The 72,089-nt window shown below is 41.1% G+C and overlaps 5 protein-coding genes and 2 long non-coding RNA genes across 8 annotated transcripts; 4 read left to right on the forward strand and 3 right to left on the reverse strand.

Moving 5' to 3' along the window:
- Positions 1-8,717: 8,717 nt before the first annotated feature.
- LOC134186231 (uncharacterized) lies at positions 8,718-11,738 on the reverse strand. The gene is made up of 3 exons (XR_009970933.1): positions 11,681-11,738; positions 11,519-11,619; positions 8,718-8,776 (listed from the first exon to the last, which is right to left on the reverse strand). It is a non-coding gene; the product is annotated as an uncharacterized LOC134186231 (long non-coding RNA).
- Positions 11,739-24,029: 12,291 nt separating this feature from the next.
- Positions 24,030-24,662, forward strand: LOC134186169 (uncharacterized). Its single transcript, XM_062654088.1, has one exon. The coding sequence runs from the start codon at positions 24,030-24,032 to the stop codon at positions 24,660-24,662; it is 633 nt and encodes a 210-aa protein (XP_062510072.1).
- A 3,059-nt stretch (positions 24,663-27,721) lies between these two features.
- On the forward strand, positions 27,722-29,716 carry LOC134185964 (uncharacterized). Its single transcript, XM_062653857.1, has 6 exons — positions 27,722-27,941; positions 28,080-28,403; positions 28,463-28,738; positions 28,813-28,954; positions 29,238-29,362; positions 29,544-29,716. The coding sequence occupies exons 1-6, from the start codon at positions 27,722-27,724 to the stop codon at positions 29,714-29,716; spliced, it is 1,260 nt and encodes a 419-aa protein (XP_062509841.1).
- Positions 29,717-33,310: 3,594 nt separating this feature from the next.
- LOC134186089 (uncharacterized) lies at positions 33,311-39,326 on the reverse strand. Of its 2 annotated transcripts, none has more exons than XR_009970898.1 (6): positions 39,188-39,326; positions 39,049-39,120; positions 38,901-38,989; positions 38,749-38,836; positions 38,518-38,679; positions 33,311-33,407 (listed from the first exon to the last, which is right to left on the reverse strand). It is a non-coding gene; the product is annotated as an uncharacterized LOC134186089 (long non-coding RNA). The 2 variants fall into 2 exon arrangements; XR_009970897.1 differs by having other exon boundaries at positions 38,761-38,836; positions 39,188-39,309.
- A 1,807-nt stretch (positions 39,327-41,133) lies between these two features.
- Positions 41,134-43,281, forward strand: LOC134185967 (uncharacterized). Its single transcript, XM_062653860.1, has one exon. It carries the CDS (start codon positions 41,134-41,136, stop codon positions 43,279-43,281), a length of 2,148 nt encoding a protein of 715 aa, XP_062509844.1.
- Positions 43,282-49,955: 6,674 nt separating this feature from the next.
- On the reverse strand, positions 49,956-60,961 carry LOC134185968 (N-acetylgalactosamine kinase-like). The gene is made up of 9 exons (XM_062653862.1): positions 60,884-60,961; positions 60,624-60,712; positions 60,429-60,555; positions 60,288-60,366; positions 60,157-60,228; positions 60,014-60,097; positions 52,135-52,193; positions 51,959-52,075; positions 49,956-50,079 (listed from the first exon to the last, which is right to left on the reverse strand). Exons 1-9 carry the CDS (start codon positions 60,940-60,942, stop codon positions 49,956-49,958), a joined length of 810 nt encoding a protein of 269 aa, XP_062509846.1. The 5' UTR covers positions 60,943-60,961.
- Positions 60,962-60,976: 15 nt separating this feature from the next.
- On the forward strand, positions 60,977-63,391 carry LOC134185880 (F-box only protein 9-like). Its single transcript, XM_062653764.1, has 5 exons — positions 60,977-61,038; positions 61,103-61,189; positions 61,273-61,330; positions 62,989-63,084; positions 63,152-63,391. The coding sequence occupies exons 1-5, from the start codon at positions 61,033-61,035 to the stop codon at positions 63,184-63,186; spliced, it is 282 nt and encodes a 93-aa protein (XP_062509748.1). The 5' UTR covers positions 60,977-61,032; the 3' UTR covers positions 63,187-63,391.
- Positions 63,392-72,089: the final 8,698 nt, after the last annotated feature.

The following is a 72,089-nucleotide window of genomic DNA, read 5'->3' on the forward strand; positions in this document are numbered from 1 at the left end:
CATATTCAACAGCCCACCATTGGATTCTGGTACAGCAATCACGTGAGAACATATTTTGTAAGCAGTCCAAGAGTCACATGAAAGTTTATATGAGAATTGAGCACACATTTTCCCTGATGTTACTAAATGTGGCCTCCCGGGTTTGGTGCTGCTGATGACAAAGCGTGATTGTTTGTTTGGACCTGGAACAGCAGTCATGTCTGTTTGTGCTTGGAGCAGTTTTTGGCCTTGTCAACCATAGCAGCAATTGTTGCACTGGGCACTCCAGGACAAGCTTTCATGATAGTCTCTAGAAATTGTGAAAGATCGGTGATGTTTGTAGTCAGATTGTTGACTTGCTTACTGCTGGCTTTCGGTTGGCTCTTGTCCTTGTTACCATTACCATCTCGTTGTTGAGGACAAGCTAATTACTTTTTTAATGTGTTCTTTCATTTGCTCAAGATTTAGATCATTCCACTCTCGTTCTCGTAAGTACAGATGCTCAAAGCCAGTTGCAAATGTGTATTCACCAATTCCTCAAATGGCCTTTTCTACTTCTTCAAATTGTTGTTTAATAAGGTCTTTCGTGTGCATACAGAATTCCGCAATATCTTTTTCTTTGTATTTAAGTGATTTCTTGATGGTGTTGTTCATTGCTTCATTTCTGTTTGTGCTGTAACGTGTAGGCAGTTTTCCAAGTCCAGCTTGTGTACGGACTGCTGCAATCATGGTGGTTTTCATACTATTTGCTTTGTACTTTAGGAACCATGAATAAGAATTGGGTTGTATGCTGTTTCACTTTGTCTGATCGATTTTGCATTGACTCTTCCATCATCATAACATCAAGGAGCATATCGTTGTTGACAGCTATGGTAGTGCGTCCAACTCCAGGTATGTATCGTCTGCTGTCCTTGACTTAATTGCTGTCGCGATCTTGTCAGTTGACTAACTGATTCGGTGCTGATTCCACCTCTCTGCTGGTAAATGTGTGAGGCTACTTGCTTGGGCTGTATTGTTTCTGAAGTTGTTCGAATGTCTGTTAGGGTTCTTGTCTTAGTGCGAACATACGGCAGGTTTCCAATCTTTTGATTTCTGTGCTTTTGTACATTCAGCTTGTGTTCTCCATGGAGAAAGCAGTATGCTGTCATGGAGATACCAAGCTGTATTTCAAATCCCGTGTTGTCTGCATAAGATAAACAAATAAAATTTTGGATTTTTTGTGTAAAGTTTTGTAGCTGCCTTACCAATAGAAAACACAGTGTAGATGATTTTTCTAAAGTCTGCAGAAGACCTGTTCTCAGCATAGTTTTTGTGAACTCTGTGTGTTGCTTTCTTTGGAATCATTCCTTTTTTCCACATGGACAAATTTTGCACTTCTCTTTAAAGGTTGTGTTTCACTTGATAGAAGAGTAAAGGGCATCCTTGACAATTCCAATCTCCCAGATCATCTGCAAAATTGTCGTTTGTGATGGAAAGTGATGTCATATCAACGAGGAAAACAGTTATGTTCAACACATTTGGGTGTAGAAACACATAACTGTTGAGCTGAAGCAGGGAAGATGCTTGCTAAGGCATCTTCAGCTCTAGGAGATGTACCATCATGTCAGCTCCATGCAGGCCAACTTTTGTTGTTGTTATAAAATGGGGAGCCATGAACATCTCTGAAATGCAGTGTTATGCTATTGAACTTTATTTGATAACTTACTTAACAAGATGAAGCTTACCTTGTAGACGAGTCTCTATTCGGTGTGGCGAGATTGGTGAAGTGGGCGGAATTGTTTTCTTCTGTTTGTTTTGCTGAGAGTGATGGTATTTCTGCTGAGAGTGATGGCAAAAATTCTAAATCAGACTCTGTGCTCGATACAGTAAAAACACTTTCTAACCCTTCCAAGTCATGATGATGGGATTGTGTTTCCTGTATACACCATACTTATTATTATGCACTGTATATATAATGACAGAAATGAATGCATACATCTAAATACTGCATTTGTGATGTGAAACTCATCATTGACTGCTGTATTCCAGTTTGATATGCAGCTTCATCATCAATGTGAGGTGATTGAAATTTCTCAAACCACAGTTTATTCACTGTAACGTCTTCACAGGGTGATAAGAACTTTTCAGTAAGGCCAGCAGCATTTCTACTTGTGTTGTCCCATGGGTCAAACAGGTCATCTTGGTCCACTTGCCACATATTTGGCTTTGATCGCTTCTGACGACTCATTCTGATACTCTTACTTGCAAGTATGGCTTGTTCTAGTGAGATGTGCTTATTTATACCATCAATACCATGCCACAAAACGGAAGGCTCAAAAGATTTTTGCAGTATCTGACATACCTTCTCGTCTGGCTATTTTGCAGTCAGAGAAACAGGTCAACTTTGACACTACTTTGCCAGCTGTTTTGGATAATGTTTCATAGTTGGTTAGCAATTATAAGGTGCCATAATACTATTGTCATACTTTCTCTAGTGTGTAATGCACTCAGCACTGTCTCCTAGGAGGCTGTTTGGAAAGTCTACAATAGTTTTGCAGTAGTTGACATAGAACGCGTTTCTTTAGCCTCCGCCGTCTAATCCGAATTAGGTGGTGGAGTTCTTTTAGCTCCACCGGTGGATATGGTGGAGGTCAGGTGGAAGTAGATCACTGCGCATGCTCACTGCTACACAGAATGACGGAAAGAAGACGGACGTTCAATGTAGAGTCTCTTGCAGACTGTAATGCATTATAAAATCATCAAGATGATTTAGGGGAATAACACTTTCAGTAAAGCCAGAGACTCGAACACGCTGTCGACGGTGCATCAACGCCTCCAAAAGGGGAGCCACACAATCAAACTAGCAGTTAGAAGCAAAAGCAACATCTCGGTGTCGTCCAATAAGTCAGTGAACATGGAAGCTGCTAGCTTTGCCTCTTAGAAATGGCAGTTCATTATTCTTCTCATTTGGTAATTGCACAATGCACAGAGACATCGTGTGCTTAGTGGTTGGTTACTAGTTAGAAAGTGCATGGTATAGCACAACGATATACTTTTTCACGTGAAGAATGTACTGAGATTTGATTGAGTATTTTAGTGCAATGCACTGGCATATTGGCAGCTACTATTTTGTCAGCTTTATAGTGAAATCAGCACAAGTACACTATGGAGTTATTGGATTGCTCTTGGTTTACTAGCTGATTCTTTTAACTTAATATTACAATATATTACATTGTGTTATCAGAAATATTACATTAGTTGTTTAGGGTTTTATTACTGATTGGCTACTGGTTTGTAAAGGTAATATACACGTGTAATAGATACGTGTAAAAAGGAAATTTATTGAATTGTAATTGTGTAAGTGTATAATCGATAATTATAATATAGTCTCAGTAAGATTTGTCGTCTTTCCAAGAATGCTGTTTACTGTTGTTTGGGTTTATTGTTGTAACTTATGATTTGGTTGTCATGTTGTTGTTGTTGTTTGGTTACTGTTGGTAGATGAGGTGCAACTTATTTTATTTATTATTTTATTTTATTCTTATAATAATAGGTTGATTGTTTCTCTGCATCAACATGTCAGAGTTATGAATGTGGCAGCGCAAGCCCACGTAGTTTCATCTTTGATTTGTTCATTGAAATTAAATTACATTCTAATACATGAGCTTACAAGTAGTTTACTTACTACAACTAGCTAAAATTGTAGGGGCTTGATGAATTTCATGTAAATTGAGCATCTGTTGGACATGCTTTATATTGTTATATTGTTATGTAATATAGTTACCTGTTTGCAAAGGCATTAGTGGCAGCATGTGTTGACAATTCCACCAATTGCTCTGACATTCAAATCTTTGTCATGCCCAAAAAACCAAATAAACACTAGCAGCTTGTTATAGTGCATCGACTGACTTCTGGCTCATTGAAATTTTGCGCCATGATTGGCACATATTTTAATTGTTCATGCAAAAAGAATAACTTCCTACACTTAGTTAATTAAACTTTGTTCCGATGGAACTGTTTGATATCTAGAATAACCTAATAATGCTGTGCTTGCTTGATAACTTTGAGAATGTTAGGTCGTAGACTTGATATGTGCCTTGTGCCAGTCATCATTGGTTCATGTCATGTGCTTGATTGATATAAAATGGGTGGAAACTCTAGCTTATCTGTTACAATATTTATCACCTTTATTTATTATTATCAATTTATTAATTAACTTAATTAATTAAAACAGGATGGTGGATAGGATACAGTTTGCAAAGAGTGTTATTGTTCATGTTACTAATATATGCATATCCATGCAAAGTGTATGTCATTCTTACTATTGATGCTGTCTGTACCTAAGGTCCTTGCTAACTGTCCTGAAGCACAAGGATTACATCATAAAATTGTCAGTTGCAGGTCCTGATGTACTAATCACCATTACACAGATACAATCAGAATCTTGACAGCAGTCTTCAAATCATGGTTTCGATTGCTAAACCTGTATAGTCGTTGCCCACACCGATTATTTTTTCATTATCTTCATTTTGACACCAAATATTTCTAACACCATTGCTAATAATAGTTAGAGCCTCTGAGGCAAACTATACTACAGCAGTCTGATTGAGCGGTGTACACAAGACAAGAGAAGATTCGTGTACGTAATCGTATTCAATTCTTAGATTTAAAAATTGAAAGATACACCTCGGTTGATATGCAGTTTCTACGAAAATCTAACATTTTTACCTGTTTACTGGCCTGTACAGTACAGTAATTCCTAAATAGTTTCTAAGTGAATCGACTGAGTCTGACATTGTAGGCAAACTTTGAAGCTCTGCTCTTTCTCACTGTCACAAACGTTACGCTAAAGCTACAGAACCTGTAAAATTTACGTTAAAAGCAAGATTGGCACCTTAGCTTAATACTGTGACGGTCAAACAAGGTGAAGAACGAGCATAGAAGACAATCAGATCCGACAGATAGCTCATCGTAGAAGGTATCTCATGCAAGTAGTTACATCCTAGACGCCGTTTCCGTCTACAGCTTTCTGTTTGCCGCTGCGAGAGGATACGGACTGACGCAGTACTGTACAGACGATATGGCTACGAAACGTGAGAAACTCGATCAGACGTTTGTAGACGCATGCTCAATTTTACTTGTACGTATTAATTGACAAGCTCCAATGACCGGCTTCGCAAAGAGGACAACACATGCCAGGAGCCTCTCCTTTCCACTTGATAGCGCCGCATTTGAGACAAACGTTTGTCATAGAGCCAATACAAAACGGAAGTGGAGAAGAGACGGGTCGCATTTAGAGGTAGAGATTAGAGCAGAAAGTATCTAAAAATGCGTTTGATGGTAGCCTAGGTGATGTTGGGCATGAATAATTGCAGTCAATAAAAATGTTGAGTATGCACTTGCAATCATTCAGCACTCCCTGATATTGCGCTGTCCCGTTAAATGAAATAAAGTCACGTGCAGTTAGAAGAATAGTATAGCGCTCCCGGATAAGTCACGTGCAGTTAGACGAATTCATCAGAGCAGAACTAAAAGTCACATGCAGTACTCACCCGGATAATCCGTTCCCCGTATGTAGCGAAGTCACGACTCGTACCGACTCTCGTCATTTCGACAGTCCCGCTAAACGTCGCCTTTTCGAAGACGCTGCTGGCGTTTCGGGAAACAGGTGCATCAATCATGGCAGCTCTTCGACCTTCGTAGAGTAGCAAACGACCGTGTGCGTATTTTGTCAAGACCCGGATATCAGCAAAAACATGTTCCGTTTCTCGTCGTCGCCCGCAATAATTTTAATACATTAATTAATGATTCAGCGGGCAAAATCTCTTGTATTCGACTGCGATGCGCTGCAAGTGTAACAATTAATTAAACGTTGGTCAAAAGCAAGTATATCTGCCTATCTTCTCTATAGAGATTCTAGAACCGAAAGACGGGAGACACAAAGCTAAAAAGATATAAGAGAGACAACACGTCACCGCCTTTCCCTCAAGTAGATCGCTATCTTTTTTTCAACTCGCGCTTCCAGCACATGCACAATATCAATAGAAACATTTTACAAACAAACTCTGATTGTGAAACATAAACTGTCTAGTCGCCTAGTCTCGAATTCACTTTAGTTGTCGCATGCGATTGAGATCGAGATAGAAGCAACTCCGAAGAGGCTTTGCCGTATTGTTATATTGAACATGAAATTCTCACTTCCAACACAGTTGAAGTGCAAGTCCGGAAACGTCTACACGTGTGTATAAGTATGTGAGCATTCGTTTGAGACCGCCAAAGTCATCATTCCGTAGTCTGCGGTCTGCAGTCTGCGTTTTACAGCAACCCTTAATTAGCCGTGATGTAAGTGATTTTACCGTTTAGTAGCAGCCAGACAGAATTTTCATTCATAGCTAGATCCCGTTCTATTGCCGTATCCAAATTCCCGTTGATTGGATTAGCGATTGGGTTAAACCATTTCAACTTGGACGTTGCTGCCGTTGCGAGAAACAGGTGTAGCGAACTTAGCATCTATTCGACACGTGTCCAGTTTCAAAAAATCCAGTTGATTGGATTATTGATTCTGTTGAAGCCATTTCGACAGACCCGTTGCGAAAAACAGATTTATCGAACCTGGCATCTATAATTTCGACGTGAATCTCGTAACGTGCAAGTCATGTGCAATACTCACCCGGATGATCCGTCCCCGCATATAACGAATACCGACTCTCGTCATTTCGACAGTCCCGCTAAACGTCGTCTCTTTGAAGACGTTGCTAGCGTTTCAGGGAACAGGTGCATCAAACACGGCAGCTCTTCGACGTTCGTAGACTGGCAAACGACTGTGGGCGTATTTTTTCAAGAACTGGATATCAGCGAAAATATCATTCGTTTGCCAGCGTCGCCCGCAATAAACGACACGCTCGGTGCGTACCGTCCGACGTCGGGAACAGGCAGTTTGAATTCGGCGGAAATACGATTCGGCGTTTCAGAGATATTCGTGCGCGAGCGAAATCGAGTGCGATCGGCGAGAAATGTCGTCGTCGTTGAAGAAGTCAAAAAGACGACCACGGTCTCACTTTCGATATTAATGAATTCGGCGTGGGCGATCTAAATTCGGCCGAGATCGGACTCGCCGTCTTTGAGAAACGCTCGTACGGACGGACACACAAACAGACAGACAGACAGACAGACACCTCTTCTTTATATATATAGACAAGCTCCAACGCTCGGCTTCGCCCGGGGGACAACACATGCCAGGTGCTTCTCCTTTCCACTTCATAGTGCTGCAGTTGACACACAGGTTTGTCATAGAGGCAATACAACACGGAAGTGGAGAAGAGACAAGTCGCCTTTATAGGTAGAGATTATAGCATTAATGACCGACAGAAAGGCAGACAGACAGACAGACAGATGTGATGTTTTCCTCTACACATATTGTCTACTTCTCTGTACCAACATTGTCATCATAGATGTACGCATCTTTACGTCGCATCAAGTTAAGCGTCTTCTATGGTGGCCATGTACGTTGTGATGTCCATCCATGTAATCGAGAGACAGACAGACAGTGTTCAGTTTTTTTAGTTGTCATTTTAATGTAGTGTATCGTGCTTTGCTTAATTTGATTTAGCCTGTAATAGTTCTGATTTATAAAAATATAATAACATTGACAGTCAGACAGACAGACAGATAGACAGAAAAACAGGTCGCCTTTATAAGTAGAGATTATAGCAGAAAGTATCTAAAAATGCGTTTGATGCTTGAAAAGACAAAGGGGGTGTAAACAGGTCACGTACAGTTTGTATAGACAACCGTTTACTGTTACTAATTAGCCGTTGTGTAAGTGCTTTTACTGTTTAGTAGCAGCCAGACAGAATTCTCATTCATAGTTATATACCGTACAATTGCCGTGTCTAGAGCCCGTTGATTTTTGGATTAGCGATAAGGTGAAACCATTTCGACTTAGACGTTGCTGCCGTTGCGAGGAACAGGTGTATCGAACTTGTCATCTATTCGACGCGTATTCAGTTTCAAAAATTCCAATTTATTGGATTATTGATCCCGTTGAAGTCATTTCGACAATCCCGTGGCTGAGAACAGGTGTATCAAATTTTGCATCTATAATTTCGACGTGAATCCCGTAACGTGCGAGTCATGTACAATACTTACCCGGATAATCCGTTCCTCATATATAACGACCGCCGACTCTCATCATTTCGACAGGCCCGCTGAACGTCGTCTGTTCGAAGACGTTGCTGGAGTTTCGGGGAACAGTTGCATCAAACACGACAGCTCCGTATCTAACAAAGTGACGACTCGTACCGACTCTCGTCATTTCCACAGTCCCGCTGAACGTCGTCTCTTCGAAGAAGTTGCTGACGTTAGATGCATACAACAGTGCAAAACAATGTACGCTTACTCTCTGTCATACTCACGCCGTTTTATTCTCTCTCTTATGTCTCCCATAACCTGGGCAAGACCTACTCTAGAGTAGACTTTGACAACCTGTTTCCACAGACATATGCATATTAGCTATAGATCACCGATCGAGATCACGCGAAGAGATCATACTGACATCTGAATCGAAGCTTACCTTCTTAGAAGCCTTTTGTAAGTCTGCTCTAGAGCAGGTCTTGCCAAGGCAATCCGCCGCCAATCTAATTTCTGCCTAGAGAAACTAGACCTATTAGTATGCACGATGCAGTTATTTTTTGTATGCACGATCACGTATGCACGAACATCGATTTTTTGTTAATCATGCACATACCGAACTAGCTTACCCTGTATCGTAAGCGTTCTCTCGTTCCTTTCATCAACTCAGGTGGTCCATCCATGATTCCTGGCAGAAAGCGTATAATGACAGCTCTACGCCTATCAACTCGATTGTATACTGCGTAGCCCCTCCCACGGGCGGTACCTGATCATGATTGACGGGTTTATCAAACCGTTGGTCTCTAGAGCCTTTGTCTACTGCTTACATTTGCATGAACTGAACGGGGGCATCAATCTTAATTAATGAAGATACATGTTCAAGAGCTTCTCCTAGTACCAAATGATTCCACTGCCAATGGATAGAAGACAACTCCAGTTGCGATGACATTGGTTTCATAGCGATGGTCCTTGATTATTTCCCCAGATTCAGCATCAGCTCCCGCATGGAATGACTTGCTATTTCACATAAGCGTCTCCAAAAGAATTCTTGACTGTGACTTAATTGAAAAAGCAGGTTTCCCCTGATTGAAGTCATGATGCTATACATCTCTTGGACGGTCTCCGCAATTAGCGGAGCAACGTTGTTTACGACGAACTCCCTGGGTACTATTAGATTTCATTATTATTATTATTATCATTATTGTTATTATATATGTATATCTTGTTTTCTTGTGACATTAGCACAGTGACTCACCGCCATCACCTATACACCCGTTACAAATCAACATGTAATGATATAAATAGCAGGATCTTCTAATATTCTCATACTGATGCCAGCTGCTGATGGCGTATTGCATTATATGTTAATTTAGATGTAAACGTTTTCACCTTGCAGGCGTCCGGAATGAGGTTGCAAGCTAGAATGAATATGATTATTCTCACAAATAGCTTAGACAGTCGTCTATTATGACTATGAGGCAAGTACTGGCTCGTAAATCGACGTAAGTAGCACGTAAATAAACGTAAATTACGAAGACACGTAATTTACCGTAATTTACGATCCTCGTAATTTACGATCCTCGTAATTTAGCGTAATTTACGATCCTCGTAATTTACGATACTCGTAATTTAGCGTAATTTACTATCCTCGTAATTTACGCCTCAAAGTGCATGCGCAAAACTACACTTCAAACGTAAAATACGACCTAGGATCGTAAATTACGCAAGATTTACGTGTCTTCGTATTTTACGTCTATTTACGCCCTATCTAGATACGCTGATTTACGCAACATCGCTAGGTCATAATGACACGTGCACTGTGCATGATTACACAGTGTAATCGCACAGTGCACGTGTCATTATGACCTAGCGATGTTGCGTAAATCAGTGTATCTAGATAGGGCGTAAATAGACGTAAAATACGAAGACACGTAAATCTTGCGTAATTTACGATCTTCGTAATTTACGTGGCAAAGTGCATGCGCAAAGGTCACTACAGACGTAAAATACGACCCAGGATCGTAAATTACGAAAATATTACGTGTCTTCGTATTTTACGTCGATTTACGTGCTATTTACGTCGATTTACGAGCGTGCGGGCCAGTAGTGCGAATACCTGAGTCGGATAATTGAATGCCTGAATGGGATAACTGAACACCCAATTCGAATAACTGATTACCTGAATCGGATAATTGAACGCAAAATACTCTAGTTGTCTTCAATTTTTCGTTCACGCTTCAATTGTCTCACTCGTTTATTAGCTGATATAGGCGCGTAACAATGGTCGCGTAGTCATGTGATAATGGTTGCGTCACAATAATTTCTGTCAAAGTAACGCGTGGAAACTCAAAAAACAGACTTTTCTCTTCTTTTAGCTTTTCCTTTCCATCCCGTTTGTCACGTATCAGTCTCCTTTGCTCTTTAGTCGCGTAAGGGTGTAAAATCGAGAGTCGTTTCACTCTTCTCGCCAAGAAATTACAATTAAGTCGACCCCTCGAAAAGGGCCCTTACTTCAATTTTCGCGCATATGTTACGGAGTCAAAATTGCATTCATCTGGCATCGTCGTTTTGTTGATCCGTCTTTCCGTTTTGCCGTAAATCCATATGACAAGTGCTGACGTACGCATATAAATATATAAATATATAAATATATAAATATATAAATATATAAATATATAAATATATAAATAAAATATATCTCGAGCTCAATTGACATGACAAGAGAGAGGCTCGCTTCGTTCGCCAATAATATATCTCGAGCTCAATTGACATGACAAGAGAGAGGCTCGCTTCGCTCACCAAATATACAAGTAAATGCTCGGTTAGCATTGTGTTTGGCGAGCGATGGTGTTCTATCTTTACCTATTGAGTGATAATTTGTGTAACAATGGTTGCTTTATGTGGCAATAGTTTCTGTCAAACAAACGCGGGAACTAAGGAAACAGACTTTCAGTTGCTCTTCTATAGTATTTGGCGTTCAATTATCCGAATTGGGCGTTCAATTATCCAAATTGGGCGTTCAATTATCCGTTCCTTACGGCTGTTGTGCAATATCATGGAAAACTGAATAACTTACATAGTCTGCGGTTGGGCAGCTGCTCAAATATCATCATTCATCAGCTGTCTAGACGCAATAATTTGTAATTAATCTTGACTTTAGCGTGAATTTTTAGCTTGTGTTGTACGATATTTTTCTTTGCACTAATCTTGGTGTCCCACGTTTCCGCGGAGGTCTAACTAGACTGTTGTGAGCGAACTAAATCTACATATCTAGGAAACCTACAACAACGGTTTTATCCCGTCAATCGTGGTTTAATTCGCATATTTTGTAAACCGAGCGTCCTGCGTGATACCATGCAACAGTCCATCATGCGTCTTAGCAGGTTTTTAGCTAATCATGAGCTCGAATTTCACTACTTCGCCTTCTCACCTTTCTTGAATCAATCATTTATTGGTCAGCTGAAACGTGAGTGAGCATCATAGAAAGACGTCATGAAAGAAATGTGCGCCGTTTTGACTTTACGTATCAGACTGAAACAATTATTTCTATAAATTTAGTACTTCTAGGACAGAACATCGGATAATTGAATACCTGAGTCGGATAATTGAATGCCCGAATCGGATAATTGATTGCCTGAATCGGATAATTGAACGCAAAATACTATAATCGTCTTCAATTTTTCGTTCACGCTTCAATCGTCTCACTCGTTTACTAAGATAGTCGCGTAACAATGGTCACGTAGTCACGTGATAATGGTTGCGTCACAATAATTTCTGTCAAAGTAACGCGCGGAAACTCAAAAAACAGACTTTTCTCTTCTTTTAGCTTTTCCTTTCCATCCCGTTTGTCACGAATCAGTCTCCTTTGCTCTTTAGTCGCGTAAGGGAGCAAAATCGAGAGTCGTTTTACTCTTCCCGCCAAAAAATTACAATTAAGTCGACCCCTCGAAAAGGGTCCCTTGCTTCAATTTTAGCGCATATGTTACGGAGTCAAAATTGCATTCATCTGGCATCGTCGTTTTGTCGATCCGCCTTTCTGTTTTGCCGTAAATCCATATGACAAGTGCTGACGTACGCATATAAATATATAAATATATAAATATATAAATATATATAAAAAATATATCTCGAGCTCAATTGACATGACAAGAGAGAGGCTCGCTTTGCTCGCCAACTAGTAAATGCTCGGTTAGCATTGTGTTTGGCGAGCGATGGTGTTCGGTCTTTACCTATTCGCGTAACAATGTTTGCGTTACGTATAGCAATAGTTTATGTCAAACAAACGCGTTGACTCAGGAAACAGACTTTCAGTTGCTCTTCTCTAGTATTTTGCGTTCAATTATCCGAATTCGATGTTCAATTATCCAATTCAGACGTTCAATTATCCGTTGCTTACGGCTGTTGTGCAATATCATGGAAACTGAATAACTTCCATAGTCTGCGGTTGGGCAGACGCTCAAATATCATCATTCATCAGCTGTCTAGACGCAATAATTTGTAATTAAACTTGACTTTAGCGTGAATATTTAGTGTGTGTTGTACGATAATTTCCTTTGCACTAATCTTGGTGTCCCACGTTCCGCAGAAGTCTAGCTAAGCTGTTGTGAGCGAACTAAATTTACATATCTAGGAAGCCTACAACAACGTCTTGATCCGTCAATCGTGGTGTAATCCGCATACTTTGTAAACCGCGCGTCATACATGATACCATGCAACAGTCCATCATGCGTCTTAGCAGGATTTAGCTATATATCAAGAGCTCGAATTTTACTACTTCGCCTTCCCACCTTTCTTGAATCAATTATTTATTGTTCAGCTGAAACGTGACTGAGCATCATAGAAAAACGTCATGAAAGAAATGTGCGCGGTTTCGACTTTACGTATCAGACTAAAACAATTATTTCTATAAATTTGGTACTTACAAGACAGAACATCGGATAATTGAATGCCCGAATCGGATAACTGAACGCCCAATTCGGATAATTGTTGCCTGAATCAGATAATTGAACGCAAATACTATAGTTGTCTTTAATTCTTCGTTTACGCTTCAATCGTCTCACTCGTTTACTAAGATAGTCGCGTAACAAAGGTCGCATAGTCACGTGATAATGGTTGCGTCGCAATAATTTCTGTCAAAGTAACGCGCGGAAACTCAAAAAACAGACTTTTCTTTTCTTTTAGCTTTTTCTTTTCATTCAGTTTGTCACGTATCAGTCTCTTTTGCTCTTTAGTCGCGTAAGGGAGCAAAATCGAGAGTCGTTTGACTCTTATCGCCAACAAATTACAATTGAGTCGACCCTCAAAAAGGGTCCCTTGTTTCAATTTTTAGCGCATATGTTACGGAGTCAAAATTGCATTCATCTGACATCGTCGTTTTGTCGATCCATCTATCCGTTTTGCCGTAAATCCATATGACAAGTGCTGACGTACGTATATAAATATATAAATATACTAGTAAATGATCGGTTAGCATTGTGTTTGGCGAGAGATGATGTTCTGTCTTTACCTATTCGCGTAAAAATGGTAACGTTACGTATAGCAATAGCTTTTGTCAAACAAACGCGAAGACTCAGGAAACAGTCTTTCAGATGCTCTTCTATAGTATTTGGCGTTCAATTATCCGAATCCGGTATTCAATTATCCGAACTCGGCGTTCAATTAACCGATTCAGGCGTTCAATTATCCGTTGCTTATGGCTGTTGTGCAATATCATGAAAAACTGAATAACTTACAAGTCTGCGGTTGTGCAGCTGCTCAAATATCATCATTCAGCAGCTGTCTAGACGCAATAATTTGTAATTAATCTTGACTTTAGCGTGAATTTTTAGCGTGTGTTGTAGGATAATTTCCTTTGCACTAATCTTGGTGTCCCACGTTTCCACGAAGGTCCAGCTGAGCTGTTGTGAGCGAAATAAATCTACATATCTAGGAAGCCTACAACAACGCCTTGATCCATCAATCGTGTAATCCGCATACTTTGTAAATCGCGCGTCTTGCGTGATAACATGCATGCAACAGTCCATCATGCGTCGCAGCGGGTATTTAGCTAATCAAGAGCTCGAATTTCACTACTTTGCCTTTCCACCTTTCTTGAATCAATCATTTATTGTTCAGCTGAAATGTGTGTGAGCATCAAAAGACGTCATGAAAGAAATGTGCGACTAAAATAATTATTTCTATATTTCTTACTTCTAATTAGGACAGAACATCGGATAATTGAATGCCCAAATCGGATAACTGAACGCTCAATTCGGATAATTGCTTGCCTGAATCGGGTAACTAAATGCCGAGTTCGAATATTTGAACGCAGAATACTATAGTTGTCTTCAATTCTTCGTTCACGCTTCAATCGTCTCACTCGTTTATTAGCTGAGATGGTTACGTAACAATGATCGCATAGTCACGTGACGATGGTTGCGTAGCAATAATTTCTATCAAAGTAACGCGCGGAAACTCAAAAAACAGACTTTTCTCTTCTTTTAGCTTTTCCTTTTCATTCCGTTTGTCACGCATCAGTCTCCTTTGCTCTTTAGTCGCGCAGGGGAGCAAAATCGACAGTCGTTTGACTCTTCTCGCCAACAAATTACAATTGAGTCGATCCCTCGAAAGGAGTCCCTTGCTTCAATTTTTAGCGCCTATGTTACGGAGTCAAAAGTGCATTCATCTGGCATCGTCGTTTTGTCGATTTGTCTTTCTGTTTTGCCGTAAATCCATATGACAAGTGGTGACGTACGCATATAAATATATAAATATATAAATATAATATATCTCAAGCTCAATTGACATGACAAGAGAGAGGCTCGCTTCGCTCGCCAATTACACTAGTAAATGCTCGGTTAGCATTGTGTTTGGCGAGCGATGGTGTTCTATCTTTACCTATTGAGTGATAATTCGTGTAACAATGGTTGCGTTACGTGGCAATAGTTTCTGTCAAACAAACGCGGGAACTAAGGAAACAAACTTTCAGTTGCTCTTCTATAGTATTTGGCGTTCAATTATCCGAATTGGGCGTTCAATTATCCAAATTGGGCGTTCAATTATCCGTTCCTTACGGCTGTTGTGCAATATCATGGAAAACTGAATAACTTACATAGTCTGCGGTTGGGCAGCTGCTCAAATATCATCATTCATCAGCTGTCTAGACGCAATAATTTGTAATTAATCTTGACTTTAGCGTGAATTTTTAGCTTGTGTTGTACGATATTTTTCTTTGCACTAATCTTGGTGTCCCACGTTTCCGCGGAGGTCTAACTAGACTGTTGTGAGCGAACTAAATCTACATATCTAGGAAACCTACAACAACGGTTTTATCCCGTCAATCGTGGTGTAATTCGCATATTTTGTAAACCGAGCGTCCTGCGTGATACCATGCAACAGTCCATCATGCGTCTTAGCAGGTTTTTAGCTAATCAAGAGCTCGAATTTCACTACTTCGCCTTCTCACCTTTCTTGAATCAATCATTTATTGGTCAGCTGAAACGTGAGTGAGCATCATAGAAAGACGTCATGAAAGAAATGTGCGCCGTTTTGACTTTACGTATCAGACTGAAACAATTATTTCTATAAATTTAGTACTTCTAAGACAGAACATCGGATAATTGAATACCTGAGTCGGATAATTGAATGCCCGAATCGAATAACTGAACGCCCAAATCGGATAATTGATTGCCTGAATCGGATAATTGAACGCAAAATACTATAATCGTCTTCAATTTTTCGTTCACTCGTTTATTAGCTGAGATAGTTACGTAACAATGATCGCATAGTCACGTGACAATGGTTGCGTAGCAATAATTTCTATCAAAGTAACGCGCGGAAACTCAAAAAACAGACTTTTCTCTTCTTTTAGCTTTTCCTTTCCATCCCGTTTGTCACGAATCAGTCTCCTTTGCTCTTTAGTCGCGTAAGGGAGCAAAATCGAGAGTCGTTTTACTCTTCTCGCCAAGAAATTACAATTAAGTCGACCCCTCGAAAAGGGTCCCTTGTTTCAATTTTAGCGCATATGTTACGGAGTCAAAATTGCATTCATCTGGCATCGTCGTTTTGTCGATCCGCCTTTCCGTTTTGCCGTAAATCCATATGACAAGTGCTGACGTACGCATATAAATATATAAATATGTAAATATATAAATATACTAGTAAATGCTCGGTTAGCATTGTGTTTGGCGAGCCATGGTGTTCTGTCTTTACCTATTCGCGTAACAATGGTTGCGTTATGAAGCAGTAGTTTCTGTCAAACAAACGCGGGAACTCAGGAAACAGACTTTCAGTTGCTCTTCTATAGTATTTCTCCTTCAATTATTCGAATACGGTGTTCAATTATCTGAACTCGGAGTTCAATTATCCGTTGCTTACGGCTGTTGTGCAATATCATGAAAACTGAATAACTTACATAGTCTGCGGTTGGGCAGCTGCTCAAATATCATCATTCATCAGCTGTCTAGACGCAATAATTTGTAATTAATCTTGACGTTAGCGTGAATTTTTAGCGTGTGTTGTACGATAATTTCCTTTGCACTAATCTTGGTGTCCCACGTTTTCGCGGAGGTCTAACTGTTGTGAGCGAACTAAATCTACATATCTAGGAAGCCTACAACAACGCCTTGCTCCGTCAATCGTAGTGTAATCCGCATACTTTGTAAACTGCGCGTCCTGCGTGCATAATACCATGCAACAGTTCATCATGCATCGTAGCGGGTTTTAGCTAATCAAGAGCTCGAATTTCACTACTTCGCCTTCCCACCTTTCTTGAATCAATCATCTAGTGTTCAGCTGAAACGTGAGTGAGCATCTTATAAAGACGTCATGAAAGAAATGTGCGACTAAAATAATTATTTCTATATTTGGTACTTCTAATTAAAACAGAACATCGGATAATTGAATGTCAGATAATTGAATGCCTGAATCTGATAACTGAACGCCCAATTCGGATAATTGCTGGCCTGAATCCGTTAACTGAACGCTGAGTTCGGATAATTGAACGCCAAATACTCTAGTTGTCTTCAATTCTTCGTTCACGCTTCAATCGTCTCACTCGTTTACTGAGATAGTCGCGTAACAATGATCGCATAGTCACGTGACAATGGTTGCGAAGCAATAATTTCTATCAAAGTAACGCGCGGAAACTCAAAAAACAGACTTTTCTCTTCTTTTAGCTTTATCTTTCCATTCCATTTGTCACGTATCAGTCTCTTTTTCTCTTTAGTCGCGTAAGGGAGCAAAATCGAGAGTCGTTTCACTCGTCTCGCCACGAAATTACAATTGAGTCGACCCCTCGAAAGGGGACACGTTATTCAATTTTTAGCGCATATGTTACGGAGTCAAAATTGCATTCATCTGGCATCGTCGCTTTGTCGATCCGTCTTTCCGTTTAGCCGTAAATCTATATGACAAGTGCTGACGTACGCATATAAATATATAAATATATAAATAAAATATATCTCGAGCTCAATTGACATGACAAGAGAGAGGCTCGCTTCGCTCGCCAATAAACTAGTAAATGCTCGGTTAGCATTGTGTTTGGCGAGCGATGGTGTTCCGTCTTTACCTATTCGCGTAACAATGGTTGCGTTACGTAGCAATAGTTTCTGTCAAACAAACGCGTTGACTCAGGAAACAGACTTTCATTTGCTCTTCTATAGTATTTTGCGTTCGATTATCCGAATCTGGTGTTCAATTATCCAAATCCGGTGTTCAGTTATCCTATTCATGCGTTCAATTATCCGATTCATGCGTTCAATTATCCGTTGCTTACCGCTGTTGTGCAATATCATGGAAAACTGAATAACTTACATAGTCTGCGGTTGGGCAGCTGCTCAAATATCATCATTCATCAGCTGTATAGACGCAATAATTTGTAGACTTTTAGTTGCTCTTTTATAGTATTTTGCGTTCAGTTATACGAATCCGTAGGTCAATTATCCGAATTGGGCGTTCATTTACCCTTTGCCAGGGGCTGCTGTGCAATATCATGTAAAGCTGAATAACTTACACAGTCTGCGGTTGGGCAGCTGCTTAGACATCATCATTCATCAGCTGTCTAGTCGCAATAATTTTGTAATTAATCTTGACTTTAGTGTAAATATTTAGTATATGTTGTACGATAATTTCTTTTGCACTAATCTTGGTGTCCCACGTTTCCGCGGATGTCTAACTAAGCTGTTGTGAGTGAACTAAATCTACATATCTAGGAAGCCTACAACAACGCCTTGCTCCGTCAATCGTGGTGTAATCCGCACACTTTGTAAACAGCGCGTCCTGCGTGATACCATGCAACAGTCCATCATGCGTTGTAGCAGGTTCCTAGCTAATCAAGAGCTCGAATTTTACTGCTTCGCCTTCTCACCTTTCTTGAATCAATCATTTATTGTTCAGCTGAAACGTGAGTGAGCATCATAGAAAGACGTCATGAAAGAAATGTGCGCGGTTTTGACTTTACGTATCAGACTGAAACAATTATTTCTATAAATTTAGTACTTATAAGACAGAACATCGGATAATTGAATACCTGAGTCGGATAATTGAATGCCTGAATGGGATAACTGAACGCCCAATTCGGATAACTGATTGCCTGAATCGGATAATTGAACGCAAAATACTCTAGTTGTCTTCAATTTTTCGTTCACGCTTCAATTGTCTCACTCGTTTATTAGCTGAGATAGGCGCGTAACAATGGTCGCGTAGTCACGTGATAATGGTTGCGTCACAATAATTTCTGTCAAAGTAACGCGCGGAAACTCAAAAAACAGACTTTTCCCTTCTTTTAGCTTTTTTCTTTCCATTCCGTTTGTCACGTATCAGTCTCCTTTGCTCTTTAGTCGCATAAGGGAGCAAAATCGAGAGTCGTTTTACTCTTATCGCCACGAAATTACAATCGAGTTGACCCCTCGAAAGGGGACACGTTATTCAATTTTCGCGCATATGTTACGGAGTCAAAATTGCATTCATCTGGCATCGTCGTTTTGTCGATCCGCCTTTCCGTTTTGCCGTAAATCTATATGACAAGTGCTGACGTACGCATATAAATATATAAATATATAAATATATAAATATATAAATATATAAATAAAATATATCTCGAGCTCAATTGACATGACAAGAGAGAGGCTCGCTTCGCTCGCCAATAAACTAGTAAATGCTCGGTTAGCATTGTGTTGGCGAGCGATGGTGTTCTGTCTTTACCAATTCGCGTACCAATGGTTGCGTTACTTAGCAATAGTTTTTGTCAAACAATCCCGGGAACTCAGGAAACAGACTTTCAGTTGCTCTTCTAAAGTATTTTGCGTTCAATTAACCGATTCAGGCGTTCAATTATCCGTTGCTTACGGCTGTTGTGCAACTAAATAACTTACATAGTCTGCGGTTGGGCAGCTGCTCAAATATCATCATTCATCAGCTGTATAGACTCAATAATTTGTAATTAATCTCTACTTTAGCGTGAATTTTTAGCGTGTGTTGTAGGATAATTTCCTTTGCACTAATCTTGGTGTCCCACGTTTCCGCGGAGGTCTAACTAAGCTGTTGTGAGCGAACTAAATCTACATATCTAGGAAGCCTACAACAACGCCTTGCTCCGTCAATCTTGGTGTAATCCGCATACTTTGTAAATCGCGCGTCTTGCGTGATACCATGCAACAGTCCATCATGCGTCGCAGCTGGTTTTTAGCTAATCAAGAGCTCGAATTTCACTACTTCGCCTTCCCACCTTTCTTGAATTACAAATTATTGAGATTAATCAATCATTTATTGTTCAGCTGAAACGTGAGTGAGCATCATAGAAAGACGTCATGAATGAAATGTGCGACTAAAATAATTATTTCTATATTTGGTACTTCTATTTAGGACAGAACATCGGATAATTGAAAGCCGGAATCGGATAACTGAACGCCCAATTCGGATAATTGCTTGCCTGAATCGGGTAACTGAACGACGAGTTCGGATAATCGAACGCAAAATACTATAGTTGTCTTCAATTCTTCGTTCACGCTTCAATCGTCTCACTTGATTACTGAGATAGTCGCGTAACAATGGTCGTGTAGTCACGTGATAATAGTTGCGTAGCAATAATTTCTATCAAAGTAACGCGCGGAAACTCAAGAAAAACAGACTTTTCTCTTTTTTTAGCTTTTCCTTTTTATTACGTTTGTCACGAATCAGTCTCCTTTGCTCTTTAGTCGAGTAAGGGAGCAAAATCGAGAGTCGTTTGTCTCTTTTCGCCAACAAATTACAATTGAGTCGACCCCTCGAAAGGAGTCCCTTGCTTCAATTCTTAGCGCAAATGTTATGGAATCAAAATTGCATTCATCTGGCATCGTCGTTTTGTCGATTTGTCTTTCTGCTTTGCCGTAAATCCATATGACAAGTGCTGACGCACGTTTACACGTATATATATATATATATATATATATATATATATATATATATATATATATATATATATATATATATATATATATATATATATATATATATATATATATATATATATATGAATATATAAATATATAGAATTTTAAAAACTTTTTCTCTGAAAAAAGAAATAGATGTAGGAATTGTATAAAAAGTAACAGAAACAAGATCTATAGATAATATGAACCAAAGCAAGACATCATTAGTGAATCCTTCCAACCCCACATTCCCTACATTTTCCTTTTTGGGTGTTAGGAGGAGGAGGAGGAGGAGGAGGAGGAGGAGAAGAAGGAGAAGAAGCAGAAGAAGAAGAAAGAAGACAAAATCCAGCGAAAACTCCGAAATTGACGAGCGTTTTTCTAGTTCTGAAGACAAGTTGAGATCAATGACGACAGTTTGACCGTAAAATGGAGGTTTACGACATCTCGGCTTTTCTGTAATGCGCGGGATTGTCACGTCACCCATTGTTGGTCTCCCAAAGGACTGTTGATTGGCTCAACAAATTCCCAAGAGTGATTCACGCTGACAAGCTAGTATTACGTCACCTACGTTTTGTGTCCTAAAACGATTGCTGATTGGCTCGACAAACTCTCCGAGCGTGACACACGCTTACAAACAAAACTACAAATATAGAAACATAGGTAGGTACATAGCGACATACCGGCAGACAGACCGGAAGTCAATTCAGCCCGTTTAGAGTGAGCTTCTCGCGAAGCAGTCCACTACTTATTGTGGTGTCCTTCTTTTACGCTCGTAGCTAATTAATCTTGACTTTAGGGTGAGGGTAAACAGCGCGTCCTGCGTGATACCATGCAACAGTCCCATCACGCGTCGTAGTGGGTTTCTAGCTAATCAAGAATGGTAGGTAAAACAATACGCGTAGAATGTTAAAAGTTTCTGCAAGAAAACTTCTTACAAATCAGACCTCTTCACAATCATTCTCTAGTAAAAACAACAAAAGAAAACCAGCTATTCCAATGCAAATCATTGCAAGTCAAAAAGCCAGTAACAAATCCAGCACCTCAATTTGGTCACTTGGAATGTATTAGTAAATTACGCTTCTACATTTGGATGATGTGAGCTCCAGTTCCTGGTTTACTCTGAAACAAATATTCATCAGAGACAGCAAAACCACGGGCCATGTAGTATTGCTCTCTGACATAACTCAGGAAAGATTCAACCTTTCCACTGGGAACCATAGAAACACAGCAACCACCCCATCCAGCTCCAGTCAAACGAGAACCGAGAGCACCAGCCTGCCTACAACACAAAACGAATCAAATGTGTATACAATTAAACACTTCCTTGTAGCATTCGAATCTTATGTATGTTGTAGACCGAGAGATTTAGTGGCCAGGCAAGTGAAAGAATATGAAGACAGACAGACAGACACACAGACAGACAAACAGACAAACAGACATACATACATGCATACATACATACATACATACATACATACATACATACATACAGACAGACAAACTCAATTGCCAATTACTGAAAAATGTCCCGTTGAAGGTTGTTCTATGTCTGGTACTACAAACCGCTGTTTAACCACATTCGTCAAGTTCACAAACCACAGGACTGGTCTGACGACCTCATCTGTCGTCATAATTTGAACAATGCTCTTCCTGCCTACATTGGTTTAGAAAATTGAAACAACATTCTCCCAAGAGCGTGTCACGTACAACTCAGCTTCCAATCAATCCAGCCAGAAGTCAATTCAGTGACAGCCAGCCAAACGGGTCAGAACATCTGTCCATAACAACGACTACGCAACATTTGCCCATAGCAACCGCTCCTCAGCTTACAATGATGCTAAACACCAAGAAGCTCGTGCCTGGGATTTGATATTCTCTTTAATTAACCATCAACCAGATCCTAGAATCACTTCCTCCAAGATCTGTACGACATATTCCTTGCAATCTCAAGGCTACTTTCCAGGAATGCGTCAAAGTGGCATTTAGGGAAATTGAAACCAATCCTATGAATAATTCAGGGTGGAAGCTTTTGTTTCTGATTCCAAGGATAATTCTTCGTCCTCAGAAAAGAGGAGGGAAATCTGGCTTTAAGGAAATCAAGGCTGCGTACAGGGGGTTCCTGGACTTCCACTGGGAAGAGCTAATTCAGCTAAGTAGACCAGAATTACTACCACATCCAGGATCTACTGAAGCTGACCAGAAAATGAAGGAAGCTCTACGGCTAGTCAAAAGTGGAGAATTGTCAAGAGCTGCTAAGATTCTAACAAGTCAAGGTTTAGCTCCAGCGACCTATGAGACTATACAAAAATTGAAATCAAAACATCCTTCTCAATGTTCTCCTTTACAAGATCTTTGTTGTGATGACAAACAACAACTCATCCTGACAAAATCTAGTGTGAGCGAAGTTTTGCGGAAAGCTCCCAGAGGCTGAAGTTGTGTTCCATCCGGAAGGAGGTACGAACATTTCAAGTTCATGCAAGACAATCAAATTTTGATTCTTTGCATTCTGTTTGTGCTCTCATTGCTGATGGTAACGTTTCACCTAACATTATCCCTTTGTTGTCAGCATCTCGACTTACAGCTCTTCTGAAAGCTAGTGGAGATGTTCGTCTAATAGCAATCGAGGAGACTTTAAGGAGGATTACAGCTAGGGCAATATGTTTACAGGAACGATTATCTTTCTCAGAGTACTTCAGCCTCATACAACATGGAGTGGCAACAGCTGGAGAAGCAGAGTTGCTGACTCATCATATACAGCTGCTTATGGATCAGAATCCTGAATGGTCTGTTTTGAAAACCGATGTCAGTAATGCTTTCTGTTCCAACTCTATCAGCAGAAAGTGCCTCATAGAAGAAATCTCAAAATGTTTTCCTGGGATAGTAGCTCACGTCCATCAAATGTATTCAAAGCCATCATCTCTAATATACACTAAAAATCCATCTGTTGTACCCATTCAGTCAGAGGAAAGAATTCATCAAGGTAACCCATTGGGACCAGCTCTCTTTGCTACAGCAATCCATCCAAATCTTCATTTGCTACAGCAGCAACATCCTAATGTAACCATCTTGGCTTATCTTGATGACATCTATGTCGTAGGACCATCAAATTGCTGTATGTCTGTTTTATCAGATATCAAAGCATCATTTGAGAAAATAAATCTAGCTATTTGTAATAGAAAGTGTGAGCTCTATTGTCCAAGTGGGTCTTTTGATAGCCAGGTCGAAATTCCAGTGGTAATTGATGGCACAGAAATACTAGAAACACCAATTGGAAGTTCAAGTTATGTTGAGTCAAATGTGTTAAAATTTCTAAGTCTGGCCAAGATCTATGCACAAAGTTAACTGAATTGTATGATCCACAGAGTGCACTACTACTTTTACAACATTGTCATGTACCAAGGATAAACCACCTAGCTAGATCAGTTGTTCCTTCTTGTCTTCAACCTGCTGCAAAGATCCATGATGAATTGACTAGAACTACATTTAACATTATTTTGCAGTTAGAGTCAATTGATGAGTGCAAGTGGAGTCAAGCTACTCTAAAAATCAAGCATGAAGAATCATCAAGCATTCATTGCCTTTGTAGCAAGTTGGGCTCACAGTATTCATGAGTTACCTCTCCGCTTCCCAACCTTGCAAGAATCTGTTGATACTATTCACTCAACAGACCTAGAACTACCATCTCAATCATTGGCATATCACTTAAACTCACCTTTTTTGTCCTTACCTTTGTCTCCATCTTTGAATGACAATTTGGGAAATGCTCCAAATCTTTGTGATTTGTCTTTAAATCCTGTGAAGCTTCAACAACGAATTACTCAAGGAATCGACGAACTAAGGGCAGATTTGATCTTAGATGATGCAAAAGGTGCTAGAGATGCTGCCAGGTTACGATCTCTACAAGGAAAAGGAGCAGGAGCTTGGTTAGAATCAGTCCCTACTTCAGAAAAGTTTGCAATAAATAAGAATGAATTTCAGATAGCGGCTTTTCTGAGACTAGGACAACCGATGCCTTTCAATTCTTGTGCAACACATTGTAACTGTGGCAGGAAACTGGATGCTGACGGTTACCATCCCCTCACTTGTAAGCTTGGTGGAGGCACTGTGTGGGAACACAATAATCTTGTGGCAGAGTGGTGTCAGTGTCTCAGGGACTTGCAACTGCATTACAAAAAAAGAACCTAAGAATCAACATATAGACAGTGAAGACAGACCAGACATAATAGTATATGATTCAGGAATAGGTGACAATGTTGAACTCGATTTCTCTCTGGCACACCCATTTAGTAGCGACACAGTGGTAAGAGCATCGAGAGAGGACAGATTTACAGCTGCAAAAAGAGAGGAGAAAAAATTCAAATCAACAGCATCCAGGGTCATGCAAAGCTACCTTCATTCCATTGATTATTGAACATTTTGGTTGTTGGGGAGAAAAGGCAGACAATTATTTGAACCAGCTGGCCAAGAGATCGAGAGATGTAGAAAGTGGATCAAGTGAAGCACAGTTTAGAGGACAATGGAGAAAAAGACTATCAATATGCCTCCAGAAGTCCAATTCCAATGTAATATTGAGAAAACTTACAATAATTGCAGAGGGAAATGAAGAATTGGACGACAATGAAAGAGACATTCAGAACATCATTCATTAGAAGTTTAGTAGTATTTGATCTGTATGTCTCAGTAGAGGAACATTTAGCTTAGCAGTTTTACATATAGTGTTCTTGTAAAATTTTGCTTTTTGTGTTCCATAGTGAAAGAAAATAGACAGACAGACAGACAGACAGACAGACAGACAAATATGAAGGAGAGAGACACCACACCGTGAACAGAACAATAGTTGATGGTAAAGATATATAATGAGCAACGTTTCAGTAAAAACCTTCTTCTGGCTCAACGTATGACTAAGATGTTTAAAAATTTTCAAACAATAGGTGTTAATATTGATATCGATGATGTTGATATCAAAACCAGCTATTTACTCAAGTATGTCTGATTTTATATTTAATCCATATGGGTCAAAGGTCACCAGTTTCCTGATCCATTCGGATTCTCTGCACTTGCGGGATAGGTCGTCTTTCAATCCCAGATAGTCAATGATGGTGACTTTCATATCCCCTACAGAGTGCTGTGGTTTGTTGAAATGTCGTCCTACCGGTTTGCCTTCCAGTCGTTTGTTCGTTACGTCTGCTCTGTGATTGTTCATTCGTTGATGGAGGCATTGTCCCGTCTCTCTGACATATTGCATGCCACACTTAAAACTGTAGAACAAGCAACGTGATATACTTGATACAGTGTATGAAGTGTGGCATGCAATATGTCAGAGAGACGGGACAATGCCTCCATCAACGAATGAACAATCACAGAGCAGACGTAACGAACAAACGACTGGAAGGCAAACCGGTAGGACGACATTTCAACAAACCACAGCACTCTGTAGGGGATATGAAAGTCACCATCATTGACTATCTGGGATTGAAAGACGACCTATCCCGCAAGTGCAGAGAATCCGAATGGATCAGGAAACTGGTGACCTTCGACCCATATGGATTAAATATAAATCAGACATACTTTAGTAAATAGCTGGTTTTGATATCAACATCATCGATATCAATATTAACACCTATTGTTTGAAATTTTTAAACATCTTAGCAATACGTTGAGCCAGAAAAAGGTTTTTTCTGAAACGTTGCTCATTATATATCTTTACCATCAACTATTGTTCTCTTCGCGGTGTGGTGTCTCTCTCCTTCACATCTGTCTACATATCTACCACGTCAAGTTTCCGCGGATCAGATCGTTTCCGTCTTTGCTCTCTGTTTATCTTCCAGACAGACAGACAGACAGACAGACAGGCAGACAGACACACACACACACACACACACACACACACACACACACACACACACACACAGACTACTACAGGATCTATTGAACTCACTTTTGAAGTTTGCTATTAGCTAGCCTGTAATGGTGACCGTGTTTGAACTATTCTACAATGGACAAACAGACAGACAGACAGACTCAGGAAGTGTTTACACTCAAAAACAGCAATTTTCGATTGGCATCCTCCCTGCAATTGGAATTTCCATTTCAATGGCTGACTGGTCAACAACATGCAACTGTGGTGCCTCCATAAATGATAGCGGCTATGACTTGTTAACGTGTAAAACAGGAGGTGGACCTGTATGGTCTCACGAATGTCTGGCATCTGTATGGTCTGACTGCTTCCGAGAACTTCGCATCCACCATCGCAGAGAACCAAGGAATCGATACACCAATTCTGACAACAGACCAAACATCGTCTTTTTTACTCTGATTCAGATCACAATCTTGATCTACATGTTTCTCTGGCTCACCCATGGAGTACTGACATTTACCCCAAGTCCTCGATGGTTGATGGAGCCATGGCAGCACGGAGAGATGAGAAGAAAAAGGAGAAATATACTGCTACCTGGAGGGTCTACTGCTATAGCCATCTGTAGTATATACATCCAGCAACTTGTATTGTGTTAGTTGAGTCATTGACCAACATTTAGGACTAGCCAGTCATTCTTGAAACAGATCGTCTTAAGTTAACAGTAAGACCGGCTGAGAGCGTGCTAAGGACACATTTACTTGTGACATCTGGCGATGAGGATGGCGGCAGTATTCGAACAAATAGCGGAGTTTGACGAATTAAAGGAGGAGTGGCCATTTTATGCAGAAAGGTTAGAACAATACCCTGAAAGAAGAAATTTGTATGGGAGAAAAATTCGTGCGATTTTGTGCGATCACAAGCCCATTGCGCAAAATAAATTCCACATATATTTTTCCTTGCGCATGATCTTACTGTGCATGGCCTTATTGTCGCACAAATTAATTCCACACAAGTAGTGATGTTTCTAGCAAAAGTACAATTTTTCTCCCGTACAAATTTCTTCTTTCAGGGTACTTTGCAGTGAATGGCGTAGACAACGCTGATAGACAAAGAGCTATTCTAGTAAGCGTGATTGGAGCTCGCACGTATCAAATTCTACAAAGTTTAGTGACTCCGTTGAAGCCTAAAGAGAAGTCAGTCGACGAAATACTAGACGTTGACAGAACATTTTGACCCGAAGCCATCAGTAATAGTGCGAAGATTTAGATTTAACGGTCGATCGTGTCAGGAAGGTGAGTCGGTCGCAGAACTGCAGCGACTCAGTGAACATTGCTAATTCGAGGTGGTGCTTAGTGATATGCTACGAGACAGACTAGTCGTAGGAATAATGAATGAACGTATACAGCGACAGCTGTTGGCACAAGAAGAGCTGACATTCAAGAGGGTGTATGAATTAGCCATCGCACACAAAACAGCTGAAAAGAATACCACAGAGTTAAAGCAGAAGGAAGAAATGAGTATGTCTGGCAACCCAGAAGGAGAGTCCGTACACCAGTTACAGAAGCAGCCTGTACACCAGTTACAGAAGCAACGAGTACTCAAGGCAGGTAACAGACCAACTGACAAGATATCCGGGTGTTGTTAAAACTGTGGTAAACAGGAACACACAGTTCGAGTGCTGGTTCAAGATGTCAAATGTTTTGGTTGCGGCAAAATTGAGCATGCAAAGGCTGTTTGTTGCACAGTGAGGAAAATGGCTCAGAAAGAGGACAACGGTAGAGGTACATACAAAATCGACTATGAGGAGGCGGAGTCGGATACAATCGAGGATGAGGAGGTTGAGTGGATTAGCAGCAATATTGACACGTTGCACAAAGGAAAGGAGAAGCCTATGAAGACAACGGTGACCACACAAGGACAGCCACTCGAGCTGGAAACAGCGACGGGAGCGAGTGTCATTATTGTGACCAAATCAACATGGACGTCAGTCTGGAAGAAAGGTGAAGCACCATTGAAGGTTACAAAGATGCTGAAGACATATACTGGGGAGTCGGTACCTGTAAGTGAAAGTTGAAATTGTGGGTAGACACTTCGCATGGATGCCGATTGTCTCTTCCACTTGTGGTAGTGGCAGGCTCTGGCCCGAGTTTAGTAGGAAGAGTTCACCTTTTGGAGGCAAACCCTCACCAAGGGAAAGTGGAAGAGTTATTGTTATCACACAGTGAAGTGTTCAGTGGGAGGTTAGGCAGATTGCAAGCCGCGATAGTGAAATTACCAGTGACAGAAACGACGAGTCCCAAGTTTTACCGACCAAGACAGGTACCGTATGCTGTGAGAGAGAAGATAGAAGAAGAATTGTTTGACCTTACAAAGCTGGAATTATTGAGCCAATTCACTATTCGGAGTGGGCGGCTCCCATAGTTCCAGTACTGAAAAACAATGGAAAGGTCAGAATCTGTGGAGACTATCGGTTGACAGTGAATCAAGTGTTGAAATGTGATACTTATCTGATTCCACGCATTGAAGACTTGTTTGCTCGAATTGCAGAAGGACAGCAGTTTACAACCCTGGATTTGAATAAAGCATATCAACAGCTTGCACTTGATGAGAACTCACGAAAGTATGTAGTCATCAATACTCACCAAGGATTATTTCAGTACAATAGACTACCGTTTTGGTGTTTCATCGGCTCTTGGTATCTTCCAAAGGACGATGGAAACTCTGTTGCAAGCAATTCCAGAAGTAGTGGTCTACTTAGATGACATATTAATAACAGGAAGAAATGAACAAGAGCAACTTAGGTAAGGTGTTGACAAAATTGGAAAGACTGGAATAAGGATGAATAAAGACAAATGCCGGTTCATGCAATCTGAAGTAGTGTATTTGGGACATGTCATTGACAGGACAGGCTTACATCCGGACAAGGGACGAATTCAGGCAATAATGGAAGCACCCAGACCACAAAATGTGACAGAATTAAAAGCGTACCTAGAATTGCTATCGTATTATGGCAAATTCTTACAGAATTGTCAACATTTCTAGCTCCACTACATAGATTGTTACGAAAAGGAGTAAAGTGGAACTAGTCATGTGAACAAGAACAAGCTTATCGCCAATCAAAACAATTGTTAGTGTCAGCCAAAGTGTTAGCACATTTCGATCCACAGCAGGAGTCTATCGTAACTTGTGATGCTCTTTGTACGGTTTAGGTGCTGTATTGGCTCAAAGAGAGAAGAACGGAAAAGAACATCCAGTAGCATTTGCATCAAGAACATTGATGAAAGCGGAGATGAATTATGCACAGGTGGAAAGAGAAGCATTAGCAGTAATTTTTGGTCTACAAAGACTTCACCAATATCTGTTGGCAGAGAGTTTGTGCTAGTCTCAGACCATAAACCACTGGTAGGATTGTTGGGGAAATACGCCTCTTCTGCCAATGGCATCAGCGAGAATCCATCGATGGGCCAGATCCTATCGGGTTACAGTTATACGTTACGATACAAACCAGGCTGGTACATTGGTAGAGCAGATGCCTGTAGTCGATTACCCTTACAACTGCCGTCGACAACTGAGAAAGAACAACCAGAGACAATTCAATTTTTACAGCAACTAAAATCGTCACCAGTATTGGCAAGAGATGTTAGAAGATGGACAGAACAATTATGTTCATCATGGTTGGCCCAATAAACCACTAATCAAAGCGTTGACTCCTTACTGGCAAAGAGCAAGTGAATTATCTATAGAAGAGGGATGCATATTATGGGGGTACAGGGTGATTGTACCACCTCAAGGGCAACCGAGTTTTGAAAGAGTTACATGCTGGTCATCCTGGTGTGGCATGGATGAAAGGCTTAGCCAGAACAATATCTGGTGGCCAGGACTGGATGGGGACATCGAACACGAGGTCCCAGGTTGTTCTAGTTGTCAAGAAACAAGAAATGTACCACCCCCAAAGCTCCATTGCATCCCTGGTCTTGGCCTCATCAGCGGTGGATGAGGGTGCACGTTGACTACGCTGGACTATTGCTAGGAAAAATGTTTCTTGTACTCACTGATGCACACTCAAAGTGGATTGAAGTAGAACCTGTAGAATCATCTACGATGAAAACTACGGTGGAAAAGTTAAGGAAATTTTTCTCAACTCATGGAATTCCTGAAAAACTGGTATCAGACAATGGGTCAGTATTCACCAGTCACGAGTTTAATGGAATAGACCACATTAAAACAGCACCGTATCATCCGTCAAGTAATGGGCTGGCGGAATAAGCAGTACAAGTATCGAAGAAAGGACTGTCCCTTGCAAAACAAGGAACCTTGACATATCGCTTGACAGAAGTGTTGTTCAGCTACCGGATTACAACGCATTCCACGACAAGAATATCACCTGTTAAATTATTAATGGGTTGCAAATTACAGTCACGTTTAGATTTGTTACACCCCAACATGGAACAAACGGTACACAAAAAACAATGGCAACAGAAACGTTTCTACAAGGGTAAACAGAATAGTATGATAGACCTTTACAACAGGGTGACAGTCTATGTGCACAATTACAACAGAGGTCGTCCTTGGGTAGCTTGTGTGGTTCGGTCCAAAACAGGCCCCCTATCATACATTAACAAAACTGGAGGATGGGAGGGTAGTCAAACGACATTTGGATCAGATTCAGAAAACCTTACAATCGGAAAGACATGAAAGAGGTGAACCATAAGACCTACTGATGGAACCAATACATCCACTGGATAAACCATGTTCAAGAGCAATGGTACCGGTATCACCGGAAGAACCCAAAAAGTGGGTTGTCGCACCAGACTTACCAGAACAACAAGATGGAGTGGACAAACAAATAGAACAGGACACGATTGTATCATCGCCAGAGATTAGCACAGGAAAAAAAGACTTAGAGAAAAACTAACTAGAGCATCAAATCTAGGTGCCAACAAAGGAGTGACTCCAATCTGCCGTTCCAGCAGAAGGAGAAAGGCACCAGACAGACTGAATTTTTAGTAGATTAGACTATTGTGTTGAACTGCATAATACTTAATTGTTAATGTCAGTCACATACTCGGAGGGAGAAGGATGTAGTATTTAAACCCGGGAACTTGTATTGTGTTAATTCAGTCATTGCCCAGCATTTAGGACTAGCCAGTCAGTCTTGAAATAGATCGTCTTGAGTTTACAGTAAGACCGGCTGAGTGCATGCTAAGAACACAGTTACTTGTGACACCATCCTACTAGCCATCAAACATTACGACACCTGGGGTGTTGAACGAAAAGACTCTCAATACAACTCCAAAAATGTAATGCGAGAGTCCTGTTGAAGATGTCTACACCGTCCAGAGACAATAAAACAGTTGGCTTGATTGCCACTTCGTTTTCCTTAAATTGTACCTCAGAGAACTTTAAGTCTTGTGGCTTCAGTTTAGTTGAATAGTTATGCATGACTTTTGTTTTAGCTAATAATTAGGTCATAGAGACTGTTTGCATTGAGATTTATCACTTAGCATCAAATGTATTATACAGTAGTTTCCCTCTTGGACGACCACCCTCGTGAGCAACCACCTCTTGTTTACGACCAGTTTGGCTTGGCAGACAAAATCTGTATTGCACGTAACCCTCTTCAGCGACCACCCCTGTAACGCACCAGTGACCACCAAAGTAGGCTCAAAGTTGTCATGTGTCCCCGCCTAGCCTCGAACTCCCAGACCAGAGTGCGCGCAAAACGCAAGAACTCTAGTCTGGACCAAGTCGGCACTAAAATGATTTCGGAAATAGCCTTCTAAGCCAATCAGCTCCTCATAGCTGGAATGTCGGTCGTAAATTCTGATTGGTTTAGCAGTAATTGATTATGCTAAGTGCACTAGCGCTGATTGCGCACGTGTGAAACCCGCGTGGGCGGCTAAGTGCATGTCGGAGCCGTGATGAAGACTCTGGTGCACGCACACATCTTAGTTTTAGTTTCAGCTTCAGTTCTTTGATATTTTCAAGCTTGGGGTGACCGGACATACACAGCAGCGTCTCTAGACCATCACCTTTGACAACTGGTCGAGCGGTAGTCTCTCCAGTCGAGCGGTTAGACTAGCTAGCAGTCTGCCAAAGAATAAGAGAGTCGTCATTTCATGCCGTCCACCAAGATATCACCGCAAACACTGCAGACGTCTCTTCTTTGTTCGTGAGATCTCATGGCATTTACAAATGATATGTTAATCTAGGTAAACTGATCCTACACTGCTAGACTACCATTTAGCATCGCTATTGATAAATACTTCTGAAATCATTTTAGTATCGACTTGGTCCAGACTAGAATTCGTGCGTTTTGCGCGCTCTCTGGTCTGGAAATTCGAGGCTAGTCCCCGCCTTGAGCGACCACTTAGCATTGTCTGTCTCCGCCACTGCACCGACACATCCAGGTATGTACAACAAAAGAAGTGTCGTCACAATCAACCACAGTACAGTAGCACGTGTGCGTACGGATGAAATTGATTGTCGCCTCAAAAACCCAAGATCCTAGCCCTTCATGAAAGAATAGCTGTGCTGGACAAGATAAAAGAAGGCCGTTCGTGTCGCTCAATCGCTGAAGATCTCGGCGTAAGTACATGTGTACATAAAAATTGATCAGTTTTTCTTGTTAAATTAATGAAACTTAGTGCATTATTCTTGCTGTTTGTATGTGTACTATACAGTGCACTGTAAAAACTAAATACAGTATGTAACAAATTAATTAACGAGTTGAACAAAAACAGTTCTCCTGACGAGAGACCACCCCTTTTGAGAGACCACTTTGTTGGAAACTTAAGGTGGTCATCCAAGAGGGGAACTACTGTAGCAAAATGTTTAAAAATATAGGTATCTGACAGACAGACAGACAGACAGACGGACGAACTGACAGCTAGACAGACGGACAGACTGGCAAACTACTATAACTCTCACTGCATACGGCCACCAAAAATTTTAAAAATTACACTTCACATACTCCACCTGCATATCTTTGTCAATTCATCAAGTTCTCGACAACTGCACTCATACAGTACACTGCAACTGCTATGACTTTCATTCATCATTTCACCAAGACGCTACAAGCACAAACGCAATAATAGCAAGACCACGTAAATGCATGAATTTACCTATGCTATGATTGTTATTATTATGGCAGCTGCTGAGGGCCAGTTGCCTGAGTAGATCTTAGAGACCATTAATTACGTATAAAACTTGTACTTACGTATAGTGTCACTGGGTTAGTTGTCGCCTTGAGTCATTGCTGTAGTACAGCATAAAAGGTTAATTGTAGTTGAAATATATCATGGTTTTCATTATGTCGTCATCACCCTCTCAGTAGGGTGAGTGGGTTCTTCACCCTCAACTGAGCAGGCAATGCCCAACCCAGTAAGTAATTCCATCATTAGGCTATAGAATCTTTGTTTAATAGAGTAGGTTATGCTTTTGCACTTCTAAAAACTTACCAAACTAGAATTTTTAAAAAATTTCTCTGAAAAGAGAAGTAGATGTAGGGATTATATAAATAGAAACAAGATCTATAGATAATATGAACCAAAGCCAGATATCATTTGTGAATCCTTCCAACTCATTAAATGTAAAATGTAGGGAATATGGGGGTTAAAAGGATTCACAAATGATGTCGGCTTTGGTTCATATTATCTACAGATCTCGTTTCTTATACAATCCCTACATCTCTTTCTTTTTCAGAGAAGTTTTTTTGAATTCTAGTTATTATTGATACCATGGTATATTTGAATATATCATAATACGCCTATCATAATAAGCCAACATACATACTTTAACCAGTTTAAACTACTATTGTTAATATTGAAAACCGTGATATTTGAATATATTCCACTAAGCATACTGCAATAAGCCAACCATATTACAGCCACATCATAAAAGAAATGCACTAGCCCAAGCAAAAGTCCACAATCCTTTGCTATCTAAATCATAAATGAGTCATATCACTGTCAGCAAATGATGAGACCAACAACACAAAAGTCAATATCAGCAGCAACAGATATGTATGTTAGCAATTGGAATTAGTGCAAGATCTGACCTTCTGCTGTTGTGGTGGCATGTTACTGTCACCTATTTTTAGATCAATTTCTGTTTCTACGTATGCACATGATTGATAACCTCGATGGCATGTATTTTACTCTACAGAGTAGCCAGTTCATTGTTGTACTTGTCATTTTTAGAGGCTTACCAAGAAGGTGAGTCTTTCGTGAACGTAGCTGTCAATTTGCTGCAGCCAGTTATACATACATAAGAAGATCAGTGGAGCAAAAGAGTATTCCACCTGTAAATACAATTTCTGTATTTGCATACAACAAAGGAGTCTTTTACATCTCATGTGCAAGAAGATGCAGCAAAGCTACTGGCTCCACCATTGCTCGCTAATGGGAAATCCATACTGACCAAGTTAGGTATAAGGGTGCTATCTCAGAGTAAACCCGACATATGTATGTTTAGAATGTTTCATAACTTAAAACTGACAGAGGCCTGTTTCCAGAATTTCGTCCAGTGGAGGGGTATTTTTTAGGTGCAACCAGATTAAGTAAGCCTTACTGATGCAATCACATTCCCAGAAATGGTCTCTCTGTTGTTTCCTTCGCTGCAAGCACGGTGGAAACCATTGTGCCACCTACTTCAGACCAGCTAGAGACTGACCTTTCGTGTGATCTATTTCTGTCCGGCAACATTTGAGAGAATCGATGTTTTGTGAGATTGTTTGGTGTTGAAGGCAATGGACGCTGTCATCAATCGTGTTCTAACAGATTACGAGGCACTCATTCATATGTAGGAACACTTTAGCGAACGACCTCGATCACCGGACCTCGCTATTTCGATTGTGCACTATGCTACACTAGATAGACGCTGCTCAGTTCTCCAGAGAGTACTTTTAAACACCTATTCTAGCATCAATGCTTGCCGAAAAGACTCATCTGGCAGCCAATGTGACAAATTGACAATCAATTAGCTTTTCTGCCAAATTTGCTGCTTTCTTAGAGAGACGTCTGAGAGGATGCCAACAAAGCACAGAGTTCACTGATGCCAAGAAACATTGAGCAAGCTGTGGCAGGAAACTGCCTGCTCAATAAGTCAATGATGATTTTTACGAGCACAAATATGTGTGTCATTGACTCAAAGACACTCTACTTAGATTTAGTGTTACTACATAGTGCAAATATATTCAAAAATAGACTGTGCTATGTCGTGCTCAACAAGGTCAGTCTGGTTTGTAAGACCTCTTGTAAGCACTGGAAGCAAACCCTGTATCAGAGGTGCTTAGACCATCATAGCTGTCTAGACAGAACACATGACCAAAATCCCAGCTTACTATTTAATTAAACCAGAGTAAAATTAATATCAACTAGTCACATAACTCAAGCATGACAGTAAATACTAGCCTGATTGTAATAATATCAGTCACAGTTTGTTACAACATCAACATCAAAGACTAACCATAGGAGTAGTATGTACAAAATTTGTTGCTCAAAGGGTGTCAAATTAGCACCTACTGATCATGTCTTATAAAATCAGCTATGCCCATTTCTAAACCAGGGCAGCCCAATGGTTCCAAAATGCCTAGGGGAAACCCTGATGACTTTATGCAGGATCCGACTGGATCTAAGTAGCACTGTTTTTCTGTAATTTTAAGCGCTGCAGGTTGTGATGACCTGAAATGATGTTCAGCCACAATGCAATATTTGCGTGCACTTCCAAGACCTTGTAAACTGCGAATCTACTGTAGATGAGTTTGTCTACCTAAAGGTTCCTCGGTTGCCAGTAAACTTCGAGCTTGGTAAAGAACCCAGTCTTGCCAAAGTTAAAACTGGCATCAATCAGATGAGGAGTAGAATACAAGCAAAGGTTTCAAACATGGAGGAGAAGAATTCGCTTGCTGCCTTCATAATCAATCTCATTCTACTCATCTGTCATAGAGAAGAAATAACCCCAGACCTAAGTAGGAGATGCGGAAATCATTAGAATTTTCAAGAAAAGGGATAAATCTGACTGTGGCAATTATTGCAGGATTTCCCTTCATGCTCCCGTATAAAATGCCGTATGTCACACAAGCAATTGATTTGGCATTAGCAGTTGCAGACAGGTTACTTATTTCTGACAAGACCTGGTACTTGCAAACATGACTTACTCTGATCTGGTAAAAACTCTTTCATAAATGTTTCATGGATCTAATTGGTGGTTTGTACATTGTCTCTGGTTGCCATGTACAATCAATCGTAAATACTCCTTAGTGATTAGACTGCATTCCTAAGCATGACAGACATAGCCAGCTGGCCATAGTCAAATCAGTCAACCTTACATGTTTTGAGCACGCTACACTGTACTTGCTAAGTCACGTGACTTTTCCAAAGTCCCATTTCTTTTCCAAAATCCCATTTCTTAAGGCTAGGGCGCGTTGCCACTAGCACCTACACTGGTTAGCAAGTGGTTTTAAGCTAAACAGGTTTAAGAATTGACCAGTTTCCACCTGCGCTAAACCAGTTCTATTCTAAGCCTAAAACGATTTCTTAAACCCATTTGGTAGTACGTTTAGCAAAGTGGTTTATTTTTAACTGTCACGTGGCAGTAGCGTGGTTGTTTAGATGGCTTCTGACAAGGCGGTTTGATGATCTTGACTATTCTGCTGGGATAGGATTGCCTTGCAAGATGTAAGGGTCGTTAACAAAAGAAAGAAATCAGCAGCTACGGACAGAGAGAAGATGGTGTCCTTGGTCATCGTCATGCAAATTCCTACTTACAGATGCTGAATCTGTGACAACCAGCAGTTGCTCTGACTCAGCGACAGAGCAACCCAATACTTCAAAATAAGGCTTTCATAGATGGTTTGTTTTACACATCCTGGATGTGCAAGTTCCTAGTGGAAACAGTCGCTTTCTTGAACTGGTTTAGTTTTTAAACACGTTTAAGCTAAACTAGTTTAAGGTGCAGCTACTGTAAACACGACCATAGTTAAACCATTAAAACACTGAAGCTGTGTTACACACTGACACTTCCACAGCTATGAACCTTCTGAAACCATGATATGCTTATTGCGATGAATTATGAATTTACATACTATTTTTCTTTTGAGCAAGCTGCTTGTACATCTAAAATCCTACAAAGTGACAGTTGTTTCACATGACCGCAAAGTCAGTAAGTAGTCTGTAGTTGTAGATGTACAGTAATGAAAGTTGGCACATACACTGATACGGGGCATAAATGTTCCTCATCGTTATGTATGCAATGTTAGATTCTTGCATTAACAGTTGTAGACAAGTAAGTTTTGTTGTCTATTTCCGATAAGAACTGACAATTGCAAACATGAATTACACTGTTCTGGTAAAAACTCTTTCATAAACGTTTTGCTCATTTGATTGGCAGTTTGTGCATAGTCTGTGGTTTCACAAACAACATAAAGGAAATATGTACTCCTGCTCCATGATTGGGTACCATACATGAGGTGTGGCACATTCCTGAAGCATGACAAGACCAGCCAGAAATATAGCTGCAGACCAGAAGCCAGTTCACTCCTATGTGTGTAAGTAGCTACTCACCAAGCCTCATAACTTTTACAAAGCTCCATTTCTTATGGCTCATAGCTGAGTTATTAGATACTAGGAGGACCCGCTCTATGGGCAGTGTCACTGTGTGGGTCTCTGAATGACGGTGCATGGCAGAACACAACATAAACTTGTCCATGAACGAATTCTGCCTCTTTGCATACGCATCTCTTCCCACATTTACATGCATGCCTCTGCACACACTGTAGCCAATGCTACCACAATAGACCGTGAGCCGAAGGCCTCGTGAGCTGGATCAATTCCAACTACAGCCGGCGCATCCTCACACTGTACCAGATGTGGGAATTAGAATGGCATACAGTGGCAAGCAAGTGCACGTACGGCGCATTCGCATACTTGGTTAATTGACTAAACAAGCTCCCGTGCATCTCATTTCAGCCAGCAAAAGTCTCATTTCGGGCTGTCGGAAGCAATCTAGGTAAAATCCAACTAAACCAATCGTCTCGGACAGTCGATCTCAACCCGCCCGTCACATTACAGACGGACATGTGGACATGTGGAGACGGAAGTGGGCGATCATGTATAGAATAGTATTATGAATTATACTACTATATTTTTATTTACTGGCTATTATTATGTGACATAAACTAACCACAGCAGCATCAGGTGCTCCCTCATCACACAAACGCTTGAATGAATGAACTCTTTCTGCTTCAGAAAATACATGAATAGCTCGGTCATGAAGTTGAAATTTTGTCAAAAGCAGTGTTGAGTCATTCTTGCTCTTTAGACTTAGCTCAACTAACTCTGCATCCTACACACACACACACACACACCACATATCATCCTAGAGTACTACCATTAATTCACACCATTTCATAACCAAAAAACTAACAGTCACTTCTAGAATGCTTGCAAGCTCCTCTCTGGTATATGGTTCACAGTGAAGAATTTCTTCAACAACAGATAACCTACAAAAGAATAAACAACACAATATTATACTAACAATCACATATTCAGATATTTCAGTGTGACATCTCCTGTCTTGAAAGATTTAGAGCTTGCTGAATGTCACACAACCTTCGATTGTTTTTCGGTGTAATGTGACGAACATGGGCAATCACCTACATGCCGTTTCACCTTGTACATAAGCATATGTCAAGTTCTAAAGACCGCAACCTACTTGAGCTGCCAGTCTGCACTCCACAACTCGTGTGTTATACTGAGATTCAGCACCAGTTTTGTTGGCAACAACCTGTAGCAGGTATAAAATACATCAACGCAATACATTGCACTGCAACGACTTATGATATGTGGTATACCAATGAGTTGGCAACAACAAAGTCTACACCATGAGGAATTTGAACGGTAGATGCACTTAGTTTTGGCTCAAATTCAATGAGTTTGGCCTACAACCACACAAGTGACGTTATGCAGCACAATGTTAGCAAGCTATCTGTGAATGAACCATAAATAAACAAATTAGCATCCTACCAAAATTCGCACCCAAATGATAAATTAGGCACACAAAAATCCATGCAAGTCAGTAAAAATGCTATTACCCACAACTTTACACTGCAAGCTAGTCTAGAAACTAAACAAAATTGAATCCAGATCATGATCGGATCTAGATTGCAAGCATTCACACTGCACCTTAAAACATTATTCCCACCCTATTGCCTATGGCATGGTATTATGGTGAACGTGTTCTTTTGTGTATATGGAAAGCCTACTTAGAAAGGTCTCAACACAGTTGAAAATTTAGACACAATGAAGAAGGTAGAATATCAAAGGCAGTGTTCTCGCCAGTACTGTCAGTACTGTCAAAATGACCGGAACAGAATTGGAAAGCCTTAGCAAACATAGTGTGGGATGTTTTCCTACAAGATCCATCACCGATCTAAAGACATTAACAGTCTTGATGGCCCCAAAGTTGTTACAGAACAATGCATATTCTCATGTCAAACATATCTGGTGTACAGTAAGCTTAGACCCCGGTCACACTATGTCAGGACTGACGGCAACATTTGCATTTGCATTTCACACGTTTTACCTAATTACATGCAACGTAAATATGCGGTCACACTTATAGAGCGTATTTGTTGACTCCCACGTTCACGTCGGCGTTGATGTACATACCTACGTTGCACGGGCGTTTCTTTAGTGTTGGAACGTGCCATTGTCACTGTTGTCACCTTCGCATATGTCTGCAACACTCATTCTAGGGTATTTGACCTACTGAGACTTTGCAATTGGTTCATTTGTTTTGATCAAACGTCAACGAGCGCCATGTCTGTGGATCGTGGAAGTCAACAGCTGCAGCTACTAGGAAGCAGAAAGTCATTTGATCGTCAAACGTGGAAGCAAAACTGATTGAGCTGTGGGCTGATGTACTTGACAAATATAACGGCAAAATAATGGCAAAAAAATCCAAGGAGAAGATTGTCACCCAGCAGCTGAATGACTACTGCGATCAAGTCGTCAGTCTTCAACCTTTCTCGGTGTCGGACGTGCGCAATAAAATAGACAGCATTGTCAAGAAAGCAAAAGGGATCTATGCGCAGTATCGTCTTCCAAAAGAAACGGGGTGTGAAACAGATGATGCCGATATTGCGCTTGATGAGGAAGCTGCCAAATTAGCATGGCCTAACTTTGCTGTTTTTATTGCTCACTTTCGAAACCATCCCTCACTGGGACCTGGCTCTGTTGACGACGCTTCTTTGCTACCTAATCTACCACTACCTCAGCGTGCTGAAGAGGACTTGTTTGTAACCACAGGTGTTGTGCTACTACTAGTGCCACGTCTACTTCTGCAACCCATTTCACGAGGAGGAAAATCAGGTTATAAAGAAGTTGAGAGACGATTTCAGTTATTCAAAGAAGAGAAGTGGGGAGAATTATTTAATCTTACGAAACGTTCTGGTTGCAAGCGTGAAGTCGTCGCAGATTCCGACTTGAAAACGAGAATTTCATCAAATTCCGAGTCTCATCTTGTCAGTTCCGTTCTGAACAAAATCAAATTCGGTGCTCTTTCTAGAGCTGCCAATATATTGACAAGCTCAGGAATTGCCTCTGACACTGATGATACGTTCCAAAAGCTCAAACAAAAGCACCCATCTGATAGAATCTTGTCATCCAACACCAAACCATCATCTCCACCGACTAGTCAACCTATCCAATATCAGAAAATACTTTTATCTTGTCTTTACAAGGATGCCCAAACGGTTCCAGTGCTGGAAACAATGGATGGCGATTTGAGCATTTAAAAATGCTCTTGTACTCTGATCTGACCTGGAAAGCTCTTTTCAATGTCTGCAACCTGATTCTCGGGGGTTGTGTTCCTGATTCTGTGATGAACGCTATGGTTGGAGCAAAACTGATAGCTCTAAAGAAAAATAATGTGGATGTCCCTCCCATTGCAGTTGGAAACTGCATTAGGCGACTCGTAGGTAGAACAGTGTGTTCACACTTGAAAAATGAGATGGCAGACTACCTTGCTCCTTACCAGTATGGCGTTTCAATGCCAGGAGGAAGTGAAGTTGTGGCTCACTTGGTGCAGTTGTATTTGAAGCAAGAAAAGAATTGTGTCATTTTGAAAGTCGATGCCAAGAATGCTTTTAACAGCATTAGCCGCAATCTCATTTTGAATGAGGTATCTAAGCAGTTTCCGGGTCTATACCCTTTTGTGGCAAAATGCTACCTCAATCTCACTTCTCTAGTAGTGTCCGTAAAAGGTAGTGACTCTGTCATTTCGTCGGTGGAAGGTGTACAGCAAGGTGACCCATTGGGTCCTTTTGTTTTCAGCCTTGCCTTACACTCTGTGATTTCCACCCTCAGCACTAAGCATCCATCAGTCTTGATTCCTTGCTACCTCGATGATGCAATGATCATGGGTTCCATAGACGATGTAACATCTGTCTATTTGGAGATGAAAGACCTTCTCTTTAATATAGGCTTGGAGTTACGAGACAACAAATGTGAGGCTTATTGCCCCTCGAGATGTTCTGGATGGGATTTGCCTATTCCCTTAAGACATGATGGTTTAGTCATACTGGGTACTCCAGTAGGTTCTGACTCTTTCATAAGAAGTAAATGTTTGGACATTGTACAAAAGGAAAGTCAACTTCTTGATAAACTACCTTTGCTAAATAACATGCAGTCTGCATTACTTCTCTTACAGTACTGCGCTGTCCCTAAGTTTACTTATCTTCTTCGGACAGTACCTACGTCGCTGATAAGTGAAGCTGTTAATCTGCACGATTCGCTGATTATTCAAGCTTTTGAAAGTATTGTTGGATGCGGGTTGCTTGACGAGCTTGAACGTTTACAGCTCGGTCTTGATATCCAGCAAGGTGAATTTGGGCTTTGTTCCGCTACGCAATCTGCTTCGGAAGCCTTCATTGGAGGTTGGGCAAATATGCTGCACTATCTTCCACATCACGACAATCATGTGCGTTATCTTTGTGATGGTTTACTGTCAGTTGATGCTAATCACCATTCTCAAATCGCAACGGACTTGACAACATCTCTCAAAGATCTTCACTGTAACTTTAGTGACACCACCAAACTGATTCCATCTGTTTCAAAGCTACCAGACAATCCTAAGAAACTTCAGGCAAGACTTCATAAGGCAAAGAAACAATCACTTTTTAACAACCTTCTTGAACGATGTAAAGATAGTCGTTATCAATTAAGAATACAGGGTTGTGGAGGTCCCAATTCAGGGATGTGGTTAGATGCTATGCCGAGCTCGCACCACTTCATTCTCAGCAATAATGATTTTCTCAACGCTGTTTGTCTGCGGCTCGGAAGAGCAATTCCTAGCTTACAATCCTTGAATCACTGTATTCCACAGTGTGGTCAACAAATGGATATCAAAGGCTATCATGCTATTACATGTAAGTGGGGTGGAGGCACTATTCATCGGCATGATGCCGTATTGGACTGTTTTTTTGAAATGTCAAAGGTTCTGGGATTCAATTGTCGTAAAGAGCTACCAGCCCAGTTTACTAACAAACAGCGGCCTGACATAGTCATATATAATTACAAGGATGGAAAGAATCTTCTTTTAGATGTGACCATCACACATCCGTGGGCAAAACGATCTCTTCGCTCATGTAGCAGTACGCCAGGCTTTGCAGCAACAGAAAAGGAAAAGGAAAAGGATGGGAAGTATCTCGCCAAATCATCGAGCCTTGGATACTTGTTTCGTCCCCTAGCGTTGGAGGTGTTTGGTCGTTGGGGAAACAAAGCAGAAGAACTGTTGCAAGAGTTTTCTAACCGCTCTCTGTCTTCGTTAGGCATGAGTTCTGGCGAGTTCAAGCAATACTGGCGACAAAGGATAGCAGTGTGTCTACAAACATACAACTCTATTATTCTAAAGAACAAGGTGGCAACCATAGTTAGTCAAGGGTAATGTTGATCAAATCAGTACATCACCAGCAGTCAAATCACCCGGAAGCAGAACCAAGGGTTGGGAATTTCTTGACAACTTGGATTTTGAATCTATTAGTGGGTCAATTATTCCAACTATTTCGAACGTACCTAGGCATCTACAAGCTTTCTTCAGGGAATGTTGTGCTATGTCTCTAGTGAAACTTTCAGAAAACAGCAGTGACCTGTCAGCGTGGAAACTATTTCTTCTAACACCTAGGTTTCTATTGCAACCAGTGACTCGTGGTGGCAAATGTGGCAAGAAAGAACATGAAAGCCGATATAAAAAGTTCAGAGAATTGAGGTTTGACGAACTTTATCACTCATCAGTGCCTCGTCCTGACGAACGTCAAAATAAGTTTGAATGCCCTGATTCTGATAGTGTTATTTCATCTAGCTTGATCAGATCAGTCCGGTCAAAAGTGAGAAATGGAGAAATTTCTAGAGCAGGCAATCTCTTAACAAGTTCAGGTTTGGCAACTACATCCCTTGAGACTTTTCAGCGTCTGCAAGAAAAACATCCACAACGCAAAAATCTTATCTCTGAAGAACTAAAGCACCACAAACCCACCTGCTCTCCAGTCCAAGTATCTCTTTCTTTGTTCATTTCAGTTCTCAAAAATTGTCCGAATGGATCTAGTTGCGGTTTCAATGGCTGGAGATTTGAACATCTAAAATTATTGTTAGATTCTGACTACACCACGTCTCATTTGCATTCTTTGTGCAATAGCTATTTATCAGGTTCTGTACCAGATGTTGTGGCCACTACTCTAGCTGGCGCAAAGTTGATTGCTTTGCAGAAAAACGTGAATGATGTCCGACCAATTGCGGTTGGTGATTCTTTTCGACGACTGACGGCCAAACTTGCATGTCATCAACTCAAGAAGAAGATTTCGACTTTCCTTGCCCCTCATCAATATGGAGTTTCAACGCCGGGTGGAGCTGAGCTAATGACACATCTCATTCAGGCATCTCTGGAGGAGCATCCGGAGTGGATTGTTATTAAAACTGATGCAAAAAATGCTTTCAATACTGTTGATCGGTCTGCCTTTTTGTCTGAAGTTGCTTCAACTTTTCCGGAACTGTATCCATTTGTGGCGCAATGTTATATTCCTCCAGCTAAACTCACTGTTCGAGTGGGCTGTAAAACACAATTTATACTGTCCGAGGAAGGTGTACAACAAGGCGATCCTCTAGGACCCCTATTGTTTGCCCCAGCTCTTCAACCAATACTGATCAATGCAGCTAAAGATCACGAGTCAGTTCTTACGCCTAGCTATCTCGATGACAGCATGATTCTAGGGCCAAAAGAGGAAGTGATCAATTGTTACAACAATTTGAAAGTTCAACTATCTAAAATTGGATTAGAATTGAGAGAGGATAAATGTGAAGCTTTCTCACCAATCGGTATCCATGACTGGCCTCTGAACATTCCTGTACAAAAGAACGGCTTTGTTGTCTTAGGAACTCCTATTGGATCCCTGTCTTTTGTTAAAGATCGGTGCATGAAGCAAGTCAACACTGCCAAAACCTTCCTATCAAAACTTCCTTATATTGACGATACACAATCCGCAATGCTAATCCTTCGTTACTGTGGAATTCCAAAGATTTCACACTTACTTCGATGTGTTCCTCCAACGGTTACTGCTGAGGCTACGAGAGAGTTTGATGTAGCAATCATAAATACTTTTGAGGCCATCATCGGCTGTAAGCTATCTGAGCAACAAAGGGTACAACTCTCCTTTCGATTCAGTCAAGGTGGATTCGGTTTATCTCAAATGAGTGTTACTGCTCCATGTGCTTTCTTGGGAGCTTGGGCGAGCACTCTACACCAGCTTCCTTTGAGAGTGCCCTCTTTAGCCTCTTTCTGTGATACAGTCATTACTCCAGCTAGGATTTGTGATGATAGGGCTCCTTCAGTCTATTCAATCGCCGACCACCTGATCGATTCACTTCAGGAAATAAAACTTTTTCACACTGATAGACAATCTTTGATCTCTTCATTGGCAGACTTGCCTAATCAACCCTTCAAACTACAATCCAGATTGTACTCTCGCCCCCTTGACACTCAATTTCAGACCTTCCTGAAAGGCTGTTCATCTGAATATGATAAGGCAAGAGTCATTAGCTGCGGTGGGCCTATTGCTGGGAGCTGGCTGGACGTTATACCAAATACGCAGGAATTCACTATGAGTAACATGGATTTCCGTGTTGCTTCTTTGTTGCGACTTGGTACTCCTCTACCAGAATTACAAGCGTTAGACAACTGCATTCCTCAATGTAAACAACCTCTTGACAGTAGTGGCTACCACATACTAACGTGTAAATGGGGAGGGGGAATCATTCGACGCCATGATCACATTGCAGATTGTTTATACAAAATGCTTACCTCTGTTGGATATCGATGCAGAAAGGAGTTGCCAGATCAATTCGATGGAAAACAAAGACCAGATGTTGCTGTCTATGACTATAAAGATGGAAAAAAACTTCTACTTGACGTTACCATTGCTCATCCTGCAGCTAGGAAGTACATCTCTAAAAGTCATTCAGTAGCAGGCTTTGCTGCTACAGAGAGAGAAAAGCAAAAGAACACAAAGTATCTTTCTAAATCTAGAGAGTTGGGGTATCTTTTCAAACCGTTTGCAATGGAAGTATTTGGCCGATGGAGTGATTCAGCCCAAAATTTTTTATCGGAAACATCAAAGTTCGCAGCTTCATCTTTACAAATATCCAGCGCTGAGTTCCTCCACATGTGGCGACGACGCTTTGCCACGTGTCTTCAAAAAGAAAACGTTTCCATCATGTCAGAAAAGATGAAATCGCTTGTCCCAAAGACCACTGTGGATGCCAACTTTCGTCAGAAGCAGCCTGTCAGATGCTTTGGACTTGACTTTAGTTAATTAAAGTAATTACCATAGTGCATGCTTAGTTAGAATCTTATGTAGTTCGTAATCTATGTAGAGTTCTTCTTTAGTCATAGTTTCGTTTTAGTTCAGTTGAACTGTTTTCAGCTCCTCCTATAGCTTGTTGAAATTGTCTGCTGTATTTTGTTGATGTTGAATTATCTAAATAAAGAGAGAGAGAGAGAGAGAGAGAGAGAGAGAGAGAGAGAGAGAGAGAGAGAGAGAGAGAGAGAGAGAGAGAGAGAGAGAGAGAGAGAGACAGAGACAGAGACAGAGACACAGAGAGACAGAGAGACAGAGACAGAGTCATCTAAAAGTATGTTTCCATCGATTGTTGCGGGAGCGTTAGCCGTGCAGATGTAAATCGTGAAATATGTGTGTATAGGCTGTGAAGGATGTAGCAGTTGCTGTGGCACAGGAGATGTCTAACGCAGCGAAACAAGTCCGCGTCAACACAGAGCCTGCAGTTGTAATTCCTGATCTTGGTAAAGTTTGCGTGAAGTTTCATTACAAACAGAAGCTAATATCTTTGTAATTTGAGCAGACAGTACTGACAGTGGCGACACATCTGAAGGCGAGGGTTTTGCTGGCTTTGAAACTGTAGAGGGTCTGGTGGACATTGCCGTGTCTTGTGATGGGTCATGGCAGCGACGTGGACACCAGTCACTCTACAGTTTCGAGTCATGCATTGCTGCCGATACAGGGAAGGTGATAGACTACGCCATTCAGTCTAAGTTTTGTTCCTCCTGCCAGTCCCACAACACCTGGGATCCGACGTCTGAATTATACAAGAGGTGGAAGGCAGACCATGCTCCTAACTGTACCATCAATCTTACAGGTACTGTTGAATGTATCTACAATGACAGTACCGTTTCTTTCACCCTGATATATTATTACCTAGGATCATCAGGTAGCATGAAGTCGTATGGTGCTGTCACAATGTGGAAGAGGTCCATAGCCCTCCACCGTCTGCGATATACCACATTTATTGGTGATGGTGACTCCTCCTCTTTCAAGAGTGTAGTCGAGAGTGCTCCATACAACGTCCCTATTACTAAGAGTGACTGCATCGGTAAAATTCAAAAGAGGATGGGAAGTGGGTTGCGTGTGATAGTGGGCAAGAACAAGGAGGTTGAGTGTATGTTGAAGAATGGCAAGATAGTGAAAGGGATTTCTGGCCGTGGGCGACTCACACTGAACATTATAAACAAAATACAAAATTATTATGGCCAGGCTATTCGTAACAACATAGGAGACTTAGATGGCATGGTGAAGGACATCAAGACGATCTTGCACCACTACTCAGACAAGCATGATACGTGTCCAGCTGATGTCACTTCATGGTGTAAGTACCATACGAACAGAGACAAGTATGTAATCAAATCAAACGACAACTGAATGTTTGGTTTGTAGTGTTTGTCATTCTAGATATAAGCCCAAACAGCTTCCGGAAGTGGTGTTAGAGTTGATGGCCCCGGTCTTTGACAGACTATGTGCTGTGCCTCTTTTGGACAGGTGCCAGAGAGGCGACACACAGAACTCAAATGAAGCTCTGCACCATCTGCTTTGGAAGAGGGCTCCTAAACACATGTTTGCCTCCCCAGAGATCATTGAACTGGCTGCTGCTTTAGCTGTGTTGCAGTGAAACTGTGGATCTGGTGGGCTGCAGAAGATACTCTCCCGGATTGGATTGGATCCAACCGTGTCAACTTCTCTGTTTGAGTAGATGCAAGAAAGGAGGCCACCATCGTATCATCTCGTGTCAGTACTAAAAAGACCAGACGAAAGGTCCTGCGTGGCCTCAAGAAGAGAAAGGCCGACCAGCTAAAAGAGAAGGAGGCACCATCATATGAGGCTGGCGCATTTGATGCCGATCCAGATGCTCCAGGTATGTATGTTTACTTTGCTATGTATGTATGTATGTATGTATGTATGTATATATGTCAGGTCATAGTCGGGGTCGTGGCCGAGGACGAGGATGTAGGCATAAGAGAGCATCTACCTGTGATGCTACTCTTACTAGCAGTGACTCTGATCCCGATGTTGGCCCATCTTCCAGCAGAGGTCGGGGGAAGAGAAAGGCAGCCATGCCATCTTCCAGCAGAGGTCGAGGGAAGAGAAAGGCAGCCATGCCTGCATCCGCATCTGCCTCAAACACAAACAGTTGGATGTTTGTTCCTCCTCCTCTTCCTCTTCCTAAAGTGAGCAATCCAATGTCAAACAGATCTGCTGTTGTACTAACGTCTCTTTGTTTTTGTTTAGCTCTGTATTCAACCTCGTCTCTCTCTCCCCGTGTACTTGTGTGAAATCTCGTGATATGCTGTTTACTGTCTGTCAGCTACAACTGTCACCAGCGGTCTGCATTCAGTTGTACGCACTGCTGCCAGTTCTAGCTCAACAACAAAATCCAAAAAAATGTAAAACATAAAACCCTAAAAAACCGGCTTTTTTCAAAGCCAACAAAGATGTCAGAGAGAGCATAACCAGACATAGACGTACTTACTGTAACTTAGATACTGTCTTAGAGAGCATAACTAAAGAAAAACGCAGTTACGTTAGATTTTGAGACCGTTTTCAACCGCCAGAAGTTGTACACACGGGATACTTCTTTGCGTGTTTCCATGGTTGTAGCGAGACGCCTTCACGTTGGATCTAAAAACTCGTTCATCTCTAGCCGTACGAAGCCCAAATTTCGTCTTGTAGTTGCGAAAACCGAACTGAAGAACTGAACGTAAGTTTTTTTTTGTCCGATGTCGATGTCAGTATTCGGTTAGACTTCTTTCCGGCTAATGTGGTCGGAAATGGTGTTAGGGGCGTGCAATCGGAACAAGCTTTCGTCCAGCTTACTAATTTGTTTTCATTTGCGTACCAACGGAAGTTTCAAGTTGCTAGACCTCCTCGTTATCTAGTTTTTAGTTTCAAACGAGGGTAATTTAGATGCTGCTATATCAGCCGTTGGTGGTTGGCAGACCGCTGAGGTGTGGAAGTTGAGTAGTCCAATCATAGTCCCGCGTGTCGATGTAATTACAGCCGTTGATGGCGACCTATAGCGGAGTATGATAAATTCAAACTGGAAAGAGGAGAACTATTCAAGTCAGGTGGAGACCACCTTGAGATTGAGAGCTCACGAAGTGTGCTTTCGTAAGTTAGTTGCATTCGTTTTTAAGTTTAGCGTCCTGGACAATTTGTAGCACAGTTTATTAGATACCGCAGCAGAAGAAGTCACGCTTGCTTGGTTGTCTTGTCGCAGCATCCGTAGACAACTCCTCGCATGTCTCATCATATACATTTGTACATTGCTGAAACAACAGAAGCAGCTGCGAGTGTCAAAATACCCGCCCACAAGTGCAAGACACTGAAGCACGTGCAGCGCCGCTCCCAAAATGGTGGAGGACGTGCGGTAATGCTCACCAAAATCGTGACACCTATATTTTCAAACTGATCGCAAATGAAGAAAGCTGCTTCTTCCCAGGATACTTTGCAGCAAAGAAACGTAATCAGTTCAGTTGGAGAAAGCAAGAATAAGAAAACCCGTCTGAAAAAAGTTAGTTAGTCAGTCAAACTAAATTGTGGTTTATTACAAGCAAGATACAAAAACATTATAAGCGTATTAATTAACGTACCCTGCATGTCCGTATGTAAGGATTACCCAGGTTTATGAGCGTGGTCAGGTGTTTATGTAAACCACTAGAAAGGGCCTAAAACAAAAGTAAATCTTTTCTAAAATTGCATAATGAAAAGTGTTACAATTGATCTACATAGAAGTCCTGTCACTTATTGCAAAGTCAATGTATAAAGCAAGAGAAGCGTTCATCAATATATGGGGTGTGGCTATAATTTGTTTTTCTTTCTTCTTTTCAGTACGGATTTCTCTAAATCTACAACACATCATATCTTGAAATTAGCAGATAATGCGTAGAATAACCTGACTTATACCCCGTTTACACGAGCACGCACAGTGAGCCGAGCCGCGACAGTCCAGTATTCCAGCCGGTGTTTACACAACACATTCCGCAGAAGCGAGACAATGGGCGTGTTATTACGTGTTAGTTACTTGAGATTGATACAGCTTGTGTTAGCTCACGTTTGCAATGGACAGAAGCCAAGTTGCTCGCGTTTTTCTCTATGGCTTTACAACAGTCATATTGATAAACACGTAGGACATATAGGAGACGTTGTACTATTTATATGAGACGTAGGTCTATCGCCAGGCAACTGTAGCAGCAATGGAGTTCAAAAGCTAGATTTCTTGCTCATCTTGATCGTTCCACAATTGGATAAGACAAAGTCTCCGTCTCTTTCCACGCCATTTGTAAAATGAGCACGTGTGGCTCATTTTCCATAACGCTATTTGGTTACACGTTGTACTTGCACCGAGCCAAGCTGGCACGATTCGGTTCAGCTCGGCCCACATTTACATGTACCGTAGAAACCGAGCCAGCACAGGCTGGCCTGCTTACAAGTGCTCGTGTAAACGGGGTATTAGTTTCCTTTAACAAAAGAAAGGAGAAATAACCAACTTCTCAGTGTTCTAACTAGGAATTTTCACCAGCCAGCAATACTGATTAGTTTTGACGTCACGAATAGACTATGATCTCTGCCATTGCCAAAAAACTTATGCCAGTGCACTTGAGGTATGCACCCCCAGATTCCATGATCGAATAATTCATTCCATGTACTTTCCCGCGTCAACATCTAGCAAGGCTTGAAAGTCACGTGTGATCCTACTGAATGCTGATTTTTGCTACTATGAGCAGATAGTTGTTACTAAGTGCATTTCGAAGGTCTGTGCTATGCAATCAAAATTTATCAAGATATCCGGTTAACAGGTGCAAGCCTTGTTAGTTTCTAAGTCAGGATCTTGAATCAGCAGTAACTACGCGATTTGCAGTTCCCATACGCTGCAGAATGGCGACGTAATTGACGAGAGAAAACGACGGCTTGGAGCGGTGGACAAGAGCACGAACGTAACACCTTTAGCGTGTTCTCGATAACTAAACCAGCTGCAAACTAAAGCGCATTCTTGAATCGACGTACTCACACATGCAGATAGAATTTACTCTACAACAATTGAACTGACTGGCAGACATTCGAAATCTGCTGCAATTACTGAACAAGTTATTCTGATAGCTATCTAATTATAGTGTATACGACCACATTTGATTGCCTATAGCTAGAGACTACATCGCAATACCTTCACTTCAGTCTCTAAACTACTAATTTTTCTTGTAATGGTTGGCAAAGGCCTCGCAGGCAGAGTATCAAAATGACAAAATCATTTACATTTCTCTATGAAGTCTAGTGCTTTGCACTAGAACAAAAACAAGTTAAACTAGAATTAATAACACTTCCTATAAAAATACATACATTCCAAACCACACTCCCTACATTATTGTTCAATGGGTTGGAAAGACACTAAGATGACGTCACCACTACTATGTAAGATCAATCCTTACTACACTGTGCTGTATATAACTGTAGATAGTCAATGTTGGGTCAGAAAACTCCATTGCAATGTGTTACTCACCACGCGAGCCACCATATACAGATACCGTACAACTAGTACAAATTCATAGGCATTGCCTGCCTGGTTGTTAGTAACACTACATCACTATGGCCCGCATATAGCTAATGGGCGTTCTAAACTGGCATCGACTCTCTAATATGGTCTTTAGGATGCAACATATTACATCACAATGGCCGAATACTGACCTGTATATAAAACTGGCATGTATAGACAGACAGTGATTAAAGTACATGCTATTAAGACAGTCACTCACACGATGGCATTTGCCATCATTATCTAGTCTAGTTAGAAAACTGCTAACACAAACCTGTCCTGCCTCTGCTAGGAATGATATTGACTGATCCATCCTATATGCACCCCATAACTTGGCATATATACTGAAACAGTTATAACCATTTCCACTTACCCTCCACCTTCTGTTCCAATGTAGCGTTCACACCAAGTGCAAACATCTGCTATTTCAACCTGAACAACAAAGCATATACATAAAATGCCACCTACACCAACAAGTTAGACTTATGACCAGTCTCGCGCCACTTTCATCATTCCCAGATGTTCAATCCTCAGCTTGGCAAGACTGGTTTCAGACTGCAGCAGGAATTTTAAGTCATGCATACGATTTCAAGGTCACATAATGACATTCATAGTATGTAATAGTTGCTAAGTGCCTATTTTCTTTCCCTTAGGTCTCGAGCCGGATAAAGAGTGCTCCAGTCGTTGTCAAAGCTTGAAAGTCTCAAAGAGCAGGTATGTTTTTCAGCTCTGACCTACTAGCCGGCCTGTAAGAAGTTTAGAGAAATATTCTCGATGTCTCTAACTATAAGTAGGATTTTAAGGTTCCAGCATGGGTTTAGCTCTACTATTGTCATGAGACTTGTGCAGAATCCAGTCTGTTTTGGTTCATTTTCAAAGTTTTACGATGTAATGTATATCAACATCCAACAGCGCTTTAGCTTCCCATCGTTTGGAGAGCATCTTAGGAGAAGTGTTTGGCTTTGATTCATTTCAAGTTGGTCATTCTGAGACTGCTAGAAAAGTCTTAGCTGGTAAGGACGACTTTGTTCGTATGAAGCCGTCAGGAGGAAAATCCTTGTGTTATCTTCTTCCTGCTCCTATTTTTCCTGGTACATTGATTGTGATAAGCCCTCTGATATCTCTTACGGAAGATCAGGTAGGCAGAAACAGAAATACGCTTGTTCTCTCACAATTCTTCATTTCCTGGACGATTATTGATGGAAAGGTTGCAAGTTTAGTTGCTAAAGGTATTAGAGTGACTAGAGTTACTCGCTTGAAGGATGAACAACTAGTTTCAGACACACTTGCCAAAAAGGACAAGCTGAGTAAGATAGTCTACTCTGGTGCGTTCACCATACTATTACAGCATGTATCTGTATAGTTTACATGTCGTGACTGCACCATTTTGGAGAGGAGCATTGGCTGGAACCTTCGCAGAAATCCATTTCTTTTATTGTTGTTGATGAGGCTCATCTGGTAGAGGAATGGAGATCTACTTTCAGATCATCATTTAAGGAACTGTAGTACCTTCATTGTGTCTTTCCTGCTCCTATTGTGGCACTTTCTGCAATAGCTCCACTGTCTGTAGTCTCAGCGGTCACTTCTTGTTTGTGTATGAGTAAATGTCGCGTGATATCTGGATCATTGGATTGTTCCAATCTTTTCTACACAACTGACTAACAAATCTCTCAGTTCTGTCTTCTACTTGTTGTGCTCTAATCTTTCATCAGCCACATCTCTTGAAAATGCTCCTAAAATCTCGATATTTTTCATGTCTAAGGATACCTCGTAGGATGTCTATAGTCATCTGATGCAAAGCTGCAATTCGGTGACACAACATGCTGTCGGTCAGTACAACGCTACGATGACTACCGTTGGTCGTAGTAGACATTATCAGTTGTCAAGTGTGGCTTGCAGTGTGTTTGGCCTTGGCGTTGATATTCCTGACATTAAGGGAAGTAATTATACACGGTCTTCCAAAAAGAGGGTCAGACTGTCTGGCCGCAGAGGAAGAGACCTGTCAAACTGTTGTCTTGTACGGTTTACTGTTAGGGCCGCTGATGTGAAAGAATGTGACAGAGGATTACAGAAGCTGGTAGCTGCAAATTTCTGTCTCCAACACATTATAATAAGAAACATATTGGAGTCAGATGAGAAGATTAAAATGCATGATTTGTGCGATTCAGTGTGTAATGGCACTACTCGCCCCAGAATATATTATCCAGAGATGACACCATCTTCTCTTCCTGCTGTTTCTGTGCCAGTTAGAACAAGGCGAGTGCTTGTTGTACAAAAAGAGTCACTGAGGAGAGCTCTTGTTCAATATATGTAATCAACTAAGGGTTCTGGCTTTAGGATGAGAAGCTTAGAAGCTGTGCTACCTTTATGCTTCAATCAATTATATCATATAGTGAAAAATGCCAGAAAAGTGTGTACAGAAAGAGACGTAGAGTTGTTGGGTGTGACAAAAGAGTTCAGTTCAAGAATTCTTAAAATGATTGAGTTGCACATTCCTAGAACTACTAGCAGTCTTCTCTCAACTGAACTTACTAGCAACAGTAGACCTGTTCGTCAGTGTTCTGCCAGACACATCTCGCATGAATGATGATATTTCTATCTTAAGTTCACTTTTACGAGTATAGTCAGACTGTCATTTTTCTTAGGCTTATAGCTGATTTCTGTAATTCTAATATCAACTCATATGCTACACAAAATGAGATTTAGGAGAGCATACGTAGCAATAGGAAATTAGACTTCAACTAGCTTAGTATTAAAATTGAATGTCATCTAATTCTCTATTTTTATGTTGTATGCAGCTCAAGATCAGGTTTCTGTAAAAACTTTCTTATCCACCGTTTAGTACTAAATTTGCTGTTTGATGGTAGCTTTGTCCTGGTGTTTTGCAAGCTACTTAATGTTCTGAGACTTGCTACCATTAGCTTGATGTCTGGGTGTGATTCTGTTGTTGTGTGTTTGCTTGAATGTATTGAGGACTCCGCTTCCAGGTCACAAAGAGCAGCAGCATCATGAAACTTTGTGATGCCACACTGATAACTTTGAGATGGTGTTCTGTAATGTTGCTACCTGATGCTCTTAGTGCATTCTTAATGACAGGTATAGTGTTCCACTGTCACGAGCTGGACGATGAGTAGCGGCAATGTAGGTACAGCAAGAAGACACGAGCGGTCGACACCGTAATGAGTGCACAAAACATGATGAATTCTATTATCACCCGCACTCAAACTCTCCTTTTCACCGACAGACTACTATCCAACTCACCGGACTAGTTCACTCAAACCAAAACGCCAGTTCAGTCAAATACCAGAAAGATGCAAATTAGGTATGGCCACATATGGCAATGCAACTCAGATTGACCAATTATGGCAACACAACATAATTAATCAGTAATTAACTATATACATACCCTCCCACACAACTGTGTAGGCAAGAACGCTACATCCACTGCCATATCTATTGCTTTACAACATCCTGGTATACCCGTTGAGTTAACTGTTCTGTTGTGTGTTACAATGTATGACAACCACTCACAGAAATCTGCTTTTAGGTTGGCCAAAAGGCTGGCTGCCTCATTGCTATAATTCTTGACCAGATGCAAGAAAAAAAGTAACCACATCCATCACTGACAAATAGCACCTGAGTCATCTTCATGTCATATGGCATCTCTCAGATCTTAGTACATAAGTGCAGCATGTATGAAAGAACGGTGAAAATTGTGAACAGTTACATGATCAGCTTCTGGAGTGAGTTCATCTGTAGGAGCAGCTACAACGATGTTGTAAAACTCATTAACTGTTTTGTCTAGCCAAGATGAAGTGATCTGTTCAGATGAAGAAGGCAACAGTTCAGATTTGTCACTGATATTAAGGAAATTAAAGAGAGATGAGGTGACCTGAGCCTCCAGTACATGCTGTAAGAATATATCTGCTTGCTGAAATCTTTTGGCATCATTTGTTACAATAGCATGCTTGATGCTACTTTGAAGCTGTGCTAGAGAACCATGATGGTCAGTTGAACCGAAAACAGAATGAAAATTACCTTCAGACATTCCCAGGCAAAATGAAAGTCTCCAGGATTTTCCTTAGCCCAGTCTATAGGATTAAATTCAGCCACTCTTCTGTGTATTATAACACATGTTGCCTGGTCACCAACTAAGCATTGTTGAATTGTCCCATCAATGCCAAGTCTTTCCTGAAAATCAGCAAGGATTTCAACATTTTATCAATATAGCTGCTATTGATATCCATGAGGGGCATTGGATGAATGTTTGACTTGACAGCATGTTGTTTGTGCCAAGGATTTGCACTTGGCCATAGATGATGGCAGCTTCTGAATCTCTTGATCATTAAATTTCTTACATATCATTCGGCAGCTATGAAAATGTAAATTACTAACCATTGCCACTAGATGTGGAGAGTAGATAATGAAGTGCCAAGGCTGATTGAAGACATTGTGGAGTAGCAGCTGTACAACGTAGCTCTGAAGGAGGAACGTTAACAACGTTTGTGGTGAGTTGACTAGTAAAATCCCATGCTTCACTACGTCTTGCTATTCTCTCGTGCACAACTCTCTTTTGGAAGTTGAACCTATCATAGGCAATAATCCATACACCTTGTTGCAGCTCAGAACTTGATTCAATAGCCGCGGCTGATTCCTCTACAAAGCAGAGGATCTCACTATAAGATATGATGACACACAGACAATTAAGGTCAGTAAAGACTTGCCTGCTGGTTGCTCTTGCAACTAGCATAAGACAAACAAGTGTCTGTAGACCATTGACACGATTGCTCTCTTCTTTGCCGAGTATGAATAATGCACAAACAGTAGGGGACTTATTTCAGTGTGAATTGAGATTGCATACCCTCATCTGAGTATCTTCCAATAGAGAAGCGGAGTGATGAAAAGTGAGGTGCATTATGTGTTAGTTGTTCTCGAAGTGTCGTAAATGAAAAATCTGTTATAAATCGCTTGTCTGAATGATCAATTGGACCTGTTGCCAAAATACCCATACTTTTTTGCAAAGAAACTAACTCAGCATCTAGTTCATCCCTAACTCTGTCCCAAGGCACAAGCATTGTTTGCTGGAGTACTTGCCGCTTCTCATCTTGAATTGCAGAAATGACACAAAGTTGTTGATAAAGCAAACTTTGTTGCTGCAGACTTTTCTCAAGTTGTTTCAGTAGAGTCAATTGCTGTTGCTTTGCTTAAGATGCAGTTTGCTGGAATCGTTCTTCAAGTGATGTCTGCAGTAGCTCGGCTTGAAGTATAGTGTCTTGGAGTTGCTCTTGAAGTCATTGCTGTTGCTGTTGAGCCTGTTCATATTTCTTCTGATATGCTGTATATTGCTGTTGATACCTCATTGTTATATCATCCAAGTGGAGATTGAACATTTTCACAATATTTTTGTCTTGCAGCACTTGCTCTTGGAGTTCTTTAATTCTGTGCTGTAGTTCTGCAATAGTTTGTTGACACGTTCTTTACTGGTGATTCATCTTGTTGTTGATCATACTCCATCTGTGTTTGACTTTTTCTTTTATTGGTTGGTCCAAATGCTTCTAAGACTAGTTTGCCAACCTTATGTTGCTCTACATCAGCCTTCCCGTTAGTTAGCAGCAAGGCGTTTACTTCTCTCTGGACTAGTGAAGTGAGAACGGAATCTGATTCACAGCCTATTTAGTAGTGTTCTGTCAGCCTGCACACATTTGTGCACATTTAGATCAACTCTTACCAAGATGTCTGACTAGCATTCAACCTCACTTTTCGACTACAATTGGAGAAGGGACTACAGTTGGAGAGTTGGATTGCTCTTCGATCTGATGAAGGGCGTGTACTAGTAGATTCCATTGGATAGATGTATGTTATAGTCCAAGCTAGCTCGAGCTCAGCGCATTTAAAGAAGACAAAGAGACCGAAAAGAAAGACGTACAAGCTCTGAGTAAGAACTCTCTCTCTCCCTCTCTCTCTCTCTACTAACCTATCTCTCTAACACCCATTCTTTACATGCTAGTGCTGTCTAGAACTATGAAATATTGTGTTAGTGCCTGTAGGTACCCTACTAGTCATAGTGACTGTTCTCTATTGTAGTTGTAACCTTCATCGTGTACTTCTGGTGATCTAACAATCTAGTAGAGGTCAAGTGCACAGGTAAGGGGTAATTACTGTATTAGAGCTTGCGTCTATGACACTTGCTACAGTATGTCAAAAGACAACGCGTCGGTGTAAGTGAGAGGGGGTACATGTAGTGGGAAACTATTAATACCACAGTAGAGTATTGATTACTTAGAGCTAGCTCTAATAGACGATATTTGGGGGCGGAGTTTCTAGAGCATGCACAATCTCGAGGGTAATATGCACCTTTCGCCGATCTTGCTGTACACAAAGTCCACGTTTCCGAGTCTGCTTCTGAACCGTAGATCATCTTGCCGTTGACTAGGCTTTGTAAGTAAGTTCACTACTTACCATTTCGTGCATCTTGTGAGAGACTTTGCCTGCGTAGAGACGCATAGTAAGCCATTTCTTGAGTACAGCTTCTTGAGGGTAAGAGACTGCTGTTCAAACTGAAGTCACCTGATTCACACTCTGAACAGATACACGTGGAGTGGAAAGACAGACTACTCATTGCCTAGCGATGGTTTTATCAGGTGAAGAGTTTGCGGTAGGGAACCCATTCGGGGCAACAGAACGTGACGTACTGTGTGGCTGAATCGGACTACTTGTTACCCCATCTAGCGTTCTTGAACTGTGGAACTATGAAACTGTGTATCTTGTCGAACTAGAGTCAGTAAAAATTGTCTAGCTTATCCAACTCTTCCTGGAAGGCGATGAGCTCATGAGCTTACATCACTTGATGTACCTTGGCCTGATTCTTTGTTTGCTATACAAAGTAATTGTCTTGGCTGCTTTCAGTCGAACTCCACACTGTATCAATCACATTTCTCGACACAAAACCTGTATAACTTGAATTTATCATTTGGCAGTAAGTGTGTTGAGTGAGAATGCCTTTCCTTGCAACTCAGACTCTACAGATGCAAGGTCTTGCTTGAGAACTCTAATCTTGTTTTGAAGTTCCACTCTTTCATTTGCTTGCTGTTCAATTATCCGACGTAAACCATCAGCCTCAGTGCCACAGTGACATTTTTGACAATCAACATCTTCACTTTTGAGATCACTACTATACACATGTCTTGATCAACGGATGAGGTAGAACAGCCTATGCTTTCTGATAGTGACATTTTTGACAATCAACATCTTCACTTTTGACATCACTACTATACACATGTCTTGATCAACGGATGAGGTAGAACAGCCTCTACTTTCTCATAGTGACATTTTTGACAATCAACATCTTCACTTTTGACATCACTACTATACACATGTCTTGATCAACGGATGAGGTAGAACAGCCTCTGCTTTCTGATTTAACATTACAGCTATGGAATAGTGCGTGTGTGTTGTGTTAGTTTAGACATAACTGTTGCTGGGACTTGTAAACTGGCAGTGCTAATTGTAAACAGACTACAGAGTACGTGTACTGTACTCTGATCCACATCAGTGTACTTATAGAGTGCAAGTTATCACAGTAAGAACTTCGACTTGGCCAATCACATATACACAGAAGCAAGCTAGACTGCCCAGAAACAATGCAGAATGCCTACATGTCTGGTTACCCCAAATGGGTTCCCAGGTGGCATGATTTTACTTGCCAAAACTAATCTATCTCTACGAAATGAGTAGTCTGTGCTTCCACTCCACGTATATCTGTTCAGAGTGTGAATCACGTGACTTCAGCTTGAACAGCAGTCTTACCCTCAAGAAGCCGTACTCAAGAAATGCCTTCCTACGCATCTCTACGCAGGCAAAGTCTCTCACAAGATGCACAAAATGGTAAGTAGTGAACTTACCTACAAAGCCTAGTTAACAGCAAGATGATCTACGGTTCAGAAGCAGACCCGGAAATGTAGACTTTGTGTACAGCGAGATCGGTGAAAGGTGAGTGTTAACCTCGAGATCGCGCATGCTCTAGAAGCTCCACCCCCAAATATCGTCTATTGGGAGCCCAGTATATTGACAGAGTATCTGCTAGAGAAGTAGCCAACTGGGAACCTAACCTTCATAATAAGTGACAAAACGAGGCATCTGAAACCAGCTCACCACCTTGAGGATTGAACATTCCGGGAATGACGGAAGGGGGGTGAGACTGGTTATGAGTCTACCAACAAGTTACTTCAATTGAAGTTCACAATCTCTCATACTTTCGTCAACTGCCCTCCATTTCCATGCATCGTAGCCAAACCAGAACAGCAGACTAACGCAGATGAGCTAGACAGGCCAGCAGCCTACATAAAACAAGCAACATGAATTGTACATGTTTTACACTAGGCATTAATTCAATTACCATTGGAACATCTCCATCTATGATTACATCCATTCCTACAGGACTTGTCAATCCCAGCTGCTCCACTATTCCCTATTAATTAAAGTGTGATCACACAGGCAATTAATTAACGCACAGTTACAAAAGCTCACCCTAAAACCACATAGAAAGTAATTGTGCCAAGCTCCTCCTTTCTCTATTTCACAGTCACTGACGTTTGCGTGGAATTCCCTAACACAAGAACATACACAAATGACTTGAATTCAAGATCATATTGTAGCAACAATACACACGGAAACTTGGCGCCATCACTGTTTGCAATATTGAGTGTGTTGGAATCGTTTTTTCCGCACGCAATTAGGATGTCTTGTTGCACAGCCATAGGCAGCACTGCATATCCCATGTAGTCAATATGTTCACCTCACATGAACCACAGAAATTGAACTAACACAATAATTACTCAAACAATTGTTTCCTTAATTTTTTACCGATAATGTTCACTCTGCCCGGTGCTCTGGCATAGAAGTCTGGTTTTCTGTTGTATTTCGCAACAAATAAGGTTTCCAATGTGTCAAACCTGCAACAACGCTGTTGAGTGAAGTCAATATAGCAACGAAAATCTAAAACTCAAACAACATGCACCTAACCGCTACGCTACTAAAGACATCATACACCCACTATGTAGCCTAAAAATTGTAAAATATTTAGTGATGGAACAATCTCCTTGGCACCATATATACAATTTCACCGTTTTAAGTAAGAAGGATCAGACGAGATGGGCTGTCTTCGAACTGCCGGATAGGACATGTTGAACAAAGCTCCCGTATAACAGACTGACCTCCCGTATGTGCTGTCGCATTTTACAATTTGTTAGTTGTTCATGCCTGCGCTGAGCACATGGAGGTAAGTAGAATTTTGTTTGAGACTTGACGTTGTTGTGAGTATGACATGAGATATATCGCTGTAGTCTGAAGATACAGAGGAGCTAGCTAAGTTTAGACAACAGTGGAGAGATGAACTTCAACAGAGATCTACCGATGACGCCGAACGAACGGTAAATTTAAAATGCACGTTTATTCCAAGATTAGCGTAGGTACGACAGTATGTGATGCTCTAATATACTACTGTGCTGGAAAGGCTAGGGAGTTCTTTTTGAAAGGCGTGGCTTTTGAAAGAAGAGGAAATCATTATGAAGGTGATTATCATCAGCTAGTCTGTGGCGAAGTCAATGTTTTTATATTAATTAATATATGTAGGATTTCATAACAAGACTGATTTTAATTAATAAGATTTTTAATTGAAGGGAATTAGTAAATACTGCATTTGCACTATAGCAACTTCATAACCAAGCCAGATCAGATGAATTTTCCATATGATTTATAAAAATACTTGATTAGTATGTACCAATCTACTACACGGTTTCCCGCTCTGACACCAACCTCTATGTTCATATAGGACTATTGAATACACTACATCTTAGACTACAGTTGCATAGTTGCAGTTACAATTAAGTCTAAACGCTGTGGTGGTCTCTTTGTTCTGTTAGATTGTCTGAGTCCAGTAGGTGATTCAGCTTGAGGTACTTCTGTTTGTAAGTGTTTGTCCAAATTGGGTACTTCGATTGTCATCGTCCTGTACTACTTCTTCCTCTTGGCTTTTTAAGTCTGGTATGGTCAGCTCTTGTTCTGGTAAGTTGTTCTCTCCTGGTGTGGATCCAGCTTCGTGTTCATTATTCGTGCGACTGACGGAATATATGAGAGCCTCTTAGATGGTCAATATGACAGTAAGTGACTTACCCCTCAGCCGTCTCTTTGGATGCACAAATAGGAGAATCGTCCAAGAACTTTTGCTATCATCGCTGGAAGCCAACATGGTCCTGTTGATACACTCATACATATATTGTTTCTGGTTTGTTGTTGCTAATACTATTTACTGATTGTTGACTACAAGTAGTTTGCTATGAGAACTAGCTAGTGCGTTTATGTAAAAAGCAGTAAGACACCAAGTTTGGCAAGATCTTCTATAAAGCTAGGGATTCTCAAAGGTATGAGCAGGGTAACTTTATATTGGCTAACAAATTAATAGTATTGATTGAATTTAAATAGTAATTAATATTTGTCAGTTGGAGGAGATTGCCAAATCTGGTAACCTTGAACACAAGACATCAGCAAATAGTGACACTGAAATACATGCTGTCCATGCATTCTCCGTGCAGTATTGTACCGTATAAGATGAAACATTGGTGGGATTTTAGTTTGGCGGTTTGATAAGAAATTTGACGGACAAAGCATATTGGCGGATTTTATTTTGGCAGTTGGACATAGTGGTTTGATAGTTGATATATGTCTAACCATAAGTGGTCTTGTTGTGTTTGTGATTGACAGCTGTGCTCGTGGCTCACATTTTCCTAACTTACTGCATGGTCTCCAACTACTGCATAGGCACAGACGGCAAGCAAGGCCTACCTACCATTGCTGATCCACGTGCCTGATGATGTCAACATATCCTTCAGACCAAATCTATTCCGGATTTTATATTGGCGGTCGCTGAAAAATCCGCCAAAATCAATTCCCCGCCAATGTTCATCTTATACGTTATTTGTAATGAGCAAGTGATCACTACTAGTAGGTGTGCTAGCATCTACATTTGCAAGCATGCTGCACAATTACCTTAGACTGTGGTCACACTACGCACACGCATTACTTTGACACAATGTTAGCGCTTTCAAGCAGTCACACAATATGCTGGCTATGGCATTTTAGTATGGAAAGCTGAGCTGATCTGAGTTGAGTCATTGAGTCATTGTTCTTTGTTGTGTCAATTTGTTCTTTTTGACTATTCCCTTTTGTGTAGCACTTCACTTTTACCGTCAAGCCATTCATCTTGTTCCAGACATCGAGAGCCGTGTTTCACAAGATGAAAATTGTGCTTTTTCAGGCACATTGCAAAGTGAGTCATAGTAATGGTCAGAGGACACTGTTAAAACTATTGTTAGGTGGTTTGTTGTGTGGTACAGTGCCACCAAGCATATCTGGCTATCCGAGGTTCTGAAATTCAAACGCGCGTAATTCAAATTTGGCGTTTGCAGTTGTGTTGAAATTTGGAGACAATGAGGAGAAATGAAATATCTGTTTCTATATTCAGTTTCTTGTTCAAAAATGATTTTCCTAAGGGACTCCCATTTGTGGAACTGTGATGTCGACGTTTAGAACATATTGTCGCGTTTCTTGCTGTCAGAAGGATGCACGACTCTGAAATTTAGTCCAAAGCTTTGTTATATTGTTTTCTAAAATATCAACGAGGCGATTTTAAAATAAAGCTTCTGCTTTGCAGATATTCATTGAAAGAGTCCCCGGAAAGGGTGTTTTTTACGGTCATGTTTGTCCACTGAACAGCAACACTTGGCAATGAACGTAAACGAGTGCGTTATTCAGACGTTCGGGCAAAAATCATCGAGGCAATTTTCAAAAGCTTTCAATAAGGAGTTATGACACAATCAAGTTGTTGTTCTAATTGCTATACTTCTAATGCTAACAAAATAATTGTTGCAACAGAATCTTCATATAATGTGTAACACCACTTGAGTTCACTCAACCTAGATTACAAGGACAGCACAAAACAATAAATTTTTCACATCTAGAGCTTGTCATTCAATCTTGACGAGGAAGAGTAGCGAGCCAGTCACGGATCAGCTTGTCGAATCTCTCGTCCGTGTTGGGATCCTCATCCCAGCAGTTCATAGAAGTCGTAGGGGTTGCAAAAAAGTCTTCGCAGGATCTTCAGCAGAAGAAACAGAGAGCGGTGGAGTGGACGTCCTCAAAAGGGGAGCCTGCTGTTTGTCGGCAAAGCCAATATTCCGTCTCCATTTCCACTCAGATAGAGCCCGCCGCCGATTCTTGAATACGCTTGCAACTTCTACGCGAACGCTCCGCATCAGCCCGAACAGGTAATGCAAATTGTGACTGTTGCATGGTTACGACCACCTTGCAAACATCCTTGAGGCGAAGTCAATTATGTCGACCAATCAGCGATTAGCCACACCTATTCTTCAGTCAATCAGCTCACTGCATTTCTATCTTCTTTCCAGAATGTTCTATAGGCTTATAATTAGATTACTGAAGAGACATCACACTAAGGAACACATGTGTGTTGGCAGCATTACCATAGGACCTCGGAATTCCGCTTTAGGGCGTGTGAAAGTTATGGCCAGATATGCATGGTGGCATTGTACTAGATTTTTATGCGACTATTACACTAACCTTTGAACGTATATACCTTGTTCACAATAAGGCCTGGTTCACATTAGCGATGCAAGACAACGCAGAATATGACACAGCGTTGACGCAAGATATAGAACGAGTTCTGTTTCTTGCATCTGATATTTGCATCTTGCGTTCATGCACACATTGAGTCAATATGTAACAAAGGCGGACGAAGCAACTGAAACTCTTATGGAACGTGTGAGGAGCTACCACTGTCTGTGGGATGTGCAACATCCTCTTACAATAATGGAGCAGAGTGCTTCTTCAAAATCGTAGTGGAATAGTCTTGTGCTGCAAAGGGGGAGAGGCTGGCTAGACAAGGCGAAGTTTTAGTAGCGGAAGCCGTATGTAAATACGCATCATCAAAGAAGATGCACGCTCTAGCTACACAAATGCAGAAACTAACCTCAAATGTGAATGCTCTTTGGATGCAAGGGATGAAGATGCAAGACGCTGCATATTTTTAGTGTGAACCCACCAACTGTGCAAAAGTCAAAAATTATTTTCTTGCATTTTTCATTAGTTCTTAATGTCAGTGTGCCCCAAAATAAAACTTTTCTTTTTGAAGTTACATTCATAAAAGTATCGAGGCGAAAAGTTGCTTCCGGTTGGTATAGTAGGCATACCGTACCCCCTGTGACGTATTAGCAGGAATGGAAGTGGCTACTATGCATGCAGGCAATACAAATGTCTTACAAGATAGTACACTTCTAGTTGCCTGCTGGCGGCAGTAATGCACTCAGAAAGAAAGTGACTTTGATTAGCTTCTCCGTTAATGCCAAGATGTGAAAGAAAAATACGGAGTGAGAGGAAACAAGCAAGAAATCGGTGGAATGGACCAACTGCACATTCAGACCCGTGTTGTGTGTATTCTCAGCTGGAGTGATTCGAAATGGAGGATAATGTTACTGTGAGGCTTTGGGTTTGGGCTTTTACCCAAGCTAAACAGAGATTGAAGCCTAGAGCATTAAGCTGCGCTGGCGATTTGTAGTATAGGAAGCCATTGCAATGTGAAAATGTGAAAAAGTCAACAAAGACAGAAGAGAAGACAGGCTGAAAGAAAGCGTGAGAAATGAAGTGTAAGTCTTATAGAATTGTAACGACAGAGTTGCTTGTGATAATTTTCTACATTAGATACTGCTAGAACGTGGAAGAGATGAGCTTCCTTGTGCAGGAGATACTACACAATGGCAGTATATCATCAACTTACAAGACTCTGTGTGCTGGACGTGGGTTGGAGAGAACACAAGTTAAATATAACTGGCTTTTTCTCACCTTTTTCATAAACAAATCAAATTTGAGAATCAGTTGCCCATGGTCAGAGGAAACAAGATTATGAAATCTTCCAACGAGTCCAATGATTTATGGTTATTTCTAATTATGATGATGTTTGAAACTGCTGCAAAAGGATGGGTGTGAGCTTGTGAAGTATTATGTAGTTGATTACAGCCTTCAGAAGTTTCAACACTCATAACTACAAACAAAATAATACCACTTTGAGTGCCAAGAGACAAGTGTGTTTCACTAACCACAATTATTGGCAGCAGGTTTCCTACTAAAGAACAGTTATGCTTTCTTTACTTGAGATACTCTATAGCGTCTCATAGTTCTTTCTGATGTTTAGCTTGTGACCTCGTGGATTTTCCATTCCAATAAGCCAACAACAATCTGTAAATCAACATTAATTTTTTATTATTATAAGCACTTGATATTCTATGATATGTAACAGTATGCAGTGTTCTCCCCAGAATATCTCATAGGCGTGGTGGTGTAGGCGTGGCTAAATGGAACGCACTTGTGGGCGTGGTCATCTGAGTGGGATTTGCTTGCTTTGCAGTGCAGTGCTAAAGCAACATACGGTGCTTGTGTTTGGTCTAAAATGTTAGCTGTACAATATTTCTATGCATGGACAGAACACAACCCTTTATCGCCCCGCTTGTCATCGGGGCTACTTTGTAATCTGCATACATGTCAAAACCTGCGTCTCCCACTAGATTCCAAGCCAATACAAATCACAAAATCGATTGTTATAGCTTTAGTTAGTAACTTAGCACTAGTAGACAAGTTTGCTAAGCAGTCGGTGACAATTTTCCATGCCGATATCGACGCTAGAAGTAGAGACGTGCGCGTGCGCAGCATATCGGCATGCTCGCCAAGATCTACAAGGTTTTCGAAACTACGAATGTGTCTACACTAACCTGAGCAATGCTTTCACTAACTTAGGCTTTGGGCCGATGCCGTTCAAGCGCATTTTGGCATCTGTAATCAGAGCATTGTCTTACATCCTGTGCAGGGTAACGCCTCCCAGATCGGCTTCCGTAGGTGCCAAAAATGCCACTAGAAGAACAAGAAATTGGGCTATCACTTCAACAACACAATTCAACATATTGATGTACTTTGTCTTACAACTTTGTGTTCTCTCAACACACCAATAACGACTGCACGGCTGCCGAGGGTGTGACTCACATACGGATTGGAATGTGGACGAATACGCCACCAAATGACGTCGGATCGGATTCGAAACAACGTCATAAGGATATTTTGGACATAGCGATCGCTATGACGTTGCTTTTGGACTTTCCACAACAACAACAGGTGTTTTATTCGTAGATACAAGAACGTAAACCAGATAGTAAGGCATGGCGGGCATAAGTCAAGGCGTGGTGGCACTAGCCAAGGGATGGCAGGAATGGGCATGTCCTTATAAGATTTAGCCAAGGCGTGGCGGCCCGCCACGTCTTGAGATGCCTGGGGAGAACACTGGTATGTGTGCGAGCATTTCTAACAAAGCGTGAGGACAACAGCAAAGAAAAAGTAATTGCATTCTGCTATTTGTTAAGACAATTTAAGTACACAGACAGTAATCATACAAACCAGAAACACACCACCACTACCAATAACAACAACAACATTGTCATTACAGGTGTGTGGTGCGATAGCTCAGTTGGTTAGAGAGTCACAGTGATGGGACTGCAGGGTTGCAAGGCTCAAGTCACAGTGATGGCGAGCTAGGGCATAATTTTCTTGGGCAATAAACTTACAAGCAATTGCCTCTCTCAACTCAGGAGTATAAATGAATACCTGGTCATAAAGTCCATCAGCCACTGGCGTCCCGGTGGGACTTTCGGGTGCCCACACCACAGTTGGTGTTGCAGTCGGTGCTCCTGCAAACACCTGGCCAGGCTCCAGGAGATTGCTTAGCACGACCCATAGCTCATGGATCTCTTTGATGCCACGCAGTATCTGATGTAGAAAATTGTTACAAGCAACTCTATCATCGTTAGAATTGTACAGACTTACCCTTCATTTCTTATTCTATTTGATAGTCTTTCTCTTTATCTGTATTTGTTGGCTTTCTCAGATTGTCACATTGCAATGGCTTCCTATACTACAAATCGCCAGTGCAGCTTGATGCTCTAGGCTTCAGTCTCAGTTTAGCTTGGGTAAAGCCCAAACCCAAAGCCTCATTCTCCGTTTTGAATCATTCCGGCTGAGAATACGCACAACACGGGTCTGAAATTGTAGTTGGCCCATCCCACTGATTTTTTGTTTGTTTCCTCGTGCTGCCCATTTCTTCACATCTTGCCATTATTGGAGAAACGATTCGAAGCCACCCTTTTTCTGAGCCCATTACTGCTGCCAGCAGGCAACCAGATGTGTACTATCTTTTTGTATTGCCTACATGGTATAGCTACTTCCATTCTTGCTAATGCCTCACGGCGGGTACACGTGTACTATATTGGATATAAACAACTGGAAGCAACTTTGCGCTTTGATATCTTCAAGAATGTAACTTCAAAAAGAAAAATTTTATTTTGGGGGCATATGGACATTAAAGGGGCAGTCCCACGGAAAACAACCTAGGCTTTAAAAATAGCTTTTAAAGAGATATTTGAATGGCGTTAGTTTTATGTTTGTATTTGCCTCCGTTGTTGAACTAGAAATGATTGCTTTCAGCAATAAACAAAGTCACTGATTTCAAAGTCAACAAAGTGTGTCTTCCACCCAAACAAATGAGAAGCATTTAGTGGTAAGTGTGGAAAGTGTACCAGACATCCGTTTCTGTTCTTGACTACCGTCGCTAGAGTCAGACTTGCTGATTTCTCTCTGGCTCATACAGAAAGGGTGAGAGCTCCATCTCTTACCAGGCGTCGATCAGCAGAGTAGCACAAATGAAATCAGCTATGCTATCGCTCTTTGTTTGAGAAACACCCACCCCATGCACCCAATGCAATGAACTACTAGCATACCTAGGATGTATTGCAAGCAGAAGAACATGCGACTACAAACTAAATGACGTACGTTAGCTTGTGTAAATACCTTGTAAACATTCTCTGTCATTTGTTATGTTTGCGTAGCGAGTAGGTAGAATGCACAAGAATTTAGATCCTGTCGTCTAGAAGAGATCTGCGCATGAATCATGACTGCAGTTTCAGTAGGCAATGCTGCTTCTTCTGCCTAGAAACTCAAGTTGGAGTGGATACATAAGTACCACTTACCAGTAAACGTTTCTCATTGCGTCATTTGAAAGACACTCTTAGCTTGTTGTTAAGCAATGATTTTTAGTTCAACAACGGAGGCAAATTGGGACGTGTAACTAACATCATTTGGATTGTCTCATCAAGACCTATTTTAAAGCCTAGGTTGTTTTTCCATGAGACTGCCCCTTTAAGAACACTAGTTAATGAAAAATGCAATGTTTGATTTTTGCAGTACCCTTTAGCTGTAGTAAGGCCAAACATAAAACTGTGTAACTTGTTGGTTTGTGGGGCAAGAACAACATGCAGGTACAAGAAAGAACAGCAGTGTTGTGAAATTATCTTCTTTGCTGCCTGGTTTGTTGTCAGATATTTAGTCTGATTTGATTGTTGTAATACCAATGAAAAGAAAAAGAAAAACTGCTTGTTGCCGACTTATGATGGCCAGAAATGAGACAGATTTTTGGCTTGCTAAAGAGTTTGCCTAGAGTATTTAATGGCCAGATAAATGACTGAGCCTTGAAAACTTTAACTACATCTATCACAAGTAGAAGTGTGTGAACATATCATGACCTTGTGCGCTGCTGTTTACACTCTGTGCACTTGATAACGATGGAAAACTGGGGCCCTTTTGAAAGAAGCGTCATTGTTGCTGATCAATGATCAAGAAGACATTCCACTTTGTTTGTTTAGACGATTACAGGCTTAGGCAATGTTGTAACGTGTTATATTGGCTACCAAGCAAGAACCACAGTCGCACATGTAGTCTTGTACACCAACACATGCCCAAACCTTGTACAAGTGTACATATTATAAGCACAAAGAGCTGTTAATTGTTCTTTTTTACCAATTAATCTAAATAGTTTTAATTTGTATATATTTTAATCTGTAGATAAGTGGCCTGCATGTCTAAAAGTAAAGAATCTGTTTAAACAGTTGATCACATGATGGATACTGCTATTGCATATTTGCCAACATGTTGAGGTGGAATCTCCGGACTTCTCTGGATTTAGTGTACTGTTCCAGGACAGGACATACCAGTTGTCATACTCTTGTATAATAACAATAATAATAACAATAATAATTTACAGTGACAACAGTAAATTATGAAACTTGTCTGTCTTTCTTTCTCATGTTTTTCTAGCTTTATCCATGAGACTATGACTCATTTCAGTCGTTGGGGAGTTTCTGTGGTCTGGCGAACGGTCCGTTGACGATGACATTCAGTGCTTTCCTGGTAGTCATTGATATCCACTAGGCATGCTGTCCCGATGTTCACGGTCACCGTAATGCCTGTAATCTATATCGAATTGGCTAGTCATTGATTGCCGTGTGGACTACACAGAAACATGTACCCTGCTGGGTTCACCTGCCGGTTTGGTGGGCGCCCAGATGGGGTAAAGACCCCACTTGCCCATTATAGAGGGGCATAACGACGCATAATAATAATGGCTACCACTCAATGGTTTGGGGGTTCAAACCCCAGTGACGACAGTAAATTATGAAACTTGTCTGTCTTTCTTTCTCATGTTTCTCTAGCTTTATCCATGAGACTATGACTCGTTTCAGTCGTTGGGGAGTTTCTGTGGTCTGGCGACCGGTCTGTTGATGATGACGTTGAGTGCTTTCCTGATGGTCATTGATATCTACTAGGCATCTGTATCGAGTTTGCGGTCACCGTAATGCCTGCAATCTATATCGAATTGGCTAGTCATTGATCGCCGTGTGGACTACACAGAAACATGTACCCTGCTGGGCTCACCTGCCGGGTTGGTGGGCGCCCAGATGGGGGTAAAGACCCCACCCACTCATCATGGAGGGGCATAACAACATATAATAATAATAAAAAAAGTTACTGCCATGGCTTAGTGGTTAGCGACAATGGCTACCACTCCATGGTTTGGGGGTTCAAATCCCAGTGACGACAGTAAATTATGAAACTTGTCTGTCTTTCTTTCTCATGTTTCTCTAGCTTTATTCATGAGACTATGACTCGTTTCAGTCATTGGGGAGTTTCTGTGGTCTGGCGAACGGTCCGTTGACGATGACGTTGAGTGCTTTCCTGGTGGTCATTGATATCCACTAGGTGTGCTGTCCTGATGTTCGCGGTCACCGTAATGCCTGCAATCTATATCGAATTGGCTAGTCGGTGATCGCCATGTGGACTACACAGAAACATGTACCCCGCTGGGCTCACCTGCCGGGATGGTGGGCGCCCAGATGGGGGTAAAGATCCCACTTGCCCATTATGGAGGGCATAACGACACAAATAATAACAACGTGGCTTAGTGGTTAGTGACAATGGCTACCACTCCATGGTTTGGTGGTTCAAACCCCAGTGATGACAATAAATTATGAAACTTGTCTGTCTTTCTTTTTGATTTTTCTCTAGCTCTATCCATGAGACTATGACTCGTTTTAGTCATTGGAGAGTTTCTGTGGTCAGGCGAACGGTCCATTGACGATGATGTTAAGTGCTTTCCTGGTGGTCATTGATATTCACTAGGCATGGTGTATCGAGTTTGTGGTCACTGTAATGCCTGCAATCTATTTTAAATTGGCTAGTCATTGATCGTTGTGTGCATTACACAGAAACATGTACCCTGCTGGGCTCACCTGCCGGGTTGGTGGGCGCCCAGATGGGGTAAAGACCCCACTTGCCCATCATGGAGGGGCATAGCGACACATAATAACTATAGTAATAATAGTCACTGCTGTGGCTTAGTGGTTAGCGACAGTGGCTACCACTCCATGGTTGGGGGTTCAAACCCCAGTGACGACAGGAAATTATGAAACTTGTCTGTCTTTCTTTCTCATGTTTCTCTAGCTTTATCCATGAGACTATGACTCATTTTAGTCGTTGGGGAGTTTCTGTGGTCTGGAGAACGGTCCTTTGACGGTGACGTTCAGTGCTTTCCTGGTGGTCATTGATATCCACTAGGCATGCTGTATTGAGTTTGCGGTCATCGTAATGCCTGCAATCTATATCGAATTGGCTAGTCATTGATTGCCGTGTGGATTACACAGAAACATTTACCCTGCTGGGCTTACCTACCGGTTTGGTGGGCGCCCAGATGGGGTAAAGACCCCACTTGCCCATCATGGAGGGGCATAGCGGCACATAATAATAATTCTTTCTCATGTTTCTCTAGCTTTATCCATGAGACTATGACTCGTTTCAGTTGTTGGGGAGTTTCTGTGGTCTGACAAACGG

Source organism: Corticium candelabrum, chromosome 10 (assembly GCF_963422355.1).
Source record: "Corticium candelabrum chromosome 10, ooCorCand1.1, whole genome shotgun sequence".
Taxonomy (NCBI): Eukaryota; Metazoa; Porifera; class Homoscleromorpha; order Homosclerophorida; family Plakinidae; genus Corticium; species Corticium candelabrum.

Bases quoted from the DNA above. Each gene is read 5' to 3' on its own strand.
- LOC134186169 (XM_062654088.1), top strand. From the start codon at position 24,030: ATGAAGAATCATCAAGCATTCATTGCCTTTGTAGCAAGTTGGGCTCAC.
- LOC134185964 (XM_062653857.1), top strand. From the start codon at position 27,722: ATGAATGAACGTATACAGCGACAGCTGTTGGCACAAGAAGAGCTGACA. The intron at 27,942-28,079 runs GTAACAGACCAA...TTTGTTGCACAG, and splicing joins GCAACGAGTACTCAAGGCAG to TGAGGAAAATGGCTCAGAAA. The intron at 28,739-28,812 runs GTGGGCGGCTCC...ATCGGTTGACAG, and splicing joins GAGCCAATTCACTATTCGGA to TGAATCAAGTGTTGAAATGT.
- LOC134185967 (XM_062653860.1), top strand. From the start codon at position 41,134: ATGCTCTTGTACTCTGATCTGACCTGGAAAGCTCTTTTCAATGTCTGC.
- LOC134185968 (XM_062653862.1), bottom strand. From the start codon at position 60,942: ATGTCCTATCCGGCAGTTCGAAGACAGCCCATCTCGTCTGATCCTTCT. The intron at 60,713-60,883 runs GTGAAATTGTAT...GCGTTGTTGCAG, and splicing joins GATCCTTCTTACTTAAAACG to GTTTGACACATTGGAAACCT. The intron at 60,229-60,287 runs GTGAGCTTTTGT...TTTAATTAATAG, and splicing joins ACTTTCTATGTGGTTTTAGG to GGAATAGTGGAGCAGCTGGG.
- LOC134185880 (XM_062653764.1), top strand. The intron at 61,190-61,272 runs GTAAATTTAAAA...TGTGCTGGAAAG, and splicing joins CCGATGACGCCGAACGAACG to GCTAGGGAGTTCTTTTTGAA. The intron at 61,331-62,988 runs GTGATTATCATC...CCTTTTGTGTAG, and splicing joins AAGAGGAAATCATTATGAAG to CACTTCACTTTTACCGTCAA.